At 39.7% G+C, this 72,089-nt stretch overlaps 1 protein-coding gene across 1 annotated transcript; it reads right to left on the bottom strand.

The window, feature by feature from the left end:
• Window positions 1–13,599: 13,599 nt before the first annotated feature.
• SEC63 (SEC63 homolog, protein translocation regulator) lies at window positions 13,600–66,926 on the bottom strand. Its single transcript, XM_059468169.1, has 21 exons — window positions 66,699–66,926; window positions 53,132–53,231; window positions 52,216–52,330; window positions 48,579–48,691; window positions 46,231–46,292; window positions 42,571–42,629; window positions 41,809–41,859; window positions 39,217–39,325; window positions 36,688–36,782; window positions 33,956–34,088; window positions 32,706–32,798; window positions 27,840–27,994; window positions 25,996–26,143; window positions 24,167–24,249; window positions 22,506–22,565; window positions 22,120–22,278; window positions 21,081–21,239; window positions 20,169–20,270; window positions 16,253–16,351; window positions 15,286–15,390; window positions 13,600–14,718 (listed from the first exon to the last, which is right to left on the bottom strand). Exons 1-21 carry the CDS (start codon window positions 66,820–66,822, stop codon window positions 14,575–14,577), a joined length of 2,268 nt encoding a protein of 755 aa, XP_059324152.1. The 5' UTR covers window positions 66,823–66,926; the 3' UTR covers window positions 13,600–14,574.
• Window positions 66,927–72,089: the final 5,163 nt, after the last annotated feature.

The following is a 72,089-nucleotide window of genomic DNA, read 5'->3' as shown; positions in this document are numbered from 1 at the left end:
GCTTGGTTTTGATAATTTCCATGGAAATTGGGGGAATGGTGCCTGGCATCTTTCTGCCAGAGGCACTGAGGGCGTGTGCACAGTGTTGCTCACACACACACATGCACCTGTACACAAACTCACAAAGTCGGCTCTGTGGAGAATCTTACAGGTATGGCCAGGCAAAGATATCCACAATATACAGAAATTGTATAACTAGGTATGGCTGCCATGCCGTGCTGCTTGGGCAGAATGCAGGACCGGATTTTCATTGTACTGCCAGTCACTCATCACAGAAAGTACCAATTCCTCCCTTGTTTAGCAGCCCTTACCATCAAAAAAAAAAAGAAAAAAAATAAACAAAAAAAACCCCCAAACCTAAACAAGAAACCATGCGACAATAAAATTCTGTAGTACACATGAAAAATAACGGTTGTAATAATCCTGCCACGCTCCATTGACTGCGCCAGATCAAATTATCCCAGCAAAGGGGTTTGTCACAGTTGTTTGTGAGTGCTGCACAGCTCCCCACTGCCCACTTCACACACTTACATATATTGTTACTCAGTATTCATGGCAAGCCAAACGTGCTTCTCACCTCTCTCTCTTTCCAGTCGCATGTATGCCTCACCAGACAGGCCTGCAGTCATGGCCATTGTTTCTGCTGGTTCTGTGGTCCCTGCACACTGCTTTTGTGATAGTTGGGCTGTCTGGTGTTTAGGGGAGTTACTTCTGACTTGCCACCACAAGAGATGAGATAAACATTTAGCCTGTTTTATTTACCAAGGAAGAAGGGGAAAAGCAGAAAGCAGAGATCCTGGGCTCTCTGCTTTCTCTTATTTGTACCAATAAGAGCCAGGGCTTTGCTGGTCCCCTTCCCTGTCAGTGGGGAGAAGGGCCAGCACCTACTGTGAGCAAGGTGAGATGCTCAAGCTCCTTCCCGCAATCCCTTGCAAGCACAAGGTCAGGAGGATGGCCATGGTATTCTTTGTTTCTTAGAGTTATGGTTAGAGAAAAACTCTCTGCATTTAGAGAAAAAAAAAAAAAAGAGGTTTAGTAAATCCAGGAGAATTAAGGTGGCATTAAGTTGGTTTTTTGGGTTTTTTTTTGCTTGCATTGCTACAAGCTTGACAGATACCGTAGGTGTGAAAGATATCTTATCAGCAGAGAATTGGAACAACTGTTTTCTGTCTTCTGTGAGTGGTGTACGAAACCCATGGTGCTCACAAACACGCTAATAACAAAGCACACAAATGCTCTTCATCCCAGCCTTCATCCTGGCAAAGACCTGTAATCCCTCATTTTCCCTCTTCTGTTTTCTTTTTATCTTTTTGTTTTTTTAGACAAAATCAGGGTCAGTGGGCCAGCACTCATTAATTCCCTTACCAGAGTAAAAATGGAGGGAACTGGACCACCACGCAAATTCCTATTTTAAGTTCCCTAATGGGATAAATGGGGAAAATATTAGTAATTATGAAAAATTGTGAGAAAATCCTTTAGAAATCCTTCTTTTTCTTGTAAGCCATTTAAAATTTTGAGCATGAGTCTTAGCCATTCCTGTCATTTCCCATTGCCTCTGCAGATCCATGGCTGCTGTGGCTTGTCACACCCAGTGCTGTTGTTTGTGTCACACCACGTTACCAATGTCATCTAGCACGGGCAGGCTGGCACAACCTCACAGCATGGAGGCATCAGCTGTGGCCTCTCACAAAAAATACCATATTAATACAATGCAATGCAAGAGAAAAATGCTGGGGAGGTGGTTGGGAATTTTACTTTCTCATCACTGCTGCTATTAATGCTGTGTATAATTTTGCAGCCAAAAAGCAAAACAGACCTCAAACCAGCCAATTCCTCACTGCTTTGGGAGCAAATGTTGCACAGTGAAGGATTGCAGAGTTCATTGGAATATGCTCTTTGCAGGGCTTGTTTGGCAGCCTTGAATTTGAAGTTTAATTTAAAGAGTTGAATTTTAGTTTAAAACACACAGCTGGTCTGGAGAGCAGCTTAAATCACAGCTAAAAGCAAGGGTGGACGAGATAGTGTTGGGGGGATGGTTTGAAGTGTTTACATCTGCTGTGGAGTCAAATGCAAGGCTTATTCCCTGATCTCAGGCTCCCCAAGGGGGTGGAGAGAGAGGAGCCAGGGATGGAGCTGAGGGAGAGCTGTGCCCTGGCGTGCAGGGGAGCTGCCTGCCTGTGTTCCTGTGGCATGTCCACACAAATGGCACGGCCACGGCCACACGCTGGTGCCTTCAACCAAAGCTGGCCCTTCCACAGAAAGGAGGTTCACACCACCCTGCCACATGCAGAGGGACTGTGGGGTCAGGGGAAGGGTGGCTGGAGGAGGTAGGGGAGCTTTAAATTGCTGTCCAAGTAAACCTGCCTAACCAACACCAGAAATGTGGCTGGGCAGCGAAATCACTTGCTCCATTTCCAAATGAAAGTGAAAAAGGTGATAAAGAGGTGGTGGGGAAAAGAAAAGGTTGTGCTTACATGAGGCACTGGTTGTCACCCAGCCCCAAAACCATTGAAACATTTTCTTCTGTAGGCATAAGGTTTGAGATGAAGATGGGACTGCAGGGAAATATTAAGGGTCTCTGCACACAGAAGCAGGCAGTATCAGAGCAAGGAGCACAGCTGAAGCCTCCTGCCTCCTGTTACTGTTCCCCCAACTATTTGAGCCACAGGTCACCATCAATCTCCAAAATTACTATTATTTTTAAAGCAAATCCTATCCAATCTCTTTTCACCAGTATCCTGATATTTGTATTTCACCTATTTTGTACTGATTATATTTCAACCCTTCTTTACACTGCTTGTCTTCACAGCCTCTCTCAGGAGGAACAGATCCTTGACGTGGAAGTGAAGCTTTTGGGGCAGGTGAGGGACAAAGGACCAGAGCTTTAATGACCAGGCAGGAGGCAGGACAATATCCAGGGCTGGGACATGGGGCATTCAATGTGGCAATGGGGAAAAGTCCCTTATCCCCAGGGTAATCCCTGCCACTCCCCACAGATACCTTGAAACAGCCTCAAAGAGGCACAAAGAGCTACCAGCCCTAGCACAAATCATTTCAGATGCAAGACAAACCTGGCCAGGGTCTGGGCTCTGCCAGGGAGGGATGAGTGCCACAGAGGGTTGTCACCCACTCAGAGCCATGCTGGATCCTGCCCTGATCCATTGCCCCTTCCCAGCCTGTGGCTCCCTGGCACAGCCAGCCCACAGCCCTGTGCTGGGCACGATGGCACACATCGCTCTCCATCCTCCACCAGCATTAATGAACTCACACAGACTGTCATTTTATTTCTAGCATTACCCCATAATTTAAATAATTTGATCCTTGAAACAATTACATTCAATTACCTTCAGACTTCCATGAAATCAGAAAGCATTCAGAGTAAGTGAGAGAGGAAATTAAATGTCCCAAAACAACACAAACGTGTGCAGGCCAGCCTGCTGTTGGGGCAGGTGATGGGGCAGGGCTGGGGCTTGGAGCACGTCTGCACCTGGCTGCAGGGTGGCATTCACCCTGCCAGTCGCTGCAGCACACAGATAGCAGCAGGTCTTTTGGGGCAGCTTCCGGCCCAGGTGATGCCCTGCGTGTGATTTTTTTTCCCTGCATCTCTATTAGGCATTTCAGTTTAACAAGATTTTGCCCTATAAATCTCTCTGGGTGATGAATCAATCCCGCGACACCCGCCCCGACCCTCTTCAACCCTGCCACGCTCGCACAGACACCGTTGGCTAAGTTATGATGGAGTCGGGTTTAAGGGAATGAATTTAAACAATTACCTTAATTACAAGAGCAGTATCATCTTTCAAGAAAGAGGGTCTCCAGGGAGGACAGCTGCTGAGAAGTCATTTAGATGCATGAACCTTTGAAAACAGGGTGAGAGGAGCTGCGACTCCTGCCCCGGCTGCCATCGCTCCCTGCTCCCACCCCAGCTCCTTCCAGCTTGCCCAGCAAAGAGGGCGATGAGAGATGGCAGAGCTGGGGCAATCAAAAGGCCCCGCAGCAGCCGATAGTCAGGCCCTGCCCAGCCCGGTCCTGGAGGGCACCTTTTGTTCAGGCTCGTCCCTAAGTGGGAGCAAAGCCCCCGAGACTCAGATGCGCTCCGGCAGCCAGCTCGGAGGGTGAGCTGAGCACTAAGCACATGCCTGAGGCAGAGAAACCCCAGATTGAAGCCTGAAAGCAGCCGAGATGGGCAGGAAACAGGAGTGCCATCGTGCTCATTCCCCCGCCCAGCCCAGCCCGTGCCCCCTGCCCACCCCACAGCCCCTTTACCCCGGGATGGGCTCCGGGCTCCTCCAGCCCGGGAGCAGCAGCCCCTGCAAGGTCACCCAGCTACTCCCCAGCCCAGCCCACTGCTCGCTTGAGGACACGATTATTTCCCAAATCACTAAACATCAGGAGCAGCTTTGTAATTTGCTTGGTTCTTTATTACATTTATTGATTTTAAAATATTTTAACGGCTCGTTTATTGCTGTGGTAAAGAGCTCAGAAAGGCAATAAAGTCACACCGCATCCTTAGTGATAAAAGAAACAATCCCTTGAGCTGCCAAGATCGTGCCTTCTCCTTCCCTTCTGAATTTATTTCAAGCAAAAAAAAAAAAAAACCCCTGAGAGGAACTGCAACCAAAAGGGCAAAATCCCATGCACCCAGAGTGGGTAGGTAGAACAAAGTGAAATAAACTGTAGCCCAAACAGCAACCTGCTGCAGGTAAAAAGCAAAGAAACCTTATTCATCCCCAAGTTTAAGGTGCTTGACACACGTGGTCATCCATTAAATGTTTGTTTATACAACTCAGGTGACTCCCCACATACCATCTCACTCTGGCCAGTGTCAGCAGTGGTGCATAAACAGAGGTGAGCCTCCAGTTCAGAGCAAGCAGCTCCCATTGATGCTTGCCGGGGTGTAAAACACAAACTTGCTGATCTGCAAATATTTAGGAGCCCTGCTCTCCCCTCCAGCCTTGGGCCCACTTTGCCCCTTGTACATGTCACCCTGGGGGATTTGGTGCCATCAGCACCTGGACACAGCTCCCCCGTGCTGTGGCAACCCAGCAAATCCCCCTGTGGGGGAGCAGAAGGGGCAGAGGGATGGTCCCTCATGGACCCATCTTTGAGCATCCCTCTCAAATAATTTTTCTCATTTTCTGCAGTAGAGATAACTGGGTCTGAGCAGTAATTAAAAAAAAAATCCTGCAGGTAAGGGGTTTTGTTCCTTGGATCACTCTTCTGCTTCTGCAGTCATTTCCATGCCAGAGGCTCCCCAGGCACGTAACCAATTAAACACCTCCAGCCTGGCAGCTGCCAGCAGCTCCCTGCTCTGCAGCAAGAGCCCTGGCCAGCAGAGACATTCCTGTGTGAAGCACCCTGGATTTCTTGGATCAGCCTCATTTCTGCAGGAGGGCAGCACAGATATCTGTGCTCTGCTTCCCTGTGTGCCTGGCCCTGCCTCACAGAGGCAAAGCCCGAGATGCTGGGATGCCCCCGCTGCATGGATGTGAATAAAAGAGAAGGAATGGCAAGCTGCTCTTCAGAGGAGGAGCTGGGGGGAGAGGGGTGTTCTCCCTCCCCAGCAGCTGCCACAATGCATGCCATGCCCTTGTGTGAGCTCTGTCCCCTCAGGCTGGGGCAGGATCACATCCTCTCCAGCCTCCACCCTTGTTTAGTCCTGGAAAACTGCTGTGGCAGTAGGAAAGCAGATTATATCCCCCCCACCCCCCATCCAAAAAAGGACACTTCTGAGAGCAAGTTAGCACGGATATTCTGAAATAAACCATGTCAAAGATGTTAATGGGCACTGCATGTCACACCTGAGGGGATTGAAGGCCAAGAAACCCATTCCCAGGCAGGGATTCAGTCCCTGAAGTCTGTCATTTAGCAGTCATCAAGACTCCTGCAAGGAGGAATCTGTGCTTCCACCAGAATCCTCCACAGCAGCCACTGCCCAGCCATGTCACAGGGAAAGCTGCTCTTCCCAGGAATAAACACTTGCTCACACACCAGAGAGACAGGAAAGACAAGGTGTGATGGTGCCATCTCCTGCCTCCTGCCAGAGGAGCACTGCATCTCATTAGCAGGATGGGCTCAGCTGCCACCTTCAGCAAAGCTCATCAGAGAGAAAGACATTAGTAGCAATTTCATATAACAAAATTTATCAAATGTCCAAGTCCAGTAGGTTCTATTTTCCTCCACAGCAAAAAGAGCAGTAAAGATATATGTCTCTATATAAGCTATGTTTGCATACTCCTTTTCCTAATTCAATAAAAAAATAAAATCAGTTGCTATCCAAATTCACTGTAATTATCTCTGTTTTTCTCTTGGCAAGTGCTATTTTTAGTCAATACACATGCATAGCCATACTATAGCATAGCTATTTTTTAAATTACATATGCCAGCATAGTTTATAGATTTTAATTTGCCAGGGAGTTGGATAGCCATCAGCAGTCAGGAGCTGCATGTTGTTTGCATACAAACTCAGTTGAGAAACTTCCCCACACAGCATCTGCCTGGAAAACTGAGGAGGGACAAACCCTGCCCGGGAGCCAAACCTCAGGACAGTTTCGAGCCTCTTGAACCAAGGGCTCAAATTTCACAGCTCTTGGGAGGGAAGGGGAGCCTGGCTGGAAGAGGGTACATCAGGGCTGAGCATGGATCTAGGAGCAGAAATGCAGTGCTACCCTTGCCAAAAACCTGACTGATGGGCACATGGGACAGGGCAGAGCACCATCTCTAAAATATTATTGTTAGCTTTACAGTCCCTCGTGCTAATTAGATTTATTAATAGGTTTCATTACCAGTGATTGTTCTGTTCTTGAACTGAATGAAAAGTATAAACAATTTTGGCACAAACCACCACAACAAAGGCCATTTTCTGCTCAGGCCGTATCTGCTTGTCCCCAGGAGGGAATACAGAGATCCCTCCCTCTGCCTAAACACACGGGAGGTCAGTGGTGATGGGGAGAGGCACAGGCTGCCCCAGCACAAGGGCTGTGACACCTGTGGGTAGAGCCAGGCAGGCACCAGGGCTCTCCTGAAATGCAGCTGTGCCCAGGCAGCTGTGGTGCCTACAGATTTTTGCCTCCCTAAGGAAAATGGCACCATCTCTGAGCCATACACTAACTTCCTTTAACAAAAAATAATACTAGCAGACATCACAAATAAACCAAAATTTTAGCACTCACCTTCAGAGGATAATCTATATCTGGACTTTATTTTACTGGGTGGTGGGGAAGTACTTTAGTGTAGTTTAGCCCTCAATCGCCCCAAAGTCATATGAAATCCAGAATCCCAGACCAGACTCTGCTGTCCTCCATCCACACGTACCTCTGCAGAGACTTGTAGGATCCTGTCACAGGTGGGCAGGCAGCTGAACTAGCAAAGGTGATCTGAGCTCCTCAAGTGACCTCTGCTGTATGCCCGAGAAGGCTTCTTCATTTTTTCAGACGTGGAATGGCTGCCAACCAAAAAAAAGGGAGAAAAGCCCCACCCAGAACCAAAACATACTTCCCACTGGTATTCTGAGCTGGCTGATTAATTGCTTGCATGCTAAACTTCAGAAATCATATTGTGATTATAAAACTAATCTAATTTTAGTTGTGATATTGTTCACATATAAAGCTTGATTTTAGGGTTTTCCTCCTATTTTCCCTCTGCTATTTTGACATGTACTTCATTTTTGAGGCTGGCATGATGTGCATACCAAAAAGCCTTGCCTATGTCTAACAAGCTGAACTATTTTATTATTGCCTAGCCTGCAACCTTGCATCTACAGAGACCTGGCTTACAAAAGCTGGTGTCAGCTTCCACATCAGTGCCATGGTAGGGTTTAACACTGAGCACTAACATAAAGATTCAAAGCTGTGTGGTGATTAATTGCTGTCACTCCTGCGAGTCTCCCAGGCTCACATTTGACCAAGAGGTCCGTGCTTCCCTTTTAAGACACAGTGGGGTTTGAAGAATATTGCTCTATTTTTTTGTTTTAATGGGCTTTTAGCAGCGAGCACAGCAGATGCTGTGCTGGGCAGGGCTGTCCAGGGGTGTGTGGCCAGCTGGGGCTCACCCACTGCTGCTGCTGGGCACTGACATCCAGTGACATCCCACAGGCACCACTCAAGGCTTCAGATTTGGAAGAAGAGGTTAGAGGCACACTGTGCAGGGATAATTCAGCATTGATGCTGCAAGGAGGCAATGGACTGCATGGACTAAGCTGCTTTCATCCCAATTATTTCTCTTTTAAGCCTTCTGCTTCTCTGAGCTCATAACAAAGGTGATCCCCCTGACCTTGCCAGCCAGCCCTCTCTCTCCTGGTCTCACTGCTCCCACAGTGCTCAATGCAGCACCCTGCCTGTTGCTGTGTGCCTGGCAGAGCCAGCTCCAGTGTCACTGCAAGGGGCACAACATCACTGCACCTGCACCCAGCACCCCCATGCAACACCCCCCTTCCCAGAGACAATCCTTCATGTGACAATTCCATCACCATCCTGACTTTCAAAGCTGCCAGGCAAGAACAACAATGGGGAGAAGAGGTTCTCCACTCATCCGTAAGAGCCTGGTCCCTCCTGTGACTGGTTCTCAGGATGGGGATGGGCTGGGGGACAAGCAGGTGACACAGGCTACTTGCCCCAGCTGCCCTGCCTGATCACCTCCCAGTCTCACAAGCTTGCTGAGAGGTGGGACAGAAGGAGAATGAAGAGCCCCTGTATCGTCATCTCAGTATTTCAAATAAACAGTAACTTTCAGTGTACATACTATAATTAAATATGAATTTGAATGCAAAATATAAAAGGGCAGCTTTGCATGTTTTGAATGAACTCCTCAGTCCTGATTGAATGAAGGAGGTAAAAAAAAAAAAAAAAGAGATCAAATACACCTAACAAATCTACATCAAGAGGGAACCATAAAAAGATACAACCAAGATAAAACCTTATGTGGGGAAGTTAACTGTGAAGAGTAAATCCTCATAACTTCAGGAAGAAGTACCTGTATGAGCAGCCCCTTCTGGCCCAGGATGTTAGAGAGAGTGAATGATGCACATGAGGTTGCTCAAATTGCCTTGCAATGGGGGGCTGACACCCACTGTCCTGTACCTGAGGCCAAGAGAGCAACAGGGTCTTGAGAATCTGAATTGATCCAGGGACCTGCACAGCTGGGCCATGTGGGTGGACCAACAGCTGGCTGCAAATGGAGCAAAAGCTGTCTCATTTCAAGGGACCAAACTGATTGTCATCTGGGCCTCCAAATCTCACCACCCTGTCATGGTCTGTCTCTATTTTACAGCCATTATAACCTAATCTCAGCCAGTGTGATTTACACATAGTAATTAATGAGCTTCAGTGGTGAGGAAATTGGTCATTCAATTTGAGTTTAATTTACTGCATGTGCACACATTAGGAAGCACAAATTCCATAGCTGTGATCTGGGCACAGAGAAAGGGTTGTGTGCTGGGAAGGAAAAAATAAAACACCCAGTAAAGAATTCACCACTGGCCTGTCACACCTCCTGCTCTGTAAGCCTCCCCTCGATGGGAACATGACACACAAGTAAACCTGAACATCTCAGTTTGGATGCTTGGATGTGGAAGGCAAAGTCTCACTGCCACTGCTATCACATTTCCCAGCTGCAGGAAGCATCACCCTGGCACATTGGTGAGTATGGCTCATTCTGATCCCTGCTCATGTGTGGGTGTGTTTCCGTCAGAGGGGACAGAGCGAGTTGATGGAGCTCAGGGTGTAAGGGCTACAAGAGATGCTGTGTCTGTGGCATACACATTAACAACTCCAGTGAAGGAGAACCATGCCTAAAAACCAGGACAGACTTTCACAGCAAAGGCAGCATTGCATTTTCAGCTACCTTAGGTTAAAGGCGGCCTCATCCCAGCCTGGGCTTTGGAGCACCTACACTAACACACCCCAGCAAAGCCAAAAGCAGTGCCTGGCTGATCCTCAGTGGCCCATGAGGGGCCAGGAATGCCCCAGAGGGACTGGGGCTCTTCCAGCTCAGGGACTACCCTGAAGGAGGTACCTAAAATACATCCAGCTCTTCCAGGGTCTCTCCCCTGAATGCCTCCATGCCATGAAGCATCTATGTTGCTTGCATAAAAAGGAAAGCACTCACTCCTTACTCTAAAGTACAGGTGGATGAATTAAAAACAGTTGCTCAAGGTGGTCCATGCAGCTTCCCTTGTGCTGTTAAATTCCACCCATCCAATGTAAAGGTAATGTCTTCCCTGTTTAATGATTAGAGCATGTATAGGGAAGGCTTACACACAGTGAAAGGTTGAAAATTATTCAGTGCTTCCTGATTCAGCACATACTAGAAATCAAATTCTAGGTAGAGTGTATGCAATTTGGCTTTAAAATATTATTGTTAGCTTTACAATCCATTGTGCTAATTAGATTTATTAATAGGTTTCATTACCAGTGATAGTTCTGTTATTGAACTGAATGAAAAATATAAACAATTTTGGCACAAAATTATTTCTACCAACTCAATAATGTCTGCTGGCTCAAACTGCATCTTAAAACAAAAGATCAGCCCATGAAAGAAATTAGGTGCAACCATGAATATCAATAGATGTATTGTGAACAAATTTGATATCTCAGCTAGAGTTCAATAGTGAACACGAGCCACCCAGTTCCCTCTTCTCTGCATTCCAACAAGCTCCTGCTTTTATCCAGCACCTGGGTGCTCTGTCAAGCCCTCAACAAACCCTAAGAAAATAGATTTTAAAGATGCTGCCAGGGGCATTCTTACATGTTTCCCTGCACATCATTGAAAACTTGAGCGATCACAGCGTGCTGTGGGTGCCCACAAGGCACCCCAGGTACCCCAAAAATCAGCTCCTCAAGGTAGAGGCACCTCCATGGTGGAACCACCTCCTGTACCTCCCTTTGCAGGGCTTCAAACACAGCTGAAGTGCAGATACCTTCACAACGATCATCTTCTGCACACACTTTAACAAAAACTAACACAAAACAATGTTTAAAGCTCAAAATGGACTCATTAACACCCCAATTACCACTAAGAAAGGAACCTCTGCCTTCCTCATTGTTTTTATTTGAAAATAAATTCAATAATACACTAATCCCAACATTAAAATGGGTCACCTTCAGCAGGTTTTAAGTGCTCAGCAAGGGGGCTGGGGGAAAACAAATCACAGACAAACATATAGAAATCAGTAGTTTCTTGAAAAGAAAAAAAATAGATCCAAGAAACTTCCACCTAAGCCCTCCAGAAAGGGGAGCACAAAACTAAACCTACAGCTCAAATACAATAGGTACCCACCGGAAAAATCCGGGGGTTTCCTGAAGAAATCCATGGCCCTGCCTCCCCCTGCTGAGCGCGGCCGGGAACTGCGCCCGCTCCTTGAGAAAAGCACCTTCTCCTCCGCTACAGCTCAGTGGTCCTCCCACTCACGGGCACTTACAGTCATTAAACTACTTGATTCAGTATTAATCGAGCATTGTCAACGCTTGGTGGGAGGGGGAGGCAGAAGTTTAAATCACATTACACAAAACACCCGAGAGAAAACATCACTTTTATGACTTCTTTCTTTTAGCTACACTTACCTACTGCAACAAGCAGCACCTAGCAGCCTAAATCCAGCTCATGGTGGTGGCCCCCTGCACCAACTGCAGCCACAGCAGCCTGCACACATCCTTGAGATGGAGCAGGGCCAGTTGCACGGCATCACTCTCTTCCTGTCCCAGCCAAGTCCCATTTTTAGCCCTTGAAGTGCCACAAGCCCTGAAGGTATTTGCAGCACCTCTGGTCGAGAGGACAGTCAGGCTCTGCACAGTTGCCTCCTCTGGCCTAGAACAAGGGGCTACACAAAACAGCACGACAGCAATAGGGCAGAAACAAACCTGTTCAGGCTAAAAGAACAGTAGCTGCTTCCCAGTTATGCTTCAGTCACCATTGCCCAAAGAGTGCAGCAGGAAAGCAGATTTTATTTCCTGAACTTTTTTTTTTTTCTTCAGTTACTAGCCCAGAGCTTCAGAACATTTACATAGAAAATTGGCTAGATTGATTCCTAAACCCTACCAAAAGGGGAGGCATATACAACAATGAAGGCAAAATGCTGCTTGTTCCGGTAGTTTTACCCATCCTGGTAACTGCTATGCAGGAAGGAGCTGATCAATGCTTGAATGACAACTCATATTGTTAATAAAAATAGTTATTAGTAGACACACCACACAACAGAAGACCAACAACTCAATAATGCTGGGCAGCTGCAGTTGGGTGGTTTTGATTGTGTGAAGCTCTTCAATACCTCCTTGGTCTCCTGTCTCTTTCTTGGGAGATGTGGTAAAACCATGCACAACTACATAGCTGGTATTGCCATGAGAAAAAACATCAGCGTGCCTTTCTCACATTATCAAGATTTCCAATACCATCACAATTTTTCTCCTTACATTTTTTACTAAATTACCTTGACTACACAAGAGGCACACCTTTGAAGTATTAGATTTAGCCTTTATTGGCTCAACAGAATTATCCCCAGTTGGAAGACTTAAAGGGTTATCCCAGCTGTCACCTTCTATCTTCAAGAAACCAGTTCAGTATTCAGACCACAGACATGATTCTTTTTTTCTTTCTTTTTAAAATAATTTCAATGCATTCACATCTATATACCTGGACTGTTAGTAGCAAAATTTAGGGATCAGTGGCCAGAGTGCAGCCCAACCCATCCAGAATGCTCTTATTATCAACTCCACCTCCTGACTCACCCCTCTCCTACCTTTAACAACTGCAGACTTCCACTAGGAGTTGTTCAGTCATCTTAGCATCCATCTTGCCTATTTGCTTGAGGAAGAGTCATTAGACTCTTTCCTGTCTTTTCTCTCACCAGTGCAGTATTTGGCTCAAAAGCCTATGGACTACACAACTAGAGCTTTTGTGTTGCTATTTCTCTGCTGTACTTTGCAAGTTAGAACTGGAGTTACAAGCCCTTTAATTTAAACCTAGCCTTCATTCTTGAGTTTGAACATCTGACACTGCTTATGGTTTACAAGTTAACAATGTGCACTTCAGAAGTACTTTGAAAAATACCATAATCTCATTAGAACACCTTCAAATTTTATTTGCATCTATTGTAATTACAAAGAATATAACAATATAAATTTTCATTTAAAGTGACAACCCTTTCTAACAAACAAGGTCGCAAATTAGTGTGCACCTATTCTGACTTTGGGCAATTTTTATAGGATGGAAATTTTCCTGCATGAGAATTTGTCACATTTTACAGCATTGTATTTTCATAGTTCAATACACAGGAACAGAAATACATCTATTCCTACTTGCAGAACACTTTTAAGTATTTCTGAAGTATAGAAATGCAACATTTAATTTGTTTTATTCAGAGGAAGAAAAGGAGGAATCCACCCATGGCTTTTATCAAGTCTCATAGAATACACTAATAGCCCTGATGCTCTCCTCCCTGAATTTATTCTCTAATTATGTTTGATTTTTTTTTCTTTAAAAGGTGTAGAAACAGAATCACTATCTTGTTTACCACCTTGCAGAAGACTAGGGTAGGAAAAAAAAAACCAAAACAACAAACCAACAACCTCAGACAAAGATGCACACTATTACAAATGCAAACAGCCATCAAATTATCCAGTTTATTGATGGGAATTCAAAACTGATACAAAACATGCCCTCTCTGCATGTTGTATTTTACCCTTAAAATGTTTTTGACGGTGTCAGGTAGATTGAAAATTAAGAATATACTTTGGCTTTCAGCATGTACCTTTTATAAAGGTATTACACAAAAGCCACTAGCTTACATAACATGTGGTCCCAAAATTACTTACAGACATTCTGTTTATCAAAAGACTCAGATCTCCTGTTGATCTGATGAAATAAGGGCTTAAAAATGTTTTAAGCCATTAATAAGTATCCTATGGCAGAGTCAAGAAAGTTTATGATTTCCATTATAATCTCGGGCATAAAAAGGCAACAGTCCTAAAAAAAGCAGCCCTCTGGAATATATGGAATGTGGCAATGGATATGATGCCAATTTGTAATGATCAAGTTAAGTAAAACAGATTCTTAAAGCTATGAATGATGTGAGCAGTATCACAGCAAAATAGTTAATGAATACCACAGAACCAATCAAGTTTGAAAGTTGAGCAAATGTTGCTTCAATCAACAGATATTTGTAATGTCAAATATACCAAAACATTTTCTAAAATAAATTCCTAATGCAGAAAAATTGATTGAAAGTTTGCTCCTAGCTAACAGTACCTTTTATTTAAATTGGACCCTAAACTGATCAGACAATACATAGCCCACACTTTTGGACATTTATAATAAAAAAGCTTTTATTTTCAATTGAAACAAATGCACCATCCTGCACTTTGAAGGCTATGAGCCATAAGCATATTCCAAGGTGTATCAATGGCAACAGATTTGTTTCACCTCCACTGAGAAGTTACATAATGCACTCTTAATTGGTAAAGAAAATTTAAACTCAGCCTTCTCAAAGCTTCTGTACTGTGTTTCTTGGTTAATTGTACAAGTTCCACAGCCAGACCAAGAGCTTGCACTGTGTGCAGATATTGTAGTCAATCAATAGTATGTTTAATCATCATCTTCCTCTTCTTCCTCTTCCTCCTCAAAACTGTCTTCAAAGCCCTCACTGTCTTCCTGGTCCTCATCACCTTCTATTGCTGTATCCCATTGTGGGTGATTTTCTGGCACTGGTTTTGCTTCGTGAACTTCCAGCTGTAATTGGATAAGGAAAGAAGAGAGGGGAAAAAAGGTTACAGACAATAAACAGCAATTTGTGAAAACAAACAAATTCACACAATAAAACAAACAAGCAACCCACAAAAGAACAGTTAAAAAAACCAACTAAATAACAAAACAAATCCCATCCCACTCCCCAAACCAAAACCAAGAACTGTTTCCAGAAGTAAGGCATGCCAGATTTTTCCCATTAACTGAATGAATCTAGGACTAAGGAAGGGCAGAGAAATGGCATGGCAAACCTCAAGGTATAAAAAGCCACAGCCAACCATACTGCAGAAACTGAATAAACATTAGAAAAACATGAATTAAAACACACATGCATGGGAAAGTATCTCAAATTTTAGTCCCATTTAATCCATCATAAAATTACCACTGCACATTAGGCAGAAACCATTTCTAAGTCCATCCTTCCCACTTGTTTTAAAATTAGGACAGGTTGAATTCTTATCAACAGGACTTCTGGTCCTGTAATTATGGTTTTAATGACCATAAGAAGTAGCTTTCAATGTAACACAAGTATATAACAGAGTCAAACATCACCTTCAATGGTTTAATCTGGTCCAATCCCATATATGAATCTGATCTTAAATAAACTGTGTACTGATAGTTTCCAGGCTTGCCTGGTGCTGGGAACTTCAGCTCCACCTACAAAAGAGATTGCATACCATCAAGTTCTTACTGCTTTCAAATAACACATTGAAACAAATACCTGAGTCCTCCAATGAACAATGCACACTATTACAGAAAAATAGAAAGTTTTAGTTTCTAACTAGGGACACTTCTTTGAATATCTGTATGTAATAAAACACCTGCAAAAAACAACAGCAATACCCAAACACAATACCTGCCATGAAAGCTGAAAAATCATTGAGTCACTCAATCAATGATTTTTTTTTCTGAATTAGGCCAAGTAACTACATTAAGTACACAATTTCACCCTGCTGTATGCTAAGCCTCAAAAACCCAAACAGGTTAAAATATTTAGTCTGCTGAAAGTTTTATCTTAACTCTGCTGTTATTTGAAATTGAATGTAACATCTAATTTGGAAGAACAAACACATTAGGTCTTCATTTTTCGGACAAGTGGCACGAAGAACACTGCCAAAGGTTACAGGTTCAGCAAAGTTTATATGAGCCAAAGCTAATTAATTTGTCACAGTCTCTGCTGTACAGAAAGAGAACACTTTATGTTTCTAACAATTTGAATAAATTTAGGAATTTCACTGTGACAGAATACTGTTTTTCATGATCCTTTGATATAAAGAAAAAAATAACCCAAACATATTCCAGAAGAAACTTCAAAGTTGTCTTAAATTACTTTTTCTTTCTCCACTATCAATTTTCATAGTTAAAAGGCACTTTTCTCTTTTTATCAAGAGAGTGAAATTTGTTTTCCATCTTAAGAGATAAGTATTAAAAAAATTAAAATCTACATGTATTTGCATATCAGAGACACTTCAACAGAGTTTTGTAATATCCCAGAAAGAAAACTCCCCAAGTACTTTACCTCTTCTTTATCTTTTAGCGTACAAACGTGGTATGGCATACATATCAACATCTGCTCCTTCCGATCTGCAATATACAGCCACCACCATTCTTGTTTTTCCTTTCATAAAGGGAAAAAAAACAACAGTAAAAAACCACAAGCATTAAAGAAGTCATAGAACAAGATGCCCCTACACTTTTTAACAGTCAATTAGGATTCACTGATCTTTGTAATACAGACAGAAAGTTTGTGTCTGGTGGCTTTTTTAAACTCTTGGATATGCATGAATAAAATACAAGGTGTACACTGCACACTGAAAGCAAACAGGTTATGACAAGTAACTGCTGGGTCTCCAAAGGCTTCATTCCATGTATTCAACTTCAGCCACCATGTGGGACATGGAACCATCCCCAAGAATTGTGTCCACTGAGGATTCACAAGTAACTTCATGCAATATAAAACAACATTAGGTCCTTCAACAGAAATCCAACCTGGATAAAAAGCTGAGCAAGATTTAAAGCAAGGAAAGAGTAAAAACAGATAAAGAACTATTTGCAGAAAAGTCTTTTGTCAGGCAAGTGTGCTTTGTCCCACTGTTTCCCCCTCCAAAAAGTGAAATGACATTTGAACACACTGAGATTTCACTTCAAGGAAATTACCAATCAACTGGTTGGTACTGATGTATATTTGTAAAGGATGCCCAATAACTGCTCCCTATCACATACAGGCAACTTCTGAATTCTACACTTGGGAAGCAAATGCTGTTAATATGTAGAATTTGAAGAATTTTTGTCTCTACCAGAGTAGTTAAAAGTTCAGTTTTAACACTTCAGAATCCAGGTTTTGGTGAGCTGAGATTTAAATCATACATGTTGAAAAATTACAAAAGCCAAATTAACTCTTTTATCTTTTCAAGTGACTAATTGTCATACTAACTATCACAATCTCACTGAAAAATTCAACCATTTACAACAGCAAGACACTCACACCAACAACTAAAAACACTGATTAGCACTCCTGAGTCCCAGAACAGAGAAATGTAAAATTAACATACTAAATACCCATTTTGAAGGGTATAAAAGCAAAAGCATCACACTGAAGCATCAGCATTCCCTCATGTTCTTGGAACAGGCACAGAATAGGACAAAAACCTATTTGTATGCTATTTAATGCCAGAATGTGTAGAATTCTAAATCCTTCTTACAACTATTCCAAGTGATTTTCTTTAGGAAAAACCACCCCATGCGATTACAAGGCATAAGTTATTTTATCTGTAAGTTTCAACAGTAAATATATTGTCAATCTTCTTGACAGCTGTAGCAAAGAAGACTCTTAGGCAGTCAAAGTGTTTATTTCCTAGCCAAGAGGCCTCTAGGAATAGAAAGATGAACAGTATAAATAGCACAGATGAACAAGAGCTACAGAAGCAAGATCTATTACAGAAATGGCTAATCCATTTTGGGCCTATGAGGACTGTGACCATAACAAAAAGGACCTGCAGTATCAATATTATTTCTGATTTTACCAAAACATTGTGCTGACTTACTATACATTGCTCTTCAAAAAAAAAATTTCTTGCCATTAAGAGTGATGGAAAGAGACAAAGATCAAAATCATCAAATGGCTTTTCACAAAACCTAGTAACAATAACAGCCAAGTGGAGGAAAAATACCAATGCAAATGACAACTGTTGATGTAAAGTTCAAAGGACTCTATATTTTTTGGAAATTACAGGAGTGTTCCTGACCCTGAAATGCCATCACTGTTTTACAGAAAGGACAATTGTGCAGGACTGTGATTTTCCTCTTGCTTATTGGGTGGAATTTAAAGTTTATGCCTGTGAGAATCTGGCAAACTAACAGGCAAGTGGGCAAAATGCCCTTTAACAGATGGGTGCAAGGTTTGGCATGCCAGGGAACCAGTATGTTCATGAAATTGGAACACCAAGGCCAGTTTCTACCTAAAAAATGTCAAAACTACAATCTGTGCAGTTTCTGGACCCATGGATGCAGGAGCAGAAGATAATTCTTTAGGAACCTGCATAGATTAAAGACACATCTCTGGGAGAGTAATCAACTGCCCCAAAACTTGGATGAAACAGCATTAAGACTGCCTCCTGAGAACACGTATTATTATGCTCAGCTACTACTTAAACATCTTTAAAATCTGGAACACAGCATTTTATCTCTAATTTTTTATCTCAGAACTAGCCATGACCACAGTACAAATAATACTCTAAATAACAGATGAGGGAAAAAAAAAAACAAACCAGACTATGGTGGTTTTTGTTCTTCCAATGTTGCAGATCAACTCGATCTGAACATGCTCCCACTGCAGCTACAGCACAAAGTACAGCTGCATTCAACTTTCATGAAGTCAGTAAAGAGAAGTTGGAAAATTTACAACTGCAGTACCATGAGAGGATATGTGTGTATCTTTTAAGTTCAAGCATTCAGATGAGCCCTAGATTTCTTTTCAGCAGCAAGCTGTATTTAGGTTTTTTATCACAAGACCCATATGTAACTCAGTTACACACAGCTGAAGCTTATGCAGCTCTATACAGAGTAAGTATAAGCAAAGTCTCTGAAAGGACCCTCACTTCAGTAAAAGAGAAATACAAATATTCAGCATCCCTGAGGCACTGGGCATGGCACTTACTGTCTGTGAGCTTCCACTGATGACCAAAGCCAGCTGCCTTCACAGCAAGGAGGTATTAAGACTCTGCAGCACATTTGACATATCCAAGGCAGCCAGAAGAGCAGCATGCCAGCACACCTTTTCACACTATGCTGGTGTACTGGTGGAAGCTGTACTGAGAGATGGGAGTGCACCCAACTGCCAGGAAAATACAGCTTCAAGCTCAGCCATTACAAAACTAGATGTTAGCTAAGGCCTTCAGGAAGACAATTTATTTCCCTTTTTGGAGATAGCACAACAACAGAGAAGAGATCCTAGATTAGTTCCTTATCAGACTGCAAGGAAGGAAAGGACCTGATTAGCCATTTCTTGAAGCACTAGCCAAAAAAGAAAATGTGGCCAAATACTGCTCCCTCCTGGTTCCAATCAGGTCACCCCAAGGACCTAACTTATCTGCTCAGAACACAAACCCTCCATTTGGAAAAATCTCCTATTTTTCAAGGTTCCACTGCTGTTAAGGGCTTCTCAGACAAATGAGTGGCTGGCTGTTAGTGCAAGTAACAAGTGATATATCAGGTAATACTTTCAACACCAAAGGCTGCTGTAAACACACCTCAGCCTATATTGAGTCACCACTCTCAAATATATAATTTCCTCTGACACTCATCCAGAGCAGAACTTGTACTTTTGAACTCTATAGAAAAGACTGTTCCATAGTTGGCTTCTGCCACTGCCACACTACAGTGTGGTGGAAAGAGACAGCTTTGCCAAGCAACCCCATCTTCCATAGCTGCACACTGCGCTGCCATCACATTGCTGCACTGAGACTTGAAGTCGACGAGTAATCCAAAACTACCTGCAGATCCAAATGATCCATAAACCCTCCAGTGATTACACAGGAGGGGTCAGGACCTCTCCCAGCCACAGGCACTTGCAATTAGATAGTCACACCTCACAGCAACCATTTGAGAAAAACATATTTCATGGGTGCACTGGCACTGTGCCAGGGCCAACCCATGATAGATGAAGAGTTAAAAACATCCACATATTTCACCTTAAGTTTACAGGTTTGCAAGTCTCTGGGAACTGAATAGAAAGAATAATGAAGAAAAAGGTTTTAGAAAAGTATCTGAAAGCATTTAATTTTTAAGTTAAGACTTCATAAAATTAATACTATTTTTCCCAGACAATAAGGTTTTTCAAAAGCCCAATATTTACAGTAAAAAATATAAATGGATCAATTAATTTAAATTATTATTCATTTTCATGTTTCACAGCTGTAATGTTTTTTATTACTGACCTCAGGAAAAAAAAGACTGTAAACAGGATGTGTTATCTTTGACTTCGTTTCAAGAAGGGCTCGCTCCTTTCTCTGTATACTTTGCTGTAATTCTTGCCACTCCTGTCAAAGGTAAGGTTAAAGAATTACTGTGCACTAACCATCTTTTGCATTAAAAAGACAGAAAATGGTCCATGAAAATGGTACATGTGACTAGTTCTTGTGCAATACTAAACATTATAAAGAGAAAAAGCAGATCTGTGGGGTTTGCACACATTCTTCAAAATTCAGTTCTACAACACTACCTCTAAACACTCTCTACCTCAGCCATAGGAGTTTTGATTACAAGTTTGATGATTCCTTTCCTATCAGAAGCCTAATCTCACCCTGCACAGGTCATTCAGCTGTCACTCAAGTCTTTTACTGTAAGACTTGTGGTGCAGGAATCATCTGCCACCACGATGTTTCACTCTCTGTTACACTATTACAGTTTCAGACACATAACCTGACAGTTACCAGCGTTTAGTAAGCACCTGTACAAGTTTGCTCAACAACTGCATGCTCAGTATGTACTGTGCAGCATGCAACAGCCACTGCCTGTAAAGAACACATTTCAAAGAAGAGACTAAGTCACAAATCTGCAGCAGACAGTAATCAAATGAAGCTAAAAGAAATATTTTTTCTCCTGAAGTTTAGCCATTTTCTCAAGTCATTTCTAAATTTTCTGACCATGCTGAAAAGACTCTCTGCTACTCAGTCTGGAACAAACTTGCAATGACAAAGCTCTTATACCAGAGGTCTGAAAACCTCTGGAGAACCAGTATTACTCCTTCATCCTAGTGTTGACTAGCCTGAGGGGATGCTAGAGGATTAAAATGAATTTTCTCTCAACCCCAGAGGCAACATTACCCTTCAAGAAAAAGTAAGGCTTACAGCTTCATCATCTTTGTTTTGCTTCTCATCTTGATCTCTGTCAGAGTCTCTGTCACTCCCATCATCTTTTTCACTTTGAGAGTCTCTGTTTGTTTCTTCTTCTTCAGATTCACTTCCTTTATCAGAGACCTCCTCCTCCTCTTCCTTCACGACGACTTCCTAATGGGAAAGAAAAACAAGCACCCAACACCTCTAACTTAGTTTGTCTGCATGACTGTAGTACACAGAATTCACAGTGCCTGCCTTAAGCCTGGGCTGCACGAGCTACGCGCTTCTTGTGTCACAGTTATGTCTACAGTGAACATTAATCCTTTCCACCTCATCCACCAAGAGGAGGACAGAAGCCATTTTCCTTCTCCATTTGGCTCTCCCAACAGGAATAGGAAAAACCAGTATTTGATTCCCGGACTGGATGTCCCATCTCTGCAAGTGCTCAAGGCCAGACTGGGTGGGGCCCTGGGCAAACTCATCTAGTGAGTGGCACCCCTGCCCACGGCGAGGGGTTGGAGCTAAAGGCTCTTTAAGCCAAATGATCTTTCAACCCAAACCATTCTACAACTCCGGGACTGCATTTCATGAAGTCTCAAGAAAATTTACAGACAACTTAAAAAAGTACCTACAACATAGCCCAAGAGGTGGAGAAAACACCATGCAGGCGGGAGCATAAAGTTACTAAAGCGACTTAATTTACCAGAACAAAGTCTCATTTCAGTTTTCATCTTTAAAGAAAAAGTAGAAGTTACAGAACAATTCACCTCCAAGAAGGCAGCATAACAAGAACAAAGAGTAAGAAGAGACTATGAAGCCACATTTTTAAAATATTTGAGCAGAACTTTCAGTGGCCACTGCAAACATTACCATGGTGATTCCCTGATGACTTCACTAGTAACTGTTAAATGTAGAGAAAACAAATGCTATTTTAGAAGACACACTTCACAAAAGCACAAACTGAAACGGAAGAGACAGATACAAAACCCTCCATCAGATTACAAGTGACAAACTGAATAAAATTATAAATATCATTGAATCTATGAGCTACCCCATTAGCTTGTTTTTGCTTCTGCTGTTTCTGTGGTGGCAATGAAGGTGGCACCGGTTTCTTTTTCAATGGCTTCTTTTTCTTTGACTTTGAAGCTTTCTTGGTTCCTTTATTCTTTTGTTGCCATCCTTTGCTCTTAGATTTGCTGGCATCTCCTTGCTGCAGGAAAGCAGTATTAAAATATTTATTCTGTTCATAAAATTTCAGTCATTCAACTGTACTTTAAGTGTTTTAAGCTGAGAACCAAAATTACAAAGCACAGTTCAAAGGACACTTCAGTAGGCATTTCTGGAAAAAACTTTGCTTGAGAAGTGCAAAATTAGCAATTCAAGATCGGAAAGAAAGTTCTCTTTAATTAGCAAAAGGAACATTCACTCTTCACTTACCCCATCTTCTGCTGGTTGCTCTTCTGCTGCACATATAGACTGTTCCTTTTCAAACACTTCCTGGTTAGAGAAAAATGTGAAAACTACTAATGCCTCTCTGTACCAAGAGCAAATTATGATTTCATATTTGAACTTAAACTAAATCACCTTAATCAGGTCTGAATATTTTACTCATGGCAAATTCTTTTATCAGTGACAGACACAACAGGGGATTAACAGATCAAAATTAAACACTAGTTCAAACATTTGGTCTCAGATTTTTCCATCACTTGTATTATAAAGAAATTTAATAGCAACATGTCACCTTGTTCCAAAGAATCTACTTGTTTTATAAAGCACAGAAATCCTAGATCACAAAAGCAAGCAGTAGTAAAATGCTAATTCTGCTCCAGTTGTCACAGCATTAAAAACTTCAACAGCTGCTCTGCTACTCAGGAACACAGAACAAATCAAACCAGAAATGTGAAATGTTAAGACACAACACAATGTTAGTATACTGTAGACTGAGACACCTCTCTGTAAATGGATTTTTTATTGGCATTTCTTTCTTCAAAATATAATATATGCCATTAAAAAAAACCCACCCAAACAAAATAGTCACAAGGAGCTGTTGTATATAAAGATAGCAAATGAGAAATACCACCACAAAAAACATGCATCATACTGGTTCCTCTTTTACAGTCATGTGTTTCTATGCCAGACTGCCTAGAGGAGGTCACACAGGAAGCATCTTAAATGAATCTTCTATATGCTGTTAGACATTTTAGTTTCTAAGCACAGTTCAATATCCTCATAATTTTCAGTTTCCTTTGCCATTTCCTTTTTGCAATTCCAGCATAGTGATACAGTGCTTTTACTTTCTACCTACTGCACCCATAGCATAAGCACATGGATCTCATATATACAGATTTTCTGCTGAACTGGCTTCAATAGTCTGATCTCACCTGCAATACTCAAGCTTGTGTAACTTAGAGGTGTAACTCAGACCTTCTGTTTACTTAGACTATTACATCATTAGTACAGATGCAAAAATTGACATTGTAGTCTTTGATGTGTCAAAGCTTGTTTAGGTTCTGTGTATTAAACTTTTTTGTTCAAAGAAAGCCATTAATGCATTTTAAGCTTGAAAACAGGCACAAGTCAGAAGTTTAACTGCTAGGGTATAGTATTGTTTTGGTTATGCCACACTGTTCATGTGACACTGGTGTACCCCCTTTATATTAAGTTACGCATATTCTGCATTCTGCTGGACTGCATTCTTTCTAAAACACCCAAGAAATGTAACCCAAGATTTGTAACATTATGAGCCCATATAAAGCAAAATCAAACACTGTCCTGAGGACTTGAGTGGATATTTTATTTTAGTTCAAGAACCAAGTTTCTGAATGCCTCTTTTCCTGTTGTTTACAAACCTCAGAGCAGTATCACTTGCCGTATTCTTTTACCGTTCCCTAGACAACTGCAATGGGTCAGACTGAACTTTGATTTTATTCCAGGAAAACTTTCTTATTCAGAAACAAGACCATAAGGACGGATTAAGAGCACAAGTTCTCAATTTCAAATCTTAACCTCACAGTTATGTTTACAAAACAAGCAGAAATGCCTTTTTACTAGTGCACACCCACAGCTACCATGAAAGGACAAGTATTCTTAATACTTACTGCCATGGTCTGCCTTGTTAGTGTGACCAGAACAGTGACAAGAGAGCCTACTGTGATGTTGTTGCTGTCTTCATCATCCAAAACTAGTGCAAAAAGAAAAACAATACAACTATTAGACTTCCTTAGAGACTTTTTCTCCATTAAACATTGCTTCTGCTACTTCTAAATGTAAGCATTCAAATTCCAGAATTTTTAACAAAAAATATCTTAAAAGTATTATTTAATAAGTCTCTTACAACTTCAACTATACTATCAGAATGAGAGCTGGTAATTCAGCAACCTATAAAACTGCAACAATGAGTTTGAAATTTTAATTGCATGAAAGTTGGAAAATTCAAAGTTATGGCTGCTGTGGGAACCATAACCCTGTAATATTGTGCATTATATATTAAAGCATAAAACTTCAGAAACATGAAATATCACACATGACCAGAGGGACCCTGTTATATTTGTTCTGGGAATCATAATTTTCATTTTCCTGACTTTCATATTATTAACAACTCAATTTCAATGCCACATTAACAATCATGCATTTAATTATTTTTTAAGGAGAAGGCAAAGGAAAATAAAGGAACAGCAATGATTAGTTTAACTGAAACATTAAACAAACCCCACAGGGGAGCCACTGAGGAGTTTATACCTCCAACCTATAAAATGGAGAATGTCTCAGGTAGGAGAGGAATAGAGTTTTATTCCGGTGTAGACATTTTATTTATTCACCTCTACTCCCTCCCTGTGAAAGCAGTTTTACTATTCAGTTGTCTCAGATATATATTTCATATAATGGCAATACTGAGCTAAACAGAAAAGCATCTGCACAGTTTAATCCTTTACACCACACTTGAGTGGAGCTGTGTGACAAATGAAAAGTACAGGCAGGAAAACATTGGTCAAAATATGGGGAGGTACTTCAAGATTGAATTTTAAGCAGATTAACAAGACTGTATACAAACCTAAACTACAATAACATACCATTTTCTGTTTGTTTGTTAAAAAAATAAACAACACAAATAACATTCAGAAACACCAAAATAAGCAGACATTTGCTTCCTTAACAGATACTTCTAACATTTGCTTCTCAGAGGGGACTACACATAAGCCAAATTACAATCAGGCTCCCCAAACAAAGCATATCACATTTTGAATGCAATCATTGCTACCACAATGAAAATATAAACCAGAATTAGAACAGACTTTCAAATATCACACATTTACTAGCACTAATCTTCCACAAAAAAAAGGAGACTGCAGAACCCATTCAGTTCCCACTGCAAAGTCTGTCTAACAGGAATTGCTTACAATATCCCAAATCTTCAGAGAAAAGAGCATTATACATTCACTGAAATAGTGCACACAAAACGTAGCTAAGCATAGCTTGGACAAATTCTGCCAGATATAAAAACCAGGATTATCACAAAGGAACCCCAGAGGAACCTCACAAATGCTGAGGAAAGGAACCTGTTTGCTGAGGAAAGCTGAGCATAAATTCTGGAATAACTGTAACTGTTTAAGATAGCTAATAAAAGTGGTATTTCAACCAAAATTCCACATCACTCATGAAATATTAAAACTGAAAGACAAAACTTCAGCTAAGCTCCTGTATGAGAAACTACTGCTGGCTTGGGAATACATGGAATGTTTCAATGTATTTTATCTCCTCAGACTGTAACTCCCATGTACAAGAACCCATACTCCAAAGAAGTATGTAATTTCCAGGTCACATCGATAGCAGTGAGTTGTGTTTCAGCTTACTCCAAAAGCTTACTGCCAGCAGACTATCAAAATGTCAGAAGATTGACATACACAGAACAAAGGGACCTCCCACTCACCCTGTGGTTTTATATCCATAGTGACATATGGAAAGCTGCCAAGGACAGCCATAACTTCTTCATATTTCTTATCTTCTAGAAAGTGCAGTAAATTGCGGCGATCTGAGCCTTTCAAACTCACCAAATCCTGAATACTTTTGATTTTATACTGAAAAAAAGAAGAAAGGAAGTCCCATGGTAGTACAGAACACAGCCCACAAATCAGCTCTTCATAATACATGACTGTCCCCACATTACTAATACATGCACACCATTACATTTGTTCTTATAAAAAACCCTACACTTTGGAAACTAGCAAGCATATGTTTCAAGAAACAATAAACCAAAGAGGCTGCAGTCAAACCTACTAAACAGAACTGCTTTGAACACTGGTGTGTTCCTCAGTATGTCACCCCTTAGAAATGGTCCTTTATAGTTTCTTATAAAATTGTTACTTCAGCCAGGTTTTTCAGAAACTAGAGCTAAGAAATCTCACTAATAGGGGGTTTTATTTAGGTAGAATACCTCAGTGCTTTCAGATTTACATTAGCAGTATCAACCAAATACAAGTTTAGGGGTTTTTTTGTACTGAACTGCCAACAAATCTAAATCCACTCCTTCTAAGATTTGCAGAGCAGAGCTAAAAGGCTAAAACAAACACAAATTATTACCTCACCATTATAAATGCATGTACTTTACTAAAAAACAATTTCATGCATCCAGGTAGACTGATCATACTGCCAATCTAGAGCAGCGTATTTTTGAAGAACTCAACGCATGTGATCCTGTGAAACTAGCCTGAAAAACTGGGATTTCCCCCCTCTTTCACAGCAAACAGAGGTGGGATTATAACACAGTCAAATTATTTGTTTTTCACTTAGCTACAATGCACATGTCAAAAAATACATCTAAAAATGCTTACTTCCTCATCTGTTCCCCGTAGTTTAAGACTGGATTTAAAAAGTAAGTCTTTAATGATACCTATAAGAGAATCTTTTACTTCATCCAAAGGATATGACTACTTGAATATTTCATGAACAAGCATCTTCAGAGAGGATTAAAAAAATGCAATACCTAAGAATTCTTAGTCTTGACACTAACACAGAAGCATTTAAACACCCCCTAAGGCTGTAGTTAAAGTGAAACAAAAATTCCATCAGATAAAAAAAATATTTTCAAGATTCATCCAAATTAACCACTGTGATAAAAGTATCAGAAAAGTCAAGATTGTAGTAAAAGCAAGAGGCTGTTTCTAACTGTTACTGGCATTACCAGAAGATACACTAGACTCAAGCAGGTTGAAATGCAGAGACAATTGGTGAAACAGAGTGAAGAAACACACGCAGATATTGAGACAAGACTATTCTTTTTCATCCCTAAATTCTACTTACCCAACTCCATTATGTAGCAAAAGCTTTATAAGACACACTTTTTCACACAAAGGATCACAAAACCTGAAATGCCTCCCACAGTAATTTTTTTTTTCTTTTATGAACTCCTCTGTTCATAAAAGCTTCCAAATATATTTTCTACCAAAGTACATTAAGAACAATGTAAAGTCAAACAAGCCCCCTCCCCCCCAGAAAAAAAAAGTCCCAGTAGGATATTCTAGACACATTCTGGAAGAGTATTAAATAGATATTAACAGATCTCTGATCCTAATTCCCACCTCGTAATTGAGATGGACTTTTGAAAAACCAAAAGCAGGCAGAACAAATAGGAAGGATTGTACTGACTTCCTTAAAAATAAATATATTTTTATTCTCTTAGTTAATTGATGGCCTTGCTTCCTTAGCCACAAATAGGTAAAAGAAGTAGCATATAGCATCTTAAGAGGTTACCAAGTATCATTTTTATTTTTATACCTTTTTATGATTGGAAACTCTTCTCAGATTGTCCTCTTCAATGTGAGGCAGCTGTAAAAGGGGAGACTTGAACTGTTGAAGTCCCTGGACTGTCATCTGGGAAAGCTTCATACAATTTTCCAAAGATCCCAAAGATGGAGCACGGAACTCCCTTTCTTGGGGAGAATGAAACAAACAACATAATTTTTAATTTTTTTTCTTCTTATACTTTTCTAATGTATACTTGTATTACAGAAAAACTTACTTCCAGTCCTCCAAGCAAAAGAAAGAGACATCTTAAAATGTTCAGTATAATTAACTAGGCAGACTTTTTACTCTCACTCCAGCCACACAGAACAGCAGACATTTTCCTCCCTCTATTTAGGATGTCACAGCTGAACACTAACATTGTCTGAAGGAACAACTGCGCAATGTATCTATGTAACTACTACAGACAAAAATTTCACCAATTCAGTTTTAAAAAATGCAGCATCAAAACAAACTTATTTTATATTTGTATGTTTTATGTATGTGTGTGTATAACATGTTTAATGTATCATTTATTATAACTTATCATGAAATATTAATCTTTTACAATACATTATTTATAATATTTCCATCTTGAGAAACGAGCATATAGGTAGCAGCCTATCACATGCAAGAAGAAAACTATATTTATAATTGAAGCTAAGCAGAGTGTATTTTATTATGTTAGAAGGCAGTAAGGAGAGCTGTAAAAATATCAAATGCATGACTTATTTATAAATAAACTTACTGGTTAAAAGGGGTGTCTATTTGACTTTTCTTATAGAAATTACCTATAATTTTTTTCATATTTTAATGTACAAAAAGACCTACACTCATAATTAAAATTATTATAAAGGAGACAAGGAGAAATAAGTCTTAACCAGAACAGAGCAAAAGAAAACAAAAAAAAAAAACCAAAACAACCCACTTAGCAATTATTAATACTAAACACATCTGCAAAGAAATGAAAAAGCAAAGCAGACACAAACTGCAATATAACTTTGTATGACAATCACAGAATCACAGAAGTTCAAGACTGGAAGAGACCTATAAGATCATCAAGTCCAGCCGAATCATTCATTCATAAGTAAAACTTCTCATAAACCCTGTTTAGAGAATTCATTTCATTTCACTTCTTATCTTGCTGCAGATTTCTTAGCTATGAGGGCATAGTAACTGCACATGGTAGATCACTATTCCCTCTGCTTCAGCTGCCCCTCTGCTCTTCAAATTGTCTTTCTTCACTAATTATACCTAGCTACAAATTACACCAAGCTATAAATATCATCAGCTCTCAAATCAAATTACACGGAAGGACGTGTGACAATTATATGCAATGCAAAGAGAAATATAACATAAAAATGGAACTACCTGGCTACACACAGAGGTAACTAAGAAAGATGTAACTCTGACCTTTAAAAAAAAAATAGTAATGGAAAGATTAATGTCCCAACCAAGTAACACTACATTTACTTTCCATCTTACTCAGCTTCCACTTCTCCTGTAATTTTTTTGGCTGCTGCTGCTAAGGAAAGTCACAGGATTTTTTTTTAAGTTAAAAAAAACACACTGCAAATCAAGTCAATAAAAGAATCCTAAATAATCTCTGACAAACTGTCTTTTGCAGGAAATTCACCTAGAGCTTTGAGACTACAGAGCACTAGTCAGAGTAGAAAATATTCTCTTTTTTAAAGGATTGACTCATCATCCATATGACAGTAGAAAAATATTTTAAAGTTGGAAAGTATGATCTTGGTTTCCTGAGAAGAACACAGGTCTTTATGTTCCCTGAGAGTGGACTTGAGGACATCATAGCTTTTAACATCCCGCAAATGCTCCTACCATAAAATTAATGCCATTGCTGCACCTGTTTTGACAGCTTCTGATTGTCAAACTGCACAATGCAAGATGACCTTTAATATAAGGTTATTAAATTGACCAAAAATAAAGAATCATAGAATAATTTGCATTGACCTCAAATATCATCTAGTTCCAACCCTCTGCCTTGGGTAGGGACACTTTCCACTAGACCAAGTTGCTCAAACTAGCCTTGAATACTTCCAAGGATGGGGCATCCAAAGCTTCTCTGCCTCCCCACCCTCACAAGCAGTGTTTCTTATCCAAAACCACCCTCTTTCTGTTTCAACCCACCATATGACATTGAAGTAGTCAATCCCAAATGTAAATGCAAATTTTAGTTGCTTGGCAAGGACTGGCATACAACTGGGTTAAGCCACAACCTCTTCATTACACTGCGGCTTCCAACCTGAATTAAGGAATGTGCTTTGACTGGACAGCTGAACACATGCCTAACTTCTGCAGACACTGGAGCACATCCCATGTTTTTGGCAGCAAACACCTCACTTGGCAAGGCAGCTATCTACGAATCATAGTTAAGGATGATCTCAAGGAAGCCATGAAAATAATTTACACCTGCTGGTTCTCAGGTATCAGCTAAATAGCCACAGAACAATGGATGCAAGCAATGGATGCCACAAAGCAAAGCCAAGTGCCAAGCTCAAGAAGATTCCAATCAAGCGTCTTTCTCCAAAAGACCTGATTATAAGGTAGGCATAAATTGCTGCAGACATTTTTGAGCTCCTAACAGTAACAAAAACATTTCAGAATATTTGAAAGACAGGAATGCAGCATAAAATGAGACTTCACATGCCACTATCAATTTAGGTTTCACAAAGTATGATTTGTCCCCAAAATATTTCTTTAGATAGTATTAACACATGTCATTGCCTTTGTACATTCATAGAGCCAGGACTGCTGAAAATCTATGACTAATTGGAGCATGTGATCCTTTTATGTACTGTGTCAAATTAGATCCAAGTGAAAATTAGAACTAGCCCCAAAACCAACTGCAGTTAAGCTTTAAGTCACTTAAAATTATGGTGACAAATATAAACTCAAGCAAAGCACTTTCTTAAAAATTTCAATACCTAAGTTCAATTTTATTCATCTTAAAAAAACACAACACAAAACCAAACCAATTCCACCTTTACATTTTCCAGTTCTTTCCCAGGGCAACACAGTTCTCTCTACAGGCACAGCCATCAAAAACAGGGTCAATGCATTAGATTTGCTAAATAAACAGTAAGTTGTAAAAGCAGTGACTTCACTTTAGACCAAAGACTGTTGGGTACCACCTTCTCTTTAACACCATGTGCTGAGAGCACTGGCACGGAAGCACGAGGAAACGCTAGATTGTTTGGTACAAATTTCTGGCTACCACCACTTTCAAACTTTGGAAATAATTTTAAGAAAAGCTGTTAGAGAAACACCAGACAAGTCCTCAACTATACCTATGATACATACCTACTTTTTTCCTGTATCTAGGGAAATAATTTCTACTGTACATAATGATAGATATAAATTCTCTTCAGCTTTCACAAACTGATTGAGGCCGGAAGAGATAATAATAATCCCTGGAAATTAGTGGTAGAGGTTGTTCAGATTTGGTTTATAAATAACCATTTCACGTGCTAATAGAAAATTAGTTTACACCACTGTATTTCAAAATACTGTCTCCTTCCTTTTATTTTAATTTAAGTTTGGATTCTAAAGTTCTGGGAAATTGAAAGCAACTTATTAAGAACAATGCATCTATAAATATTTATTTTACTGTCAAATTAAGAAAGTATCTCTGTGTATATTCAGAACTAGAGGAAAACAATACAGCTACCTGAAGGTCATTTAGGTTGCAAAGTATATAATGCACTCTGTTCAGTGTCTTATTTCAGCTTTTACAAGAAGAACTATGTGTGTTTCTCATTTTTCAAAGACTTCCAGTTCTGTCGCATAAAAAAAGCTTCTGCCTGTGTTATTTTGGTTTCATTTTTCACAAGAGAAAACAACTATTTGCTAGTTGACTAATATATACATAGGCCATCTAAAAATGTATATTTCAGAGCTTTGAAGTACTTTACAGTACCACAGAGGTTCAGGTATTTTTTTATCAAACACTATCCAAATTTAAAGAAAAAATAATCCAAACTAGCACACAACATCCTTATCTGCTCACATCCCCTTTGTTATGGAGCACAACTTTCAGCACCACTTATCTTTCCCAAAACCATTCTTACTAGGACGCTATCAATGCTCATTAAAGGAGTTTTAGTCTAGTGAAGATCAACCAGTAATTACTGTTTGGTAATAAAAAAAACAGTGACCAGTTTGACATAAAAAATGTCTTGATTATGTTTGGTGCAAAAAAAGTAGTGATATCCAAGTCTTTGCTTCCTTACACTGCAAGGAACCATCTTCTGAGAGTAACTGCCTGTTTACAGTGGAAAAAAAAAGCTTAAATATTATATTTCAATTAAATTATAATTTCTACGGCAAGACATACAGCTAAGCACCTGCCCCTACAACTTCAGAATAAAACTACATAGCAGGCTAAAGAACATAGAATTGTGATATGGAGAAATATGAGCGAAATACAAAGAAATAATGGCAAAGAAATGATCTAAAAAACAAGAGGCACTCATAAGAGGAGAGAAAAAATTGTAGAAGTGCAAATGGAAAGAACACAAGTCTTACACTAAATGCTTTGCTACTGAAAATGAACCACATCTCCAAGAAAAGGTTTTCAATTGCAGTTAAGGAGAAACTTCAATTGCAAAAATTACAGGCAGGACACAGACTCAGGATTTCAGAGCAGAGCTTGGCAGCAGCGGCAGCAGCATTTCAATCCTCAAAATAGAGAACTCTCTCATTACAAAAAGAGCAGCAGTACATTTAGGCATTTCTAAATATCACAGGTTAAGTCTCCCACAAGAACCAAAGACTTGATGAATTATCACAGTGAAAAAACATATTTACTGGTTTTAATTATACAGTTTCTTTTCTTACCTTCCCTGCTTCGAGCCATTATTATTAGTTGGCAGATCACATTAATCATTTCTTGAAGTAGTGCAGGACTCTTCTTAAGGATAAACTGCTGATCTGCAAGATACAACTGGCTGCAATTATGCTGTACTACTTTTGGGAAAAACAATCAGTTTACATGAACAGGATCATTTAATGGCATGGTCTTCACTGCTATTCATTCTTGTATTGTGAAAAATGCCACTTTATTCTCACTGACATATTTAAAAAAACTAGGAAAATGAATGTGCTAAGAGGAAACAAATTTTGTATACCAGCTCCCACACCAAATGAAACAGAATTTATTAGATCCATCTAAAAAGAACAGGATGACATAGACAATTTACCAGTCATATTAAAAATCACATTCTTTAGGTAATCACAGGTTAAAACCAGGATTTTTAATTTTAAGTGAAACACCAGTTTTGCAAAAGCATTATTTGCAATGTATCAACTTTTTTTGAATGCAGTTCTGTGAAATTCTACATACAAACAGTAACTAAGGAAAAGAAAGATTACATCTTTTTCATGACTTTTAAAAACTGGTTATTTTTCTTCTAAAAGGAACTGAAAAATTTGAAGCAAAGCATTTTCCCTGGTTTGTTGCTTTGTGTTTGTTTTTTTTTTTAATTTCCATTAAAATGTAGAACATCTGAGCTTTGCTGGTCAGCCTAGAACTATGGCTTTCATGGATGAAACTTAAGAAATGCATTTAGAAACATTTTGGTTTCAATATTTAAAAGTATTAAAAATTCCAAAACACACACCAAAGCTCACAGGTAACTGATATTTAAAGTTCTAATCTTGTCATCTTTACTTCATAGAGTGGGCTAAAAACCTCCAAAAATAAATACACATGGAAATGCTATAGAGAGCAAGATCTTGGATTTCTTTGCTCTGAAAAGCAAATATACTTCATGTTTAATTTTTTATTCTATTACAAAAATCAAAAACAATTTATCTAAGCTATATTTGCAGCCAAAAGCTTTAAAGAGTAAAATATCAGTATTGCAGGGCTGCCAGGAGAGTGAGGAAATGCTAAGTAAATGCTCTAAAGGGTCGTTAAAGTCGAAAAACTAAGCGGCTTGCATAGAGACTATTGAGCAGAGATCCAATCAACTCTTTATAGGACAAGAATCAAAAGTACTGCAGCATTCAGCAATGTTTGCATCATAATAACAATGCAGCACCTTGCTCTGTTTCCAGTAAAATCCAATTAGGGGAGAAGCCATTACCTTCTTCAAGAACCTCAGGAACTTGCATCCGGGCAAGATGGGTCAACAGCAGAACTCTGGCTTTCAGACTGTAAGGGTAGGTGAGAGGAGGCTCATTCTTCTTTAAGTTTATGCCACCAATTTCTCTGATTAGCTAAAATAAAACAGTTAAACAGCTATTTTATTGCAAAATACAAGCAAATACAGGAGAAGAGTTCACAAGGGAAAAAAAGCATGCTCACAAAAGCAATAGTTTAAGTAACTTTTCCTTGGAAATTTCTGTAGAGATGAACATTAGCCATTTTTATTCAAAACCCAGCTCAAAGTTTAAAAGTGTCTTTTTAAATCTTTTTTCAATGTGCAAAGGGGTGGTTGCAAAGATTTGCATGCAATAAATTTGTCTTATGTAGTATTAAGTAAATTTGTATTGACAGATAAATATTTCTAATATCTGATTTTATTGCCAAGGTTTACTAGATTCCACCATATTTCTAAGGCATTGAACTTAATATGCACAAGCAACAGCATCACCTCGAGACCTTTCCCCCATCTAAGACACAGCAAACTTCCCTAGGAATAATTTCAGGTAAAACAGAGAGGAGGTTTACAAGCCTGAAATCCCTGGTAGGCTGAATATCAAGTACTTTAACTTCTTTATAAACCACACCATCTTGAAAAAAGCACAGTGTTCTTTACTCAGGATGACCTTTCCTGTTCCCCACAGGGCCAAGACCCTCAGTGCAAGGTCTGAGTAACAGTAGCTCAGATAAAGTAGCATTAGTACATGGCCCAGAAGCTTCACTTTTTAAGCTCAAAAATTCCAAAATCTCAAGACAAAAAGAGAACTTTGGGTATCAACAGCTAAGCTACACCAATCAGTCTTTCCCCACACTTGAAAAAAGTCTTTGACCAGTCTTTCCCCACACTTGAAAAAAAGATCTGACTCTGTGCTTATAAGAAACTTGCAAGAAGCTTCTTATGAGCACATCCTGGTGTAACCCTGGATCAAGAGCAGTAAAACTTAAAAAAGAGAATTCTGTGAAAAATTGGAACAATGATCATGGCCCCAAAAGCAGGATACACTAGCAGAAATTATTAGCAATACCCTTCTGTGTTGATGCTTCAGTAAATTGTTCTGCCATAAAGTCAGAAAAAAACACAGATGACACTGAGTACCGGACCTTTAGAAAGGGAACAAAATGTCATAAAATGCAAAGTCATGCATTTGCATGCTAACAAGAACAGCAGCTCGAAGATGGGAACCTGTTAGCTGGAAAACAAAGATGGGGAAATTCTGAAAACTTACTGATCCCCCTCTAGTTGTACTAAACCACCATATAAAACAGCTGTAGAAAAGATTATGCTGAAAGTCATTCCCTGCAGAAATACAGGAACAGTAGTGCCACCAACTAAGGCACTGTTAAGACTTAACACAGAATGCTGTGCACAATTCTAAGCAGATAAAAAATAATGTAAAATTTAGAAATCTATCGGCTGGGAACAGTACCCTGTTCAGTACACAGCAGGAGAAGCAAAATGAGCCTTTTGGAAAAGAGAGGAATGAAAGACAGCAGTTTTTCTAGTTTAGCAAAACAAAGACAAAAAGACGACTAATGGGCTATTGCTTGTGTCTACAGATGCATAAGGATATACACAACAAGAATAGTTCAGACTCCAGAATAGTGATGATAAAAACCAAGGATACAAATTGGTCACAAACAAGACTCCTAATCACTAGAACAGCAAGTTCTGGAACAGCTTCTCAGCAGGATATGGTTACAGAAGGCTTGACTGCTTTTTAAATAATGAATGATTAAATGTAAAAGGCCTTGCAGAATGCCAATGCTGGCAACAGCATGGGTGAAGAACCACTGATCAAGGTCTTTTCCAGCCTTTTGCTCTCATTGCTGAAAACCCCCACTTCACTGCAATTCCATCTTCTACTCAAAGTCCACAACATGATAACGAATTTGTAAAAGAGACAAAGACAATTAAGTAAAAGAAAACAGACTGACTTACATTTAGGTCACATTTAAAACATGAAAACTCAACTGTGTGCATGCAAAGGTTAAATCTGTGAGACTATTTCCCCCTTTTTTTGCCAACTCAAAACATTTTCATTGAAGCATTTTGTATACTATATTTTAAACTTCTTAAATCAAAGTGTTAGTTTCTGATAAATAAGACTTTCTAATACTCTGCTGGTAAAAATTATTTGCCACAGTATGCATTTATGGCATCTCTGATGTCACTGGAAACACTGAATGGAAATGAATATAAAAGGCTACCAGAGGGGAGCAGATATTCATGGAGGAATCTCCATGACATTTAAAGACATTACTAATTCAGACATCAGATAATTTTATTTTACTGGCAATGCACTCAACCAGATTTGTGTTAACAATTTCAAAGAACATCAAATGGTGATCACCTCTTTATGTCAATTCTCAAAAATTTTAAGGATTAACACTCTAATTTCCTATTTACTTTACCCCTCCCTAAAAGTCCAATACACCAGCCTATATACTAAACCAATTCAATTTAAAATAAGCATTAGCATCATTAATGCTACCGTTTCTTTTAAAAAAGTTTAAATCAAGTCTAGCTTCTAACTCCTATTTCTGAAGGGATAAAGTTGCCTCACTACAAAGTTAATGCCTGAAGAACTTGAATTCTGTCAGCTGGTCCCCCAGAAGCATCACCTCCCTCTTCCCTTGAAGGGGTCAGTTAAAACACCTCTGGACATGACTGACCTGAGGTATCTGGATGTTGTCTGCTGGTCTGCTCGTCGCATCTTTGTTGTACTGAGGATCAAATTCAGATGCCCCCGCTAAAACCATGATAAGCCCTGAAAAGATAATTGGAGTCAGACAAAGAAAATGTCAACATCCTAAGCCACCAACTGATTTCTTCAAAACCTTCAGCCATAAAACTTATGTCTGTTCCTCCCCCAACAACCATGAATATCCATGTCCTCTACTTAATGGATCAGTTACTACTCCCACAGGGCAAGGAGGCAGGAATCAATGTCTGGCACAAAACAAAAGAGATGATTCAAGGCTCAGTTTTGCATGGTATGAAGTCCAGCATTTGACACTTAATGTCTTGAAAAGAACATAATTAGACTTCATTAGTTCTAGCAGACATCACTGCACAGCAGTTTGACTACTGCATGCTCACAGAACCATTCCTCTCAGCAGCCCACGTGCCTGCAGCAGTACCACAATGTGTATGGAAGAGGGAGGCAGGAAGGATAAAATTTCAGTTCCATTTTCTGCTCAGTCAGCACGGAAAATTCACCAAAAAAATTACTGTAATTATGACAAAAGCAGTCCAATAAATAATCCTACAAATAAATTGCACAAAGATGATGGACCGCTCTATTCTTAATGTGATTAGGAAAAGTCCATGTTACCACAAAACATTCTGTAGTGTAATTAAAATGAAAGCCCTAGACAACTGGATATTTTAGTCCCATTGTGAGCTTCCTGCTCACAAACACACCAGACCCCTCAGCCACAGACAACTAGAGAGAGCTCACACAATCATTTGCTCCAATTAAAATAACTCTTTTACTCAAGCTTCCTTCCTATATTTTGAGCAAGTGCTCTTATGAGTAAGTCAAATTTATTTTTGCCTACCTGCAGTGCCCAGTGAATTCAGACTAAAAACAATGAGTCAAGTTCCCTGAGCATCAATTTTCATTTCCATGCTCAATTATCTATTCACTTCCTCAGCACAGCATATTGAAGACTTTCAGATGACTATAAATATCTTCCCATTATTTAAAATCAACAACTGAAAATCTCCAAGAAAGGAGATTCTGAAAGTTTGTTTGTCCTGAAGCTTGAAAAAATACCTTAAAACAAGGCAAGTCATGCAGATTTATCTCATCATTTTCCTAGCCTGGTTTGATTACATTTGCTGGCACTGATATACCACACTACAGTGGAATTCACAACCAAGCAAAAGCCTTACCTGGTCACTGTGTGGTTTGTCTAAGCCACCTCAGCTGCACCCCAGTTTTCATTCAGACTGCACAACAGATCTCAGTAGAAAAAACTGACCTGCCTCTGATCCTGGAACTACCTAAAAGTGTCAAGTCCTTAAATAAGGCCACTTAAACCTAGAGTTCACCTTTTAACCAATCTTTGGGAGGGACAAGGCAAGCCTCAAAGCTGAGTTCTGAATGAGATTCAATATGAAACAAATTACTGTTAAAACAAGTCTGAAAAAAGAAAGTGATCTTCCTAAACTTCTAAAGTCTCACCTACTCTCTCTTTTCTCACCTAGCTGGAGATAAGAAAAAGCATAAGACAAAATATATATAAAACAGTCTGAACTAATCTCACACACAAACCCATGTGTCCTGTGAATAAAAGGGTAACATCTTTCCATACTCTTATTCCCTACACCATTTGGATGATCTGCAAAGCATTTCTGCTCTGTAGGACAAGAATGGATCAAGAGCAGATTTCAGCAATTTTCCAGCAAATTTAAAGAAAAAAAAAACAGTGCAATTGAAAGGAGTAAGAAAATATATATTTATGAACCCTTTTTTAGAAGGTTTTGGGTGTTCCTCTATTCTGTTTTTCAATTGCTCTGAGCATGCCATCTGGTTAAATTCAATCTAGAACTAAGTAGTACTGTGCCAATTCTTCAGGCTCATTCCAGCCCCCAAACTGTAAGATACAATTTTGCAGTAACAAAGTGCACCTACAGATTTCCCCAAAAAAATGGTGGGGGGAAGTCCTTTAAAATCTGGGAGTAGACAAGAAAAGGATATTGAAAGCTACAAACAAGTAACAGCATAAAATTGATAGCATTTTTTAAACAGAAATTTAGCTGTCTATTCTAACATCTAAAAACAAGAAATGCTGTTGCATTCTTTATGCATACGAAAATTTTACGAAGCTCCTAAAAATTCCAAAGCCTGTTTTATTACACTAAGAGAAGAAAACACACAGAGGTTGGTTCCTACTGACCACTGAGGGCTACAGGCAGGTCAGCATGTTTTTCCCAACAAACAATACCACTTTTTCTTTCTTTTTTTTTTTTCATGTATAGATAGACATAAATATAGATCTCAATTCCCTCTCCCAGACATTCACTTTTTACAGAGTATTCTTCACCTGCAACAGAATTAAGTTTTAAAAACACTCTAAAGGAACCAGAAGCATTACTTTAAGCTAATTAAGGCCTATAAAATAGAAGTAATTTAATGTCAGCAGACTGACACTACCAGAGGAACACATCTACAGTTCAAGATGCCTTTCACTTACGTTTCATGTCCATGTTCCGGGTTTTATAGACAAAGTATGTATATATTTGAGTTGTCCGAATGAGAATCTGATCTCCACTGTATCGTATTGATCGGTACCACCAGGAACCCTGAAATATTCAACAGGAACAGCTTGATGTCAGCTACAAGGAAGCATCAAAACAGCCATACTGCATGACCTCGTGTCTGTCAACAACCAGGTAACTCAGCCCAACTTATATGATGTATGTTGAGCTGAACTGAATTTCAAAAAGGACAGGGGAACAAAAATCTATTTGCTGACACAAACTTTAAAAGCACACTGATAAATTCATCTGAGAAAATCTAATGTTAAACATTTTTAAATGACCTGTAGCCTAGAGACATTTTCCCCAGCACAAACACCTGCACACATATACACTGCTTGGTTTATTTCTGGTGTTGTTTTAATAAATCCACTAAACAGAAAATTCACTCGATTTACCACTTGCTATATATGATGTGGTAACTCCTTACAGTGCAACTCAGCATTCAAATCTAGTTTAGGCAGGCCAAGACCAAACCAAGAACAAAGAGATTTCTTTCACTATGAGAAAATTTGCAAAACTGTGATTTAAGTCACCTGACCACAAAATGCTTTTCAGAAGAGGAATCTGGAGGTGGCATGGGGCCCTCACTGTAAATTTTCAGAATTAAGCCATACACCTTCAGGTTGACAGAAGAAGAGAAACACTGCGATAATTGCCTAATTAGCATTACACCAGTGATTCAAATTACAGAACTCACTCTACAGTGGTTGTACTCTCTAATATATTTTCAGAAAAATGGTGTGCTGGGTTATAAACTGCAATCTGGTCATTAACTCCTCCCTGTAAGCAAAGCTCATTTAACATAAGAAAACACATTGAAAATACTCCTCTATCTACTGTGAAATTTATTATCAGTGAAGAGCAACAAGCAGTAAAGTAGTTAAGTGACGCTTACTACTATTAGTTTCATAATAGTGAATTCCCCCACTATGGAAAGAATTCTGCAATCTACTTAATTATTTGGGAAATACTCAAGGAGTGGCTCCAACAATTTTTTTAATAAATTAGGTTTGATTCATCCGTGAATAGATGAATGCTGGCACAGTATATTACACAGCTTTCTACAATGTTTTTCTGTATAAAAATTAATTATAATCTCACAGCTATCAAATATTTGTACAAGTACGGGTATTGGAAGAAAAATGCACCTAGCCAGTCCAAACCTACATGAAAAAGGCTGCCCTAACTGTTTCTGCAGATACAGCTCCTGTCTCTTGCCTCATGTACAGGACATTATTTAGGTCAGAGGAAGTCTGGAAAGACCTACTTATCATTATTGTCCTTTTTCATTAATCTGGATTCAAAAGGTGGAAGTAGCCTTACTTTATTTTAGATGCCCATCAAACATAGGATGACTACACTGCAGTTAAGTTTGCCTTTTTTATTGATTCATGAAAGAGAAACAGGCCCATTAAAGGCATGAACTATCTTGTATGTCTACTTTCAAATTAAATAATAAAATAACATGCTCCATAAAAATGACTATTCCTCTTCACTACTTATAAAAGAAATTTACAGTGACAAGTCTGAACATACAAGTCTACATCTGGTATGGGGCAAGAAGGGGCAAAAAATTTTTTCTGTGCTCAGAATATTTGTCTGCACCAACAGCAAGGTTATTTCCTTTCACTTGAGCTATGATAAACCTGGTGTAAGTCACTAAAAGTATCTGTATACAAAAAAGCATCAATTGAATCCTAAAAGGAAAGGCATGAAAAATTTTTGCATCCTTGATTTTAGACTTTTTATTCAACCATTTGTTGAAACCAGCACATTTAATCTCCTAAACTAAATTTCCAATTGCACAGAAAGACTCAAAGGGAAGAAATAATGTCTCTCTTGAGTCTCTGCACACACTGATGCAAGCAGCTGCTAAGACCTCAGGACACTTTTTCAAATTAAAATCTTCTTTTCGAGAACATGAGGGCCTTTTGGTGTCAGTTTTCTAAGTCTTGCTTCATGCCACACTCCAAATGCACAATCACTGGGTAAGAAAAATTGTTTAAAAGCAATACTTTAGGGCAAACCCAAGCCCTGAAATAACACTCACCTACCAATCGATTCCTCACACAATGCAATGTCAAGGGCAGACATCTCATGGTGTACAGAAGATCAATAAAAACTGAAGTTATTTAAACAAAGGCAGGCAGGAAAAACCAAATCAACCACCTGCTCCACCTGCAGTAATCATTCTAGAACCACAAGCTAGAGACATCTCAGTCTTTACTGTAACACCACTGAATACCCTCTTGAGCTCATCACCTCAAAAATTTTCTTGAGAAAGAAGCTACAAGACAAATTACATAACAATTCTTCTGATAGCCAATATTTTCCCTGGAGTCTCCTCTCTATCATGGCACTGCATTTTTCTGGAAACTCTACAGCAGCTACACTTTTTTCACAATCAAACACCACCTTTCAAAAAACAGCTCACTTGCATTCTCTGTGAAAGCTAAGAATGAGAACTCTAAGACAGCCTTTTTTACAACTTGGTTACAGAGAGTAGAATATCAGATACTACTTACCACAACAACTGGAAGAATAACCATAAATGCTAATCCATATACAAACAACACCTACAGAAAAAATACAAAACATACTGTATTAGATACTGTGCCTACTTAATACCACTCTTATTGAATCTTCATTTTAAAATAGTCAAGTACTACTACAAGCTTATTGCATATTAGTGTAATTATTTCTGAAAAGCAACTTACAAGTAATATAACTAGGTATGGCTTAAATAAGGAGTGTCAGTTTAATGTGATTCACATATGAATCAGTTTAAATGATTCACACACTGTCACAGGTCAGTTTCTTTAATAAATAAAAAGTTGGCAGCAAGACTATGGTGCAGTGGACAGATGATCAAAAGAAATCAAGTGGTTAAGGAAAACACCTTGCAGAAACAAATACAACAGAAAGAACATTTAGATCCTGTGTGATTGGAGCATCACTAGCAAATCAAATGCAACTAGAGAAATCCAGCACGCAGCTCTAACTGTGTTTCCTTGCAAGAGTGATCTCACACTTTGTAGCAAGGATGACCACAGTACAACCTCTTTGTCATTGGAATGAGATGCATCCAAACATACTCATACTTCACTCTCAAAGGTTAGATTTAAGCTACTCTAACACTCACAGCTCCTGAAATTTGCTTCGAAGATGTGCACTTGGACCAAAGTATTAATGTGTTTTGACTGAAAATGTGCAGTATTAAGCTTTTTTTTTTTTCAAAAACACTTGAAAGTTCACCTTAAAATCTTGAGCTAAGTAAGCTGACTCACCAGAATTGAATTTTTCTGATCCACAATCCAAGCTGGCAAAGCTATACCGAAGCTTGTAGCTGTAGGATGAAAGAAAATAAGTTCACTAGAAAATACTGAGAAACATTTTTGAAGTCACATTATGTCTAACAAAAAAAACAAAAACCACCAACCCACAAAAAACCCACTCATGTTTATTACTTCAATAAGCAAAATTTTAACAAATACAGCAAAATCAAGCAACAAATTAGAAATACGCCAAGTATGCAATAACAGGACTTAAATCCAACACCTGAAATACCAAGTATTTTAGCTTAACATATTGCAGTGAAATAGATAGGCAAGATTTATTTACACATATATAAAAAATTGGAAGATTTGTGAGTTTTGCATTGCAGAGTTTTCAGCAGTTTAAATACATATAGTTAAATAAGTAAATGAACTGCAAGAAAATGGTCTGAGCTAATTACTTCTATGGGTAGTTCTACTGGCTTGTCCCTCTAAGAAAATGTTCTAAACTGTAAACACAAACCCTCTGTCAGCTCAAATTTCTGTGATTGGTAAGATAGTGTAGGGGGATACAGTATGGCTAAATGAAGGTGGTAGAGAATGTAATCTTATCCCCTAAAGAGTTGCAGCTGAGCCAATTACTAAAGACTAGGAGCAGGCCTGATGTTAACAGGCCACAGCTGTAGCAAATAACAAGAGTGTTATAAAAGAGTGGGTTGGTTGGTTGATGGGAACTGGAGTCAGTTGCTGCTGCAAGGACAAGGAAGAGTCAGTGCCTGGAGGAGCTGCCTACAAAAAGCATCAAGAAGGTACAAAACTCTAGTGATATGGGACCCTTGCAATGTAGTGACAATAGAACTCTTGCACTATAATGACAACAAGAAAGAAAGAGGAATGCTCTTCAATTCAAAAGAACTTGGGCTACAGAAAACAGAAGATATGATTCTCTAACATCTCCAGTATACAGATCTGAATAGAGAGTAGCACAAAATAGCTTTTCAGACACATAATAAATTAAATTCTGCAAACATTATCTATCCCAATTCTAAGAGTTCCATGAAACCAGTGGGGGAAAGAAAAGTAAGTAGGACTTTATACACTTCTAGAACCTGCTTAAAAGAAAAACATGTTTTCTTTAATACTACCAGTTATCCATGAGGAGCAATGCCTCAAATAAGGATGGGCTAGGATCTCTCTGGTTAGGCACTACACTGATGCCACCTCCAACAGACTGTGACAGCCATCAATTCAGATAAACAGTTGTTACCCACAAGCCTAATGTGACCTCTCTAAGCTGAAAATTACTATTCCTTGAGTCTCCAATCAAACATCTGACAAGCCTGACCACACCTCAGCCTTAGGAGTTCAACCAGATGACACCCAGTGAATTTACCACATTAAGTTACAGGAAATGCCTTGCCCTGGAGAAGGAAGATCTCCAGACTCTAATCTGTTAATGATTATGGATTTTTAGAAAAATCTACTAAAAATCTGTGTTTTACTGAGGGAGTAAATTTCCGTTTATTACAATATTTTTGACCTTTAGGACTGTAGCCTTAAATTGTGCCAGGAACAGAAGCAGTTCAGTAAAAAGTTCTTTCTCTTCTGGTCTGAGAGTCTACTTGCCCTCCACTCATGCCCACTGAGCTGAAGCACCCACAAAGACCAGAGGGAAATAGGCTTTAATCTTAAGGCACTTTTAGTAGACTGTCTTTGTACTCTTCAGATCTCCCTCACCTGCTTGTAAACACTCTTTGAGTGATTTTGCATTTACTTTTAGTAAAGCAGCAAGGCATGCAAATAGAAAAGCCCTTGTTTGCCTGCCTCTGGCCTCACACTGCCTCAGCTGGATAGAGAGGAATGCTCTCCCTGGGATGTACCACATTGAACTTGGCTGGGCATGTCTAACCCCAGACGTGCTTCATCTCAGCCCAGAAAATCCCTCCATGAGGGACTGTATCCATCCTTTGTCTGTACAGAACGAGAAGACTAGAGTACATAGCTTGGGTACATGTTTTACACCACAGATCTGTAAATATAGAGAAGAAGAATTTAAGTAAATTAGAAAGTGTCTCACATTTTAATGTGGAACAAGGTTAGAGAATAGAGAGAGAAAAGTTCAGGGACTTCTCCCACTCTTCAGATGTCTCAAACAATAACGAGAGGTCTAGAAATAAAGCAGAGAATTCTACTTCCACTGAAGTCTGAGGTAGAGTTTTCAGAAGAGCAGGAGGCTTAATGCTCACAGTACGAGCTGCTACCCTGCCAAAAAATCATTTCATTTTGCCCTTTGGGAATCCAAAGTCTCTTAGGTTTGTGAATACAATCACTAAGCCAACCAAGGATGTTTGTGCCTTCTCAAGTTTTGGCAGAGTTTTCTTTTGACGTCACAGCTTCAGGCCCTTTTAAGGACACTGACACAACTGCCTAACTTCAAATCTTATGCCTTGTCAATACTAAGTGAGTAGCTTATGGATGTGAAAAACAATTTAGCATCCACAAAGGTCCTAGCAAAGCTATTAAAATTTATAGCACCATTTTGCTGATATTGTGACAGCATTTCTGAAGAAAGACTTTATCTGTATTTTGTAGCAAGAGGGATAGAGACTTCTTACTTGCCAAACAAAGGAAGCAGTAGAAGCTGGGAGCTGATAGAAATCTGTTATGCTATAAAACACAGTGACTGAAGAAGCCAATTCACCTTCTTAGTCCATTAGAAATTAGCCTTTGTCAGACTGTGATATATATAGTTGGTAAAGATGTCTTTTTGAAGGAAGAGGAAGATTTTTATGTCTTTGAAACACCAGTTCAAGGGCTAGGGTTGGCTTTTTTAACTTATAAATTAATGTCCTATGTTGGGTGAATATAATTCAGAAAAAGAATTTACAGCACAGATGACAGAGTACCCTCATAGCATCCTGTAACTTCAGAATTAAGTTACAAATTCCATTTATTATTTCCAGTCTGGCTGTAACTCATTCTACACAGATATGTTGAATAACTTGCCTTAACAAATGGCAGATTTCCATTTTGCCTGCAATGAGTATCAGCTAGAAATAGGCAACATTTTTCCTTAGTAGGCCACTTAAGCAATCACAAAGGTGTTTTACAAGCAATTCACACAACTGCAAAGAGGGAAAAACTATTCAATTTCAGTCTTAAATCCATTTTGTTTGGATGACCTGCTGTAAAACTTTAACACACCATCACCAGGATTATTTTCATGTAGCAACCTGCCCAGAAACAATAACCCCATGTGCGTCATTTTAAAGTGTGTTTACTGCAAGTTGTTAATTTTTCAATACACATCTCTAGTATTTATGATTAAATACCAAGAAATGTTTAAAATCAACAAGTTTCTGATAAGCAGTATTCTATTTTTTGCTTATACCTCCGTTAATATTGGCAAGTCTCCCTAGATACTTTACTGAAGCTGACTAAAACAATTCTTCTCTTTTTACCATAATAAAAAGTTCAAGAAGTATAAAGCAAACTTTCTTGCCTTTCCCTGCCACCCCCCCCAGAGCCAGTTTCACAAAGAATTGGTCAGATGTGTTGCTTTAATCACAGAAGAAAGTTTTCATATAAAGCTCTAACTGCTTCTTGACTGATCATATATTACACATCTCGATGTGCAGTGATTACAGAACCTCTGTCATTAATAATTGTTACCTTGTGGTCCATCTGGATTACCAAATTCTTCCCAGTTTTTTCGTGACTCTTCATCAGTTAAGCTAGTTACAAGAAGAGATATTAAGTTAATACAGAAGACATTTCTCTAAACTGTTAACAAACAGAAACTTTAAATTTGGCAGTCACATTATCCTTTGGAGGTGGTTTGGAAAGCTACAAAGCTTCTGGTAATTTTTTTTTTTTGTATGAAATCTAATAGGAAACAACACTGCTGTACTCCTCCTTGATACACAAGCAAATTCTTTAAGAACTCTGACAGGAAATCAGACACAGAAGATGCCCATGCAGGAGATGGCACAATCACATCTCCCTTTCATGACAGTGAGTGCATACCCATCAGCATACAATATTTCTTGATGCCACGTTACAGCACAGAAAATTTTGAACAAAAGAGGTTGAAATTTATCTTATTTTTTGGAAGGAGGTAAATAAAAAAGATTGATCAGAAGTAGTCCATATGGGCCTTTATCTTATTCTAGACCTTTAGCCTTTGACAGCCTGTGTTTCATTGTTGTTGGGTTTTTTCCCTGGAACTACCAAGTTTTATAATTTACTACTCTCTCATTAAATAAGACACCACCTCCTAAATGTTACAGTTTCTGTATCTGTTCAGTAATGACAGTTTTTTGGCAATTGTGACAGTTTTTTGGCAATTGACAGAATCCCTGTTACTAGAAGGAAGAATACTGCTTTAGAAAACAGAGTACCTGGCTTTCACTGTATGAAAGATTTTATCTCATATTACAAACCCAGTGAAGAAGTCAGGCCTCCCCTGATCACTTCAAAGTCTCCCATTTGTTGCCAAGCAGACTCGCCAAATGAGCAGCTTTTATAGTCTTTCAAGACATCATGGCTAAGGAACTTCACCATTATTTACCTCATAATATACCTCTGCACAGCCCATGCACCAGTGTTTGAAGTATCAAACTGTAGCACCAAGTGTTTGAGGACTGGCTTGCAAAGCAAATAATTTACGTGTTTCAGGAGTTCAAAAAGGCACACCAGAATTTCCAACTGAAGAGAGTTTCAAAGTGATACAAATGTGTTTAAGCAAAAAGTATCATTTCCAAACTGCTCAAGTGAGCATGGTGTTGGTTCTCCTTCCCACCTCTTCCCAAACAGGAATCTCCATCAGTAAGGTTAACCACATACACAACTGACTTCAAGGCAGAAATCACCACTTGCTAGGCTCCCTGATGATGTGACTGACCCAATAAACCCCAGTAACTGAAGAAGTCTCAGAGGAAATGGGCAAGAGTGACATGTTGTGACCACAGTGACTCAGCACAGCTGCTGCAGACTCCACTTCAGCACAAAGGGGGCATGAAGGTGGCCTTTGTTTTACATAAAGAAACCCATCAACAGATGAAGGGATCAACTAGTGGCATAAACATTTCTCTTTGAGTGCATAAAAAGCTATGCATGTCTCAAGTTTGAGACATCAGCATGGGGGGAGTAAATACCTGGCTCAGTCCACCAGAGTATAAAAACCAGACAACTTGAATTCTGTAGAGAACAATGGGCTCCAGCTGGCTTCAAGCCACACATGCCTTCCCATCAGCATCCTGAAGTGAGTGCATTAGAGACACCAGTAATGGGAATCCCACTGGTATTGTGATTGAACTGTGTATTGAAATGCCTGTATATTTTGATTTCCTTTATACCGAATTCTTATATTAGACATCTCTCAGGCACTAAATAAATAAAAATGCTGTAAGAGATAAGACCAAAAAATACTCTAGAGGAAAAGCAGATTCAAGGACTCAGCTTTTAAGAACTATACAGGAATTATCAAACAGTCACCAAGTAAAAAATCAGGACTGCATGGCAAGCATAACTGGAAAGGGATAGGGGCAAGCTGAGAGAAAACAGATTCAGAATGAAAACATCCTTTTCACTGGATGGAACAGTAAAGTACTGTCTTTCTTTGGCTTTACCAGCAGGTGAAATGAACAGTAAATATATTTTCTAAGCATCACTTCAAAACTGCTGTAAAAGAGTCAGTTAGTTAAAAACAACAACACCCATTTTGCTCTTTGTCATCTTTAAGATTTAATATGTGTTCTACTGGAAACACTTTTCCTAGCTGACATGAAAGTTAACACAAAGAACTAACACCTTACAGTATTCTGACAGGTTCAAAACAAATTATCCTTCCTAACTCGTACAAAGCAAACACTCACTGCAGGAAGACACATTTTGACTTCTGTTACATATCTGAACACATTTCTTCCTGCCTGCTTGCACCCTCCTTGTTCTTACTGTAAAGGCTGTTCTGCCCATAATATTATGATTCCCTTTTTTTCATAGGCAAAAAAGAAACTTACGCTGCATAGGCCTTAGCAATCCTCATGAACATAACTTCATCTCCTCCTTTATCTGGATGGTATTTTAGGGATAGTGCACGGTACTGTTTCTTTATTTCTGATATACTTGCTCCCTACAAAAGGAAAGGTTTGCATTTATTAATAAATACCTTAAATAAAATTCATTCTTTATACATAATCCTAATATACATTGCATAGTATTTTTCTGAACCAGTCACTGAAGAATTATATTGTAACATAGGATCATGAAACTGTTTCATTAAAACATTATTATTTTTCTGATAAAATTCTTACAACCATTATGTTTTCAAATGAAGACAGAAGTTCAGAGTCTAACTAAAACACACTCAGATGACTGAATACTGGGTTTTATCCAGATTATTTTGCTTGTCCATCCATGGGAAAAACAAAAAAGGAAGGATTTCATATCTGTTTGGTGAATCTTAAACATATTCATGAATACAAGGAACTCTCATTTGCAATATTCTTCTATTTAAGCATAGTTCACAGATCAAGTATGATGGTTCACTTGCAGCTTGCATGCAGAAATAAATCTGTTAGTCACCAGGAAAAGCAGATTTCCCTGCCACTTAAAAAGACTTTGACTAGAATCATCCTACCCATAAATTATTTCAAACTTCTTGAACAAAGGGAATACATTACCTATACCTGAGAAAGATTGATTTTTATTCTACTCTTTGTGTTGTCAAATGCCACCAACACAATCCCTTGTGCATTAACCTCCAGCTTGGACTATGAACTTCACTACTCAAGACAGCCCAACAAAACTTTATAGTAAGTTCAGCTTAAGTTTTTCTATATGTTATCTGCTAAGTTTTTCACAACAATTACCACAAGACTTTTCAGTATTTTGTGCCACAGAAGCCTAGCATGCTGACCTTAACTGCATAATAAACACACAAGAATTTATTCACAGATGATGGTACTGTTTCAATAAATTTAAACCAGAAATGAAACTACCCTAAGGCCTCACTTGCTGTTACTTTATCTCACTTTATACAGTCTGCCATATTCTTACACTATTTTTCAACAGCATGCCTGATTTAATGCACAGGATGAATTTACTCCATTATAAATTAGACTTCAACTAAAACCTGATGTTTCAAGACTAGAGAAAGAATGCCAGATAGGAAGAAGAAGCTAAAAAGTAGGGGAAGAACAAAGGGAAGGAAAAAAAAACCCAAGCTGTTTGAGATGTGTTTTCATGGCTCACATGAATGCTCTCTGTTAGAAAAAAAACTAATTTTTTTCTTTCTGACCCAGAAGGTGCACAAAATCCCAGAAAAGTTGACAAGTTTTTCATCTACAATAAATTCTTACTCCTCATTTTCAAAAGCTAGGCTACAGAGGTTAGGCCTGACTTACAGAAAAGCTTAGTAGCTTTGGACAGCTGGTGTCAGTCTGCTTGGAACACAGAGTGTGCCTGTATATAATCCCTTTTGATATTCATCTTTATGCCTTGGATCCCAGCTTTGAAACTGCAGTACAGATACTCATTAAATAAAAAAATTAATATTTGAGCACCTTATGTGTTAGTGAATTCCAGTGGCATGCTTCAAAAAGAGCTATTCTATGTTCAAAACCCAGTGCTGATATTGCATATAAAATGTGGTGTAAGTACATTATCTGGACTTTGTTGGTGCTGTGGTTCTTCTCAGGAAATAAAAGCCTCTTGTTATAAATTGATATGCTAACATGAAAAATAATCTTGACTAGCGTATGAATGCAAAGAAGTGAATTACTGTGCATCAAAACTTTGAAGTGCTTCCATCTGCAATCATTTTAATTTTTTTAAAGTTTAGGGGGAGGGGGTTGTGGTGTTTTAAGGTTTTTTTTAATAACAATAACAGTTCCATTATCTAACTACACTTCAGCATCTGTATCACTTCATCAGCAGGACCAGCTACAACTCTCTGAGTTCCATTTGAATGGTAACAGAAGAAATCTGTTCATTTCTCACATAGTCTGGACTGAAAATCTTTCAAGAGATTTAATAGAAATTGCTTGATAGCAAGGAACAGGCTCAGATTTTGAACTCTTTTCTTGAGCCCTACTTCAACTATCTATCTTCACAACCATCTTTTCATCCCCCTCTCAAAATCTCTGGCTCTCATTCAGCTTGTCCTTATGAGAACATGCTCCATCCCTCAGTCCTTAAGGCTGATTCCAGAATTGGTTTCTTTGCCTGGGTAAGTTGCACACGTCTTGAGCACGTGTACAAATTTTTATCAATAAACACAAATCTGTAATTCACTACATGCATTCCTTTCTTTCCCTCCTGGGTTGTTTCTTGTATAAATTTCAGAAGGATAACAAAGGAAAATACTCTGATGACCTAATCCCTAGCCTGATTTCTTTAATCAAAGTTAACCCAATTATATGAACATTTAAACTGCATGGGTCCAACAGATACCATTTAACAGTAAAAACCTCTATTGCTCCTTCCCGTGCATCAGTGGGAGAACACAAGTCAGCAGCAGTGAGTTGAGCAGTGGCTGAATTGCAGTAACTTGGCTCCAGACATGACAGGCAGGTGTTCTACCTGTCCAGCTAGAAATAGGCTACAGACTTCTCACCTGCTATAAATGGCTTTCTTAGCACAAGGTGCTGCTTTTCTCTGCTGACAAGTCAACGTCATTTAAAGGCAAGAGATGTATTTGCTAAAGTTCACATACATATTAAGCTCTCACCCTAACAATATGCATCACATTTAATCAAAACAGGTACATTCAAAGCTCATTCACGTTCTTGTGCTGAGCTGATCTACAGTGTATTTCTTCAGACTTGAGAGTGAAACATACCTCAGACTCCAGAACTGGAAAGATGACTCTACTGTTATTCAAAAGAGGAGACTTGGATCAGGAAATAATTAACATAAGCAGACAATCTGCTCAAGGTATTGTGGTTAAGATGAAAAGTTTAAAAGAAGTTCAGAAAGTCTATCCTTGGGATATGTAATTTTTGCATCCATTTTGAATCAGTCCTTCAGTATAAACAAAGCACTGCATCTATTTTCTAGATAGACACTATATCTTTTTTTTTCATCCCAGTTCAATTTCAATAAACCTATTGGCTGGGATCACTATTTAGAATTTGTTGTTTGCATTCACAGATACAACCAAAATTCAAGTTAGCCTGCACTACATCAAAATGTGCATCACCAACACCCTTCAGTGAAACCTCTCATTTACAAATATTGCTCTGTAGAGAAACTGTAAATCAAATGAATTCACATTCTTGTTTATACAGTTACTTCAGCATCCCTAAAAGTTCCTATTCAGAAGATTTACACAGGGCATACAAAACAGATTTTTTTTTTGTTATTTTCCTGTACACAGAGAGGAAAACAACATCAGAATAGGATTTTAAAACACCCGCCTCACTACATTTTGAAGGCACTAGATATAAAAGTTATAAATTGGTACAGATATAGGCAAAAAACACATAACAACTGACTATAACATGCAGCAGTAACTTTCACATGCCAAAAAAGAACAAAACCACTAGATAGATTCACTAAACTTCCTTTGTTTGAAAAAACAAGTCCAAGATTAACATCTACACACAGCATATACAGTTACAGTAGTACAGAGTAGTGAAAGATGTTATTACTTACAGGATCCAAATGTAACACTTCATAAGGGTTGTATTCTTGATACTCTCTGTCTGTTTTGGAAACTTTGTATGCAAGGAACAAAAATAATGCCCAGCCAGCAAGGAGGACTATTTTCCTGTTTGGAAGAAAAAGAATTTTTTAAATACACAAATCCACTAGCTCTAGCACCATTCTAATAACACTGAAACATCTTGTATCACTCTTCAAGAAATAGTATAGTATTAAAACAGCAAGAAACACTAAAGCAGGTGTTAGTATTTCAGTTTTAATACCACTTTTTCTCCTAGCTTTTAAAAAGGACAATCCACTACCACAAAGTCTGCATTTTTTAACTGTCTTTCCTCAGCAGGTATACACTATTATTTCTGATTTTTAAAGGATGTCTAGGATCTAGAAAATCAATTAAAATCAATGTGTTAAAAGAAACAAAAAAAACAAAACACAAAAAGCTGACACAGGTGCATAACAGACAGCAAAACATTTTGAGGATGGGCATAACAAGGAACTGATAAAGGGTCCACCTTCAAACATACAAAGTTATTATTCTTTTATATTTAAGTATATATGTTCACATACTAAATATTTAAATCAAAAGATTGGACTAGCACTACTAATTTCAATGAGGGAGAATAATTTTTTTGAACAAATAAAAGCATTGTTTACTTTTTTCTACAGCTGAGACTCACTGGTCTCATTCCTCAGGTATTTTATACAGAACAAAAAGTATGCACCTAAACTTCAAACCCTACTAGACAATAATGATTACCTATTAATTATTGAAATATTGCAGATTGCAAATGTCTCTTTAGTGATGCAAAAGTAACAAATCCCTGCTTTGATTACAAACCAGTGCATTTCTATATAAAACAAGGTAAGAATTGCTTAATGGGAAGCCATGCAAATGAAACGTACGTACTTCACTGTAGGAATGATGTTCTGCTGTGGCTTCAGCAGTCGCAAGCGGTACCACAAACACCTTCCATACACATTCCTTATATTCTTTAATCGGATTTGCTCTGTGAAAATAGAGAGATTGTGATTAACCAAGCTGGCAACATACAGAACAGCAAACATGCCCACCTCACCCCAAACAGGCAGTACAAGGTCATTTGGAGGACTAACATAAGGTCCAGCATTACCAGAGGAAAGAATGCTTTCTATCCATTAAGTGATGCTGTACATGCATAAACATAAGAAGTTGGTCAGATTACTCTCTCTACCTAAAAGAAAACTGTTCCATTTCCTATATGCCACATAGTAACCATAACATGTGAACCCAACCTTTGCCTAATGTGCACCAGTAACTTTGCTTCTGCCACTCAACACCTAAAGTTTCCCTTTTCAGTATGTCTGCTATGGCATGCAGGAAAAACAAACAGAATGCAACCCACAGGAAAACTGGTGTTTGTATACAAATAAAGAGTACAGCAGGAACAACAGCAAGTTGTGGATAAATCAGATCTTTTTTGCTTTGCCTTTGTCTGACAAAAGGAGCTTCCTTTTTACACAAGTGAATTTACCATGCCACTGCCCTGCAATATCATGCAAGACCCTGATCACACTGCAGTGAACACCTCACACATTCCTCAAAGTGAAGCTCTGCAGTGAAATATGAATTGTACTTTCTCTGGATCTTAGCTCTGGAATCCATATTCTGTCAGGGAAAAAAGTTCAGAGTTTTAAAAGCAGACAATCAGAGTTCTCTTGTTTCTTCTCAGTCCAGATCATGGCTTCCCATTACAGTGTAAGAGCACTTCAGACAACATGTTTTGATATGGGATTACAGGGAGACAAGTGTGTGTGGGGTGGCAGGAAATGCTTTTCCTCCAGTCAAAACCACTTCTTGCTCGATGGTAAAATCCTTCACAATAGTGAATCTCTCCTACAGTTTTAGGAATAGGTATTCAAGAGACTTGCAAAGCAAAGGCATAATGCATCCGTGGGGCTTTTGAGTTAATCTCACTAACACTACTCCATGCATCAAGGTACTGTTAAAGCACCCCCCTCACAAGAGGATGGAGACTGCCACTTCATTCCTGTAAATAATCTGGGAAAGCATCCCGTGCTTGCCTTATTTCCCTCCATATTGTTCTCAATGCACACAAAGATCCTGAGATTCACAAGCAGATTTTCCCCAACACAATTCTTAGTCACAAGGGTTCTCACAAGTGCATACTGTAGTAACTTAAATAATGTATGTGAATGTCCAGCCAAAACTACATCTTAACACACTTTTCAAGTTCAGGAAATATAACTAGTACTGATACAAAAGAAAATCTGAGTGCCATCTCTTTCATAACTTTATCAGAGGCCTTACAGAAGTTTAGGTAGATTACATAGGTTGGTCTTTCCTTGTTGACTGCTGCAGTCCCTTTTGTATTCTGGGCATCAAAACAGGTAGAGTGTTAAAAGTAAACAACTGACTTCTCCTGATCAGAACTTATGCAAACCTTTTGAATATCCAGTTCTTTAAGCCTGAGGCATTTGCTTCTTCTGCATGGGTAACGCAGACCACACAGTTCTCGGGTAAACAGAACACTAACAGGTTGGAAAGGGTGGAGAAGACCTCAGGAGATCACCTAATAAAAACCCTGCTGCTCAGAGGAGAGTCAAAAAAGCAGCTGCTCAAGGTCTGGCTGTAGGCATTTGGAGGGGCTTCAAAGACAGAGCGCACTGTGCCTCTGAACAACATATTGTACAGTCTGACCATCCTCATGTGGCAAAAATTTCTCATATCTGTCTCAACCTCTGCTCTGATTTACTAATCGCACAATGGGTGAGGACACAGGATATACAGACACAGAAGAAAGCTAATTACAGGTTGGATTTCCAATTTTCAGAGATTACATTCAACTTGGTTTACAATTCAGCCATGCCTGGCTTAAGTTTGGATTTGAAGTTCGCCTATCTTACATACCTGTTTCCAAAGAAACAGGAGGATACACCCAATCTTCAGGAATGTTTGACAATTGATCGCTACCTAAACCTAATAATTTTGTTCCAGGTTCTGGAGGTTCCAAAAAGTGCTTTAAAAAACTACAAAGCAAAACAAAACAAAACAAAAAAAAAACCTAAGGGGAGGTTATTTTCCATCCTTCTAAGAAAAAAGAGAAGATTGCACATTTATTGTTATTGGACACAGGCAATTTTAGAAGAGAGAGAACAGAAAAGAGGTACAGCTGGCAATTATACTGAGAAGTTTTAATCCCCAGAATCTTGTTTCAGCTGCAACAAACAAAGGTCAGTTTCAGGAAAAAAAATACCACAAATAAGACTACTGGCGTCAGTATTTATATCTAAAGCATATAAAAGTTTCAAAGTATCAGTCAATTTTTATGACAGCCAAAAGCAAGCAAAAAGCTAATATCAGAATCAACAGAAGCCACCAGACTTCCATTATGCTACCCCAAACTGCAGGAAAGGACAGAAATACGTCCTAGCCTCCTGTGTTCTTTCTACCTCCAGGTTACTACAAAAAGCAAAGTCACATAGTCCAGAATACAGTTCCAGTGGACTCTGTCAGGAAAAGAAATAGGAGGAGGTGCACATGAAATATTCTGCCACCCAGGTGCAGACAATTCATCCAAAGGAGAATGGTTTTGAAAGAAAATTACTTCTTTCAGCAGGAACACAGAGCGACAGAGTTCTGCAGCCCTAGGAAATGCCAAGATCACTTTAAAGCCAGACTTTCACAAAACTCATTTGTAGTGTGTCATCCTCTCTCTACACCTGAATGGAAAACTTGTACCTGTGGAAAATATCAAGAGGTGCAAGTAATACACACAGCAAGTATGCAAGTCTTGAGTAAAGGTTACAGCACAGGGACGCCACAGTTCTAAGCATTACATCTGTTCTGTTAAAACTGAGGGCAACAGGCTCAGTCAAAACACCCCAGAGCTTCCAGGTTTCCTGGATTTTACTCAGTTTTAATCCTCTAAACTGTACACTTAAGTAGGCTTGTATTTACTTTCCACAGTTACGTGTGTGTATATATATGTTATACAGACATGTTACATATATATATATATATATATATATATATATATATATGCAAAATGTGAACAACTGGGCTTCTTTCTACTTCAACAATAACAGACATCAAATAATTGTATGAACAACTTATTTAGTGAGGTCTTGAACTGAGGGTCTCTGTAAAAATTTACTTTCTTAAGCACTTAACCATTTCTCAGATAACAGCTGAAGTAGGAAAAGGCTACCCTACTTTTTCACTAGGCCATCGATGCTTAACTCTGTTGACAGTTTCCTTGATAATTATTACTGAAAAAGAATCCACATGGATATAGTATTTTATCTGAGATAATTTTAAAAGTCACAGGGTGAGGAAAAAAACCCACAGACTTACTTTCAAAATGACACTGACAAACATTTATAACTATGTTGTAAAAGAAGTAACCCATCTTTGCCAGCAACCAAGAGGCAGGATTGAAACTCACAGCAAACTCATAGTCAGCAGCTCCTCTGAAGTACTGAGCAATTTCAACTTTATTATAATAGGATTGACTTCTACAGTAAAACTCCAAATTAAGAGGCATGAAGCAAATTAAATTGATTTTAAAGTGTTCTAAAACGCTGTAGCTTAAATGCAAAAGCCTTCAAATAAGCACTAGTGTTCCCACTGGGATTACTTTAAAAAAATTTAAAATGGAAAGCATGTTTCAGGATTTTAAATGCATCACAGCAGTGAATAATTAAACCATCTGATAGATGCTTTCTAACCTTAATGTCTATCATTATAAGAATTGTCCTCATGACCCTCATTATTTATCTATAAAGAGGTCATGTCCAGGTTAGCCTCTTAACTAAAACATTTATAGCTGAATAATCTCACCCTAGTTGTTTTCAAAGAGATTTTTCTCTCTAGCAAATATTCACAGAAATAAGCCAAAAAATTATGTGTTTTGAGTAACATTTTAAGTATTAAAACCCAAGCAGTTCATTAACTACAAAGAGACCTACGAAATACTTAACAGCAAAGCTGCTTTTTTCCAGAGCATGTTTTGCAGCAACTAGATAAAGCTTAACAGGAAAAAAAGTAACCTAACTTTCCATTCCCACAATCCCACACATATTTGCTGACCAAAAGATAGCATTTGTTACTAATAGCTTTAAAAAACAGCAGCATAAGACAATTCAGTATCCTGAAGTTAACCCCTTTTCAGTTTACTTACCCAAGCTTTGTATTTACAGTCAGCTGGGCACAGTTCCACATTACACTACTGCTAATCAAGCCACTTCCAAACCTTGTCCTTCCTATTAGTGCACTGACAAAACAGTCAGTGGAACTAACTATAACAACATTTAAGCTCCATCACCTAATTTATCAGATTTATAGTAGGACTGGAGCTATAGCTGCATTGTGAAACTTTAACAGAATCTGAGAGGAATCAGGAAACTGGACATTTTACCATGGAACAACATCCACATGAGTCAAGGTTATCAATTTCAGACAAAGCCAACAACAATGCCGGGCTCCAAGATTACACACTCTTAACTATTAACTGAATTTTATCAGTTTGGTGTGGGGAGGAAACCAGAACACATTCAATCCAAAATAAAGGCAAACAAAAGTCACTAAACGTATCATTAGCCATTAAAAATGCTTGTAGTCAGTACTGTTCTGATGCACACCCTGAAGAAACTCTAATAAAGGACAGAATTAGTGGACACAAAGATAAGTAGCATACATCCATCCAGCATCAGTACAGTCTTTGGTAAAGTCCTCTCAAGGAAGTAAACATACAGAACAGATCTTGCTGATACAGTCTGTGGTTTCCAAAAGGCTTTTGAAAGGTTCCCTTTACAAGTCTTTCGGAACAACCATCTAACTATTGCAAAAATAAATATGTGACTAGAAGACAGAGTGAATTACCAATTCTCCCAGCAGAAGGAAATCACCAGGAGCTCTGCAGGAATCTGTGTTGGAACTACAACACATTTCATTAATAAGCAATCAGACTAAAAGGGTGAGCAGTAAAATAAAGCTTCTGGATGATATGAACTGATTCTGGGTAACAAGGACAAGGGCATCCTGAAGAATTGTAAAGATCAAGCAAGTGCACTTCTGAATGGCACATGCAATCATGAGTATGAAAACATAAAGTCCAGTGGGAGCTAGTCTAATTCTGTGGATACAACGATGAGCTCAAGGCTGACCATTACCTCTCAGAATGCAATCTTGGTGTTGTGAGAAACTGTTCTATGTAAAACTCAGCTGAAAAATAAAAATCAGAGCATGTGTTTAGAGCATTCCTGTGCGAAGAGATTATTACTCCACCACATAAGCTGGAGGTATGTCCAACCTTGAGGCTGTACATACCTCAAATGTGATGCACAGCCCTAGCCCCACCTCCTAAAGAGGTTCAACCAGAAAACATTCAATTAAGGTGAACAAGGGCCATCAAATGTATAAGGAGATTTATGGCCAAAATATTATCACAAATCTTCTAGCTGAAAGAGTAAAGTGCAAGGAGAGGTAATGGAAGGGTGTAAAAAACCTAAGTGACAGCCAGGACTGAATGTTTACTTCCTCTTCCAGTAGAGCAAATAAGGATTGTTAAGCAACATCAGAAGCAGCTGCAAAACAAAGGTGATTATTTGTGGTGTGGGCAGCAGATACAGTGACCTCCCTCACACAGGATGGTACAGATGCTATAACAAAAGTTACTGAACTCAAAACCACTGGAAACACAGAGAATATGCAAAGGAAACACCATTTATGCTTGTCCTGTTATTCCTTCCTTAAGACACTCACTTCTGTGATACTACATAAAAAACCCCACCTGATCTGAGCCACTATGTCCATGTTTTTGCTTCCAAAGAAAAAAGGGTATTTGAAACTTTATTGGCAGGGCACAATGCTTACAAATATCCTAGTTTCAAACAGTTCATCCAGCCAATCATGATAAAGGAATCTTCTGAATTTAAAATGCCTGTAAGCAATATCCTGCAAAAGAGAAATAACGAGGTGAAACTCTGAAAACACCTCTTAAATCTTCTTAATTGTATACTTATTTAAAAACTGGTGCAGACACTAATCTTTTTGCTCAGGAAAGAAATTAGGTACCTGTTTTGTGCTCTTGTACCTGTACCCTGCTCTTGATATTTCCAGCCAGCACAACCCTCTCCACCATGAAATTGAGATACATGTCAGGTCCTGACTAGTAACTGAGGGAAAGGTTTATAAACCATGGGAGAAAGCAGCACCACAGGGGGCAAGGATGCAGCATCAGCCCCAGTCAAGAGTTGCTCAAATTGCTGCAGATCCGAACCCTTCTTCACAGGCATGAATTTGAAACGCAAATTAAAAAAAAAAAAAAATCACAACCAACAAACAAAAAACAACAAACCCAAACTATGGAATCACTACTGATTCCATTTCCTGTCATTTACCTTGCTTCTCCCTCAAATTTCCTGCTGCTTCTCCAGGAACAGCTTAGCTGCCCATGAAACCATAACTGAATCTAATTCTCTAATGCATAGCCTGTATAACCTGGTAGTTTAGTGTCATCTCTGTGAGTAGTCAAGACAACCTTGCAGCAACTATTAAATGAACAAAGTGTGCAATAAAACCTTCAGTACACTGTTTTCATAAGCTTCCATAACATAGGATGATTTTTTTAAAAATAGAAAGTACTTTATTTTTATGTACATGTAATGAAAGATAAAGTTCTTCTTACAGCTTGATCCTTAACTGGCCACAAAAAAGCTTTTCAGCATTTTGTATTCTGGACAGTCTTGAAGCTGCTAAACTAATCTCTAATAGAGGGCTATTAATTTTATTTTACTGCTAGGAAGCTATAGTGGTTATAGTAAGATTATAATACTTTTTAAAAATTCCATGAAAAGACAGGCTTTTTTTCCAAATAACAGAGAAATTTGGATAACTCTGTGCAAATGCTTTGTTTTGAAAAATATTTTTAGAGGTAATTGCTAGACATTACTAGTGACATCTCATGATGTTTGCCCCTTCTTCAAATGTTTCTCAAAAAAACCCTACTGCTTCAAAACAGCAAAATAGCAAAAAAAAAAAAAAAAAAAAAAAAAAAAAAAAAAAAGTAAAGTATCACCATTACATCATATTCTGCCTTCAAACAGTCACCTAATAAACTGTATTTTTCAGAACTTGAAATGGTTTATGTCAAACCATGGCATACTCAATCTCTCAAAAAGCTCAGTTTGTAGATAGTAACAGTCCTTATAACTGAGTTTCACTGACTCTCCTCCCACTTCCTGACACAATGATAAAAGGTTATATTAACAGGAAAGGATAAGCACACGCATACGGACACAAAATGCTTATATTCACAGATATCAATTTTTCACACCCATTCTTATACACCACATTAGCAATGAGCATGGCATCCTGTGGTTTTATCCTGTCCTTTTATCCTGTCCTTTACCAGCATCCTGTACTTTATCCTGAATAACCATATGCCAAAATGCTGTGAAATACTTTGGAGTAAGGTTAATGAGATTTCAGTGAGCTGTGGGCAAGGACAGGCATCACAGTTAACCCCCTCCAACCAATCTTACCTCACACCAGAGGATTAGGAGCATCACAGAAGAATTCTACCCAGAGTGGGAGCAGCAGCAATGCTTCTTCCTCTCCCTCAGCTGCTGTGAGGTACAAGTGCTCATTAGTCCATTACTGATAAAACTCAAGAAGTGCTGCCTGCACTCTCTGCACCAGCTTGAGTCACATCCAAGTTGCACACTCACTGCTGTCCTCAGCCAAATAAACTTCACTGCCTCAGTTTCCCTACCTGCACCTTAAAGCAGGGGATTAATGTGAGACTCTCTGAGGTCAGCCTCAACTGACACAGATGAAAAAAACACCAAAAAATTACAGAGAAACCTTCACTGTTGACACTACAGACATATCCAGTATAGTGGGCAGATATACCGAGAAGTATGGTTCCTAAGAACTAAGCAAAAAAACGAAGCAAACCTTTACAGAACAACTTTCTCAGGACTTCTGACCAAGGTTTTAAACCTTAGTAGTTGTCACTGACATTTAAACCATCTACAGAACTACCCAAAAAGCCCTACTGCTTCAAAATAGCAGTACAGTAAAAAATAAAAGAAATAAATTAAGTATCAACATGGTATTATATTCTCCCTTTTAACAGTCACCAAGTAAGCTGTCATTTTTAAATATTTCTGTATATTTGTCCACCCTCAATACCAAAATGTCTGCAATATTTTTAGGGTTCTCTAACTGCCTATGCTACTTGCTACAGGTATGGCAACTTCAAAGATTAGCAGGAAATTGCCTTCTTTAATCAGATTTTTATTAGTTTTTCTTGGTATTAGCCCAGTGTTCTTCAAGAAATCTTTAGCTATATCTCACACAGAAACACTTGAGAGGGGAGGGTGCAAAGGAAAAATGTTAGTAGTGAGCAACAGGACAACATATAGCCAGGCTGGGGAGCAGCAACAAAAACAAAAAACACAAACAAAAGCCAAACAATTTTTTTTTTTTAATTTTGAAACACCATAGACTTTGTATGGATTTCTATTATAATGAAAGTTATCAAAATAGCTTTTATCTATTTCATATCAATACTTTTTCTAGATACAAAAATGCAGCCATTCATCTGGTTTTCTTCCCTTCCCAACAGTAGGTTATGTTCTTAAACTTCAAGAAGGAAGATCTACATTCCAAACAGAACAGTTCCTACAGCCTCTTTTCTCTCAGAGAAGAGACTGCAATCTTTTTCTAGCATTATCCTTGAATTCACAGCTCTTATTCTTAGGGGTTTGGGAAATGTTTTCAACATCTTGTTTTGTTCAAGTTACTATAAAAAACTCAGGATAGATACTTCCATTCTTTCCATCAGCTTTGTAACAAATTATGAATACCCAATGCCCTAAAACAGGACAATTTATTTAATGAAGACCAAAAGAAACTAAAAAAGATGAACTAGCAAGCTTCCAGGTACATGTACTTAACTACAAAGCACATCACAATCTCTGACCAGCTGTTCAGCACAGCTTTATAATTATGTGCCTCAATCCAGCAGCACAGGTAAAAGTCAAAAAGTACACAAAGTTCAGCAAACATATCAGCATTGTGCAACAACTGCCATATTATCCAACTAAATTAATTCACCCCTTGCTCCCTATTTCCTTTCTAGATGCTGACATTTAAGCTTACACAAGCTTACACTGAAACCTCAAAGCAAGTCCAACAGCAGGAAAGTACTTTGATGGACACTCCTCCACCCCAAACTGCTGAGGGGGAAAAAAAAGAAACTTTTTCTTCAACTTTCACAATTAACATTTAGAAAAACAACTTGAAAATTCCCATTGCAGAAAATACCTTTTTAGCTAAGAATGAATCTGCACCAGAATAACTTTTTAGCAACCACATTCTTTGTTCCAAGAGCAGTCCTTGCAATGGTTTTACTCACAGTAATTAGGCTAAATTAATACCAGTATTTGACCAAAACAAAAGTAACCCAGAAAAAGTATGATTTTTTTAGTAATAAAACATATATACACACATATATGTCTTAAAGAAACAAGTCAAGGATAAACAATATAGCCTGAAGCCATATTCACCATCACCTGAAGCCATCACCAACACTGAAAGAATCAGTCTGCTTTCCCTCAGTCACATCCTGCACCATCCCAGCTACACACAGTCTTACACAGAAATGAATACACCTAAAAATAAGGCAGAAGAAAGAAAAAAGGGACAACAATCAATTTTAGTTAAAATTACATTCTTCCACTCCCATACATTGGTGCTCTATTTGGCACAAGGGATGGGGAGAAATACAACACTTAACTCTGTCAGAGCACTGCTGCCTCAATGCTATTATGAAACTTCAGTCCAAGGCACAAAGCTGAATAATTAACCTTCCACAAAGGCTTTATTAGCTCTGGAGTCAACACCAAGGAGGTAAAGTCATTTGGACAAACAGTTTACAAAGTCAATTACTTGCTTGTTTGGTTTATCAAAGCTGAGGTAATGAAATTATGGGACAGTTCACAGGGTGTCTAGCACACCAGAGCAAAACCCTCCCAGATACTAGCATCAATCCCTACCACAGGCTGCAGCAACACTTCATATGGACCCCATCAGAATGCCTGGAAAAAGCAGGCTTAGACACTCAGGAAAAAAAACAGCTCAATTTTTCTCAGTACTTTAGAGACATAAGTTACATCATGCTGTTCTTCCAGACAGTAGTATTGGAAAGGCTTTCCAAGAGTTTATTATAAGAACTAAAAGCAAAAGGTTAATGGCTTGCCAAAAAACTATTCTACTACAAATTTGACATTAGGTAACACATTTTGATTTTCCTTGAAGTAGTAAAGCAATATAGATCCAGTCTTACTTTCCAAGCTTCACTATAGCAAAAACAAACACGGAGTTTTGGGGGGGGTTATTTATTCCATGAGCATTTACTACAAAACTACAGCACAGAACAAATCCTAAAATATTCCAGGCCATCAGCAATTCCCAGATTGTTGCTGTACTTCTCCCTCCACTGGCACTCTGTAGTGTATCACATACCAGCAATCCATGGCAGCACATTTGCAGATGGAGGCAGCAGGCACCAGTGGTGTGACCTTCCTGCAGTGAGCATTTCACCCTTGCGAAACGCTAGCTCTCATCTGCTCTTACAACACAACATGGCTGAAGCTCCTCTTCCAACACAGTTTTTACTAAAAAAGGAATCTGCTCTGTGTCTTTTGGATGCTCTGGTTTGCATTGCAAAGGGGTCCTGAAGTGAGGAGGACAAGCATTGATATGCTTCAAAAGCTCCCCCTGATCTGGTCTTCTTTGCTCCTGCAGCTGGAGCTGAAAGAGCTCACCAGTACAAGCTCCCCAATCCACCAGGGGTGACAAAGGCTCGGCTCTCTAGCACAGGAAGGGCAAAACACAGCCCCAGAACAAAAATGTTACTTGGTTCCACACACAGAGGGCAGAGGTCTTAGCAGAACTCGTTCTCTTTGGCCCAATACTGTGCCTCAGTACTGGAAACTCCACCCTAAACTGGCATCAAAATAACATCTCACATCAACATCCAGGTATTTCTGCCCATCAAAGGAAGCAGGATGCACTAGTGTTGGAAGATTTCTCTTCTGAAGACACAGGCCTTCTCTCTGCTTTTGAAATAAGTGGTTTTGCTGTTTTTTTTTAAGTAGTGAATTACACTGAAAACAAGAAGCAGTGGCTAAACAATTAGTATTTTCCACCATCACAAGGTTTTAATTTATTCCTGAAATCTTGTTCAAATGCTGGAACAGGCATGGTTGAATACATACAAAAAGCTGTGAGAAAAATACTCAGAGGATTTTGCTGGAAATTACTTGCCTAAGAACCATACACTTAACTTAAACATCACAATGTTCTGCTACTTAGCAGATTTACTTCATAAGAACTTACTTAGCAGACCAACATTAGTCCCAAATGATGATCTGTATGACACCTCAACTCTTTGTTTAAACAGAGCCTGAAGAACAGAACTCAATCAAGAGACTGCAGGCATGCCATTAATGCATATGCTAAAAACTGGACTACATTCACATTTTAAAATCCATTAAGACAATTATGAGGCAGAAATCATTCTTCCATCTCCCTTCATTTCCACTGGTGATTTTCACTTAGTTGACTCATTACTTTGCACCAACAGCATAATAAAATTTACCTTTTGCTTTGGAAAGTATGGTTTGACACAGCTTTGGAAGAATCTAGCACTGAATGCAGAATAATATGCAGCAGGCCCTCTACATACTGGACAATGCTGGCTAGACAGAAAGAAATTAGTAATAAATTTAATGGCAGGCCTATTTGGAAATGTGGTGAAATCCATACAGCCATATTCCAAAGTCAGGTTTCATTTTCTGACATTCTGTAAGGATAGTTGACAATCACCTATGTAAGGCTGGTAAAGTGCTGCAAGTTTGACAGCATTTCTACAGCTTTTCCTGCTTCTGTCAGCCCCCTGAAACTGATGCTAACATCACAGTGTCCCTGCTGGCCATACCATTCTGCACAGTATCTCGGGCAAGACACAATCATTTTCCCAAGAAGCAGCTTTTAAGAACTATGGAGGAAGGAAAGCATCGTTCAAGAGAAAAAGCGATTTTCTCCCCCAGTGCCTCCCAACCTTCACCAGAACAAAAATAAAAATCTTGGTGTTTGGAAAAAGGTTACAGAAGTAGCATTTTCTCTCTGACTCCCCGCTCCTCAAGAACAACCCAAAGATTACAAAACACCTTCAACAACAGTAACGCCTCCCTCTTGCAACAGTCAGGATGCAGAAAGAGGAGGCAGAGAAACCTTTCCTTTCAGAAGAGAGAACCAACTCCTCAGCTGCACAACAGGTAGTGAGTACCTGGAGGACAGAGACCAACCCTCCAAAGAGGTTCTCCAGCCAGGGCCCTGCCACAGGCCACCGGCACGTCTGGCAGCAGCCAAGGCTGTGAACAGCTGTCATTTGGCACCAAAACAACATTTGTTCTATCCTACTCCTCACTAGAAGGCACAGGACTAAGATTCCATTGCTAGGTATTTCTTCTACATATAAAACAAAGTTAAGCAGAACCTGGCAAGCCCTTTAAAACTGCATCAAAGCCACTAAGTAACCACCAGATACTGAATGTAAAAAGATGCAAGGAACAAAAGGTATTCTGCTCAGATGGCAAAGCAGAACTGCTCTTAAGAGGTCTTCTTAGGTTTCTGCAGAGGGAACCAGTATCAAGCATCCCTGTTTTACTAAGCACTTACCACCCAGCCTTTAAACACAATTCCTACAGCCTTTTTAATCCCAGAACTGCTGTTAAAAATGCGTTCCTGTGCAGCCTATATACCAAAACGCCTTCTCCTTCCAAGAATAGAGGGATGCAGGAAAGACAAAGTGGAAAATTACTTTGGAAATGAGATTCGGAACTAGTCAAAGAAACTTTATAACACCGTTCAGGGACACAAAGCAGCATCCCGAAGGGTGAAACAGAAATTTAGCCCTTCGGACATTTAACTGCGATTTGCAATGGGAAAAAAACAAATCCCCATTTTGGCACCCGCTGTGACCTTATGGGACACAAAAGCTGAACCCGTAACTTTTCTTCTTCGTCCCCAACTCAATAGCTTGCTCTTTCCCCACGACCAAAATTTAGGTCATCCACGCTGAAACACTCCGGGAAGCCAAGGGAAAACGCGAGCCCCAGACAAAGCGCGGAGCCCGGCGCAGCGATGACTCTGCAGGAGCCGCGGCGCGGAGCCGGGCGCGCTCGCTCGGGGGGCGGCGGCCCCGGGACCCTTCCTCCGGCCCAGGTACCGCTAAATGGCCGCCGCCGAGCGCTGCGCGGGGCCGCCGCCCCTCCAGCCCCTCCAGGCGGCCCCGGGGCCGCGGGCAGGGCCGGACGGGAGCCCCGAGCGCGGCGGGCCCGGCCCGGCCCCGCTGTGCGGCGGCGCAGGAGCCGGCCGTGCCCGCGGTTGGGCCGCTCACCGGCGTGCTGGTCCCGCGGCCACAGGTAGTAGGTGGCGGGGATGACGATGAGCCCCACGAAGCTGGTGAGGAAGTAGAAGAACGTGTTGCCGCTGTCGTCGTACTGGAACTGCTGCCCCGCCATGGCCGCGCCGGCCGCCCGCCCGTCCCCGCCGCCGCTGCCGCCGGCGGCCCCCGGTACCGCCGCCCCGGGATCGCGCGAGAACGCAGGCTCGGCCGGCCGCCCGCCCCTCGGCAGGCCGCGCAAGGAGACGTGTCACTACTCAGCCACCATAGCCGGAGTGGCGTCACCGGCGGGCCCGCCCACAGCCCCGCCCGGCCGCCGATTGGCCCGGGCCAAGGCCCCGCCCCCTGGTCACGGAATCCCGGTATCCGCGGGATCGGAGCGCGGCCCGCGCCGGTGTGGGGTGGCTGTGGCTGTCGGGGCTGATTTCCCTGCTAAAGCACGGTTGTCTCAGAGAACGTGCCACAGAGTCACAGGTTCGTTAAGGCTGAAAGAAATTTCTGGATCTTGTCCAAACCCCCCCTCGCAAGGAGCCGGTGAGAGCACTTAGAGCGGGTGGCGCAGGAACCCGCCCCAGCGGGGTTGGAGTGTCTCCAGAGAGGGAGAGTTCACGACCCGCCCGGGCAGCCTGTCCCAGTGCTCTGCGACCCTCCCATGTAAAGTTATTCCTCATGCTGAAGTGGAATTTCTGGTGGTTTAGTTTGTGGCTATCCTCACCCTGTCACTGTGCACCACCGAAAAGAGTCCGGCACCATCCTCTTGACAAATGCCCTTGGGTAATTTATACGCATTGGTGAGATTCACTCTCAGTCTTCTCCAGACCGAACAGGGCTCCCTCAGTCTCTCCTTGTAAGAGACGCTCCAGACCCCTCATCATCTCTGCTCTTTGTCTCTCTGGTGCCGAGAAACCCGAAACTGGACACAGCACTCCAGATGTGGCCTCACTAGGGATGGGTGGAGAGGCAGGGTCGCCTCCCCTGAGCTGCTGGCCACACTCTTCCCAATGCACCCCTGGGTATCACTGCCCCTTCTGGCCACAAGGGTGCTGCCAGCCCATGGTCAGCTTGTCATCCACCAGCAGTCCCAGGTCCTTCTCCACAGAGCTGTTCTCTGGCACGTCTGTCCCAGCCTGCACTGGCACCTGAGGTTATTCCTCCCCAGGTGCAGTATCCTACACTTGTCCTTGTTGGACCTCATTGGGTTTCTGTACACCTAATTCTCCAGCCTCTCAAGGTCCTGAATCCATTCAGCTGGATAGGATTGCATCCATATGGTTCTTGATGCATCTCCAGTGAGGGAGGCTCCACAACCTCTCTGGGCAACCTGTTCCAGTGCTCAGTCACCCACACCATAAAGATGTTCTGACTCACGTTTGTGTGGAACTCCCTGTGCTTCAGTTTCTGCCTGTTGCCTCTTGTTCTGTTCTCACCAGGAAGAGCCTGGGAACAGGAAAGTATTTCCAACATAACAGAGTTCTCAGAATTTGGAGGGTGGACCCTCAGCAAACATGTGAGAGCAAAAATTTAAAATATGTCTAATTCCGAATTTGGCTGCAGGCATAATCATGCTCTACAGGGGGATGTGACCCTAAAGGTGTGAAATCAAAAGGCAAATACTATGATGATCCTATTCACACCATTAATGGCAACTTACCTCTTTGAGGGGAGAAAAGATTGCTAATCATGCCCATTTGTGGGAATGTACTCACCTCTACAGATTCACGGTCCAGTGTACAGCCACTCATAACTGCAATCCTATAAAAATCTCACATCTTGAGTTCTTATAAGTTCAGGCTATTGGAAACCATGAAAACACAAAAATCGTGATGGCATCCCATGCAAGAGAAGCATTAGGCATACCTTAGAAAGAAATTCTGTCCTAACATTAACAAAAATTGAGAGAAAGATAACACAATGCTGCAACCAATGAGTTGAGCACCAAATGTCCTGGTGCCATGATGTGGTAGTCTGTGAATGGACAAAATGTCTAGTTTTTCTTGGAAATTATTTTGTCTTAATTAATTTTTTAATAAAATATTCTCGTTTTTTCATTTATATGCTCTGTAATTGCTTCTGGTTAGATCCTTGTAGGGTTTATAGACAAAGTGTAAGATATTTCCTTCTGTCTTTTGCTGTATACCCTGAGTATTGTACACTCCTTGCAGTGATGGCAGCTCTTGCAGCAGACATTTTGGAAGATCCCTGAATGCATTAAAGCTCATCCCCCTCTGGGTTTCTAGTCCTTAATGTTTTACAGCGAGGCAGTGAAAAGCTGCTGTGCGCAGTAAAGAAGACATGACAGGTAAAAATCTACACATGTAATCAGAGCAGTTTTGTAAGCAGAGGAAATGCTCTTCCTCCAGCTGTGTTCATTTGCTGAGTTTGCTACTTCAGGCAGATAAAGGGACAGAGCTTTCACGGACGATTATGTTCCTGCAGGTTTTGTGAAAGCAGCCTGTTAGATGAGGAAGCTTTGTGAGGGCACTAGCTTGAAGGACGAGCGGTGGGTGAGCCAGGATCTTACAAGGCACTGTAAAATCCACACAGGAAGTAGCATAAATAGAAAATCTCTGGTCAATGAATTCAGCAGATCACAGGAGTCAGAGCAGGAGGAAAGCAGGCACGGCTCCTGTTGCAGACCATCAGATATGTTCTCAATGCCATTGTTTGAACCCAGTTACAGATTTTCTGTCTGTTGTTGGCAACATCGCTCCTTTGCCCTGGTGGTGTGTGAGGGGATTGGTTGTCTGTGGCATTCACTGACCTAGGGAGTGAATCATAAGGGGCTGCTTTCACCCTTATCCTGTCTCTGCTTTCTCCCTGCCAGCCTGTTCCAGCTATTAGCCAGGAGCCACTGGAAAGGAGGGATGGAGAAAAATAATTCCTACCATCAGCTCCAATGTGCAGGTTTCCCCAGCCAAACGGGGGGATGCTCCATAACTGAGCAGTAGTGGGCAGAGACCATTCTAACCTAAACCCCTATGGTTTATTTCAGTGCCATTCCTTACATACTCAATTTCACTATAAGTGACATCATCCCTTGCTTCCCAGGGAAAGAGAAGAAGCAATGTTTCTTTTTCCACTCATGGCCTCCCTGAAAGGTCACCCAGGTAAAAACAACCCCAGCTCCTCGACTTTGAGAAGCAATGTGGTCCACTGCAGATGAAAATATCATTATGGAATATCTTGATTAAATAACTGTTTGTAACCTAGAGGAATCTGATCTTCCCAAAATGCTCTTAAAATACTTTAAGGACCTGTTATGTCCTTCCTGTTATGTCCTCACCAAAGTACTCCTTTTTTGCAACACAGCCCTGTCATGCTTCTAGCAGTTGTCATGAGGCCTTCCACATAAGCAGGGTCTGCACAGGTGGATTCTGCAGCCGTGGGGGCTGCCCCCAGCATCTCACAGTGCACTTCTGCCATTCCCTGGCTTTCCTTCAGGACCCTGCCCTAGGTTCAAATTACTCAGTGTCCACACGTGCTCATTTGCACAGTGATTTCACAGTCACTGGCACCTCTCCTGCATATCCTGTGCTGGTGTTTCTGATCTCATGGGAGATTGTCAGCTGCTGATTGCCTCTACCACACCTTCAGGCCGTTATCAGGCTTAGTTCCAAAACTGCAGCTGACTGAGTTCAATCCTACCTTAATCCCTAATCTTATGAGCCAGGGACACAAATTACTGGTGGAAGAAAGTATGCTTTGACAAGGTCCCCAAATCTCTGTGGAAGAAAAGCAGTGACAAACCTGGTGTGGGGCCAAAGATGACAATGGGACTGGTTTAGTGAGTAGGAATGGTGAAACTTGGAACAATGCAGCTGTAACAGATATGTACTTTCCAAACAGAACAGAAGATTTTATGACTGTAAAATGGAAATTAAAACCTAGAAGATATGTTGTACCCTGTGGGAATTTGTGTCCCACATGTCACGACCGTCCTAATCTTCTGTGAAGTGGTGGACTGCCTTCCCACAGCTGGAGAGCAGGGATCTCAGGAGGTAGTGGCTGTCCAGCAGATGGTGCTGTGGAAGTTCTGCAGAGCAAGCACCATAGCAAGGCTCAGCTCTAGGCTTAGGCAGAATCAGTAAGTCGAAAACAGACTCTTCTATGAAGTCCTTTTTATTAACAGTGCTCCAGATCAAACTAGGCACCTCCAAAGACGGACCCAAACAAAGAAATCACTTGGCAATTGCACCTTTACAATCTAAGTTCACTCCTCATGTGACAGCTAGGACCAATGATAATATTGGAGCCTGGAAGCTTCTTACTTTTTATTGATTTTTCTTGCTGTTTTGTGAGTAGACAGTACTAAGTGGGCATCTCCTTAGACAATATACAGTGGTTCTGTATCCTGTTTCACATCCTCTTAGGCTGTTTTCTCTGGTTCTGCAGTTAGCTACTTGACATGCTGTAATGTGGATGTCACAGCACATATACCACAATCTACAGGCTTTGCATAGTCTAGCTATTAATGTTTAAATTGCTACTGCTAAGTTGAAATTAACATTTTCTACAAAAGTCCTCCCTTTGTTTTTATTAACATTGCTCTTAAATGGGAACAGAATACCCTAAGGTGCTGAGTACAGCAAGAGTTATCACATTCAATACAAACAAACATTATTTCAAAGATCATCATAAAAATGAATAACCTATAAAGAATTCATTTTGCCCAAGCTTCTCATCTGATAACCAGGAGGTGAGCCAATATTTCTTGCTAAATTACTGGTGAAGAAGTGACAAAATATTGTCTTTTTTTTTTTGCATTAATTTTACTTGTTCCCACAACTTTGGGCATTGGCTGAAGTCCTTCCACTCTGGTCAATGTACATGCAACAACTGGTATTACTGATTGTGCATGCCCTCCCTCGTGAAGATAATAAAATTAAGCTGCTGTCACTAGTGAGTGTTTATATCTACATGCTGCAGCCATATCCATGTAATCTATTTGCAGTCTTTGGAATGGGAAAAATGCTCGTGGTGGATTTCACAAATCAATTTTATAGGTAATAATTTATGACAGGTGGGACAGGTATTAGTAACTCTTTTTGCAGCTGTGTAGACACGCAGATCTGCCCATACTTGTTGTACTTGATTAGCCACCACTTCCATTCTTCCCTGAGCTTCATCATGGAACCACTGAGTTATCAGTTATTTCTTCAGTAAGACAGGTTTTGTCCCTATTCCTCATATTCCATCTTCAGTCTTGCACTTGTTCCAACTTTTTCCACAGTTTCTTTTCTTCACTTTTCACACCTGATTTGCCATAATCCTTCTGGATGGCCAACATCAGGCCATGAGCTCTGATCTGAAGTGACTGCCATGATGCTCACTGCAGGTTGAGGAACTGTGGCTGCTGCACCAGTTAGGACATTCTCTTGGTGATTA

The sequence above is a fragment of the Ammospiza nelsoni genome, chromosome 3 (genome assembly GCF_027579445.1).
Source record: "Ammospiza nelsoni isolate bAmmNel1 chromosome 3, bAmmNel1.pri, whole genome shotgun sequence".
Classification (NCBI taxonomy): domain Eukaryota; kingdom Metazoa; phylum Chordata; class Aves; order Passeriformes; family Passerellidae; genus Ammospiza; species Ammospiza nelsoni.
Note: the sequence above shows the minus strand (reverse complement) of the source record. Positions and strands in the feature narration are given on the sequence as shown.

Coding starts and splice junctions, on each gene's coding strand:
- SEC63 (XM_059468169.1), bottom strand. CDS start 66,822: ATGGCGGGGCAGCAGTTCCAGTACGACGACAGCGGCAACACGTTCTTC. Junction 53,232..66,698: donor GCCGCGGGACCAGCACGCCG/GTGAGCGGCCCA, acceptor CTATTTTCACAG/AGCAAATCCGATTAAAGAAT. Junction 20,271..21,080: donor AAAACAAAGATGATGAAGCT/GTAAGCCTTACT, acceptor TACCTTTGACAG/GAGTGGCAAGAATTACAGCA.